Raw genomic sequence first — 72,089 nt, 5'->3', positions numbered from 1 at the left:
ATCACTGTCAGAGTGAATTGCATAATAAAAAACAATAAAAAGTCTACATACCACTGAAGTTAAGAATCTTCAAATCAGAATAAATGCTTACATAAAATAACACATTTACTCATACTCTTATATCTGAGTGATGTGCATTCTAAAAAATAAAAGTGTTTATCAACAAATGTATGTACATATTAGGAATCTAAAATAATCATGCAAAAGAACATACTGAAGAGTGGTAATAGAATTCAGAGAGGCTGGAAGAATTGAGATGTAACATGCTGCATAACAAGCACAAGTTAAAACTCCATTCTGCTCACAGAGAAGTGAAACTACTTCTGACAAGCTCTCATCAATACCAGGGAAAGTAATTGCAAATAGACCAACAACAATATACAAAAAGAAGAGCTGAACTCACCCAGTTGATGAAGGGGATCACTTTCCATATAGCAACCCTCTCACAGAAAGCAGACTAGATCTAAGAGCTACTCACTCTTCCCAAGCTGGCCATTATATGAGCCCTAGGCCCACCCTTCACGGGGTACACAGGTGCAAACAACTTGCCTGTGCTCCCTGGGCCAGCCACACTTCTTCACCAGGTGCTCAATCACCAGTTCAATCTCTGACCTAACACTTCTCCAATACACTCATAAAAATTTCCACTAGAATGTACAGTTGCATCATTTGCAGTAAAAAAGATCACCAGGAATGTTGTTTCATATTACTGTATGTAAACCACAGGATTCCAAAGCTAAACAGCATTAAATATTGGGTAAGTTCAAGCTGAAACTGAACCTCACAGAAAAGACCATTGTTCACTTTTTCTCAACCAGAATTTGAGATGTAACAGCTCCAAGTGAAAAATCACAGTCATGGAATCACAGAATCTTTAGAGCTGGAAAGGATCTCTGAAGACTATCTAATCCAGATCCCCTGCAATGAACAGAGGCAAGTACAGCTAGATTAGTTTGCCCAGGCCCTGTTCTGCCTTACCTTAGAAGTCTCCATGGACAGGAAATCCACCACATTTCTGGGCAACCCGTTTCAGTACCTCAGCACCATCACTGTAAAAGACTGAAACCATCACTGAAACCATTTCCCCCTTATTCTATCACAACAGACTCTGATAGAGAGTCTGCCCCCCTCTCTCCTACAGCTCCCTTTTAGACATTGAAAGGCCAATAACAGGTCACCTTGGAGCCTTGTCTTCTCCAAAGCTAAACAGCCCCAGCCTCTCAGCCTGTCCTTGTAGAAGTGTTCCATCCCTTGGATCATTTTTGTTGCCCTCCTCTAGATGTGTTCTAACAGCTCTGTCTCTCCTGTACTGAGGACACCACATCTGGATTCAGTACTCCAGGTGAGGCCTTGCTTGTGCAGAGGGGCAGAATCACCTCCCTTGACCTTCATCTTTTGATGCAGCCAAGGATAGAGCTGGCTTTCTGCACTGCGAGAACACATCACTGGCCCACGTTCAGCTTGCCAGTGACCAGTACTCCTCAGATATTTTTCAGCAGGGTTGCGCTCAATCCTTTTGCCCCCAAGACTGTATTTGTAGTGGATGTTGCCTCAACTCAGGTGCAAGACTTTCAGGAACTTGTCATTACAGTGCAACAAATACTTCATTTCAACTGTGTGACTGTGTACATGCTTACACAGGAGACAAACAGCCACAGTTGTATCACTTGGAGGAAAAAGGATATTCATCCTGACCAGAATCTTTTGTGGGAAACTTCCATTAACTCCTGTGGAGCCATCTTTTCCTTGAAGGAAGGCAGGTTCTGACTGAAGTACCAAAGGTTCAACCAGTTCTCAGTTTATCTGAATTGCTCAATGAGTACATATATAGTCATTCTACACCTACAGTACAAGTAGACTACTTAAGAACACCTGGGTCCACTGCAATATCAGGCACAACACAAAATGGTGTGTAAGTCACTGTCCATTCTTGAGTTGTCCATTGGAAAGAAGCATGCCAAGTTAAAAAGTTTGTTACGAAAAAAAGTGTCCTATTCAGATTTACAAAATCATAGAATGACTTGGGTTGGAAGGGATCTCAAGGACCATTGAGTCATAAAGTTCTGACCCTCCATGCTGCATCATGCTAGATCAAGTATCATATAAGGCTGCCCAGGGTTCCAACCAACATGGTCTTTAACACCTCAAAGGACAGGGCATCCACAGCATCTTTGGACAACCCATTCCTTACCTCCCTCTTAGTGAAAAATTTCCACCAGACAACTAGTCCAAATATTTCCTCTTTTAGTATAAAACCGTTCACCATTGTCCTATCAGCAATTACTCCTGTGGAAAGTTGATTCCCCTCCTGTTCATAATCTCTTTAAATACTGGAAGGCTGTAACAAGGTTTCACTGCAAGTCTCACTGCAAGCCCAGCTCCTTCAGCCTGCCTTCATAGGAGAGGTGCTCCAAGCCTTGGAGAAATGACCACAAGGAATCATTCCTGAGAGTACTGGTCTTCAAGAGTATGCAAAAGTACTGCTCTTTGTATGATACGAGTGACACAATTTCACTATGGGAAAACTGAGAATGCATAAATGCAGATTCATTCTTCGCATTCTATATATGAAAATTGAAAGATTTGTTTTTGATACCCTACCAAGGTTTGAATAGGTGGATTTTAAAATGAATTTTCATTTTCAGTAAGCACAGGAGAACCGGCTAGTTTATCCTTGTAAAAGAGAAATTGTACTTGTTGAGAATACACTGTTCAGATTCATGGAGAGAGTATGCCCTCAATTTCACTGCACTATTGCAGTGTTCATTCAACTGATGAAGTTCTCAACTAAAGGGCAGCACACACTTTGTTCTAAGTTCCTGCTGCAATGAAAAAGCTGACAGGGGGAAACTTGCACAAAAGACATTGTGCTGTTAAAGTTTGCTCAAAGCGACAGTTGTCAGATCTCTTTGAAATGAAATTGAAAAAGAAAAACCAATTTTCTTTAATGACAAAGTACAGCCCATTTTGTGTGCTGTACCTGTCTAATTTACTTCTATGTAGAAGAAATTATAGATAGGTCTATTTGAAAATACATTTTATACAGACATAGATTATAATATTTCATTCCATTTTGCATCAAATTTATAGGCAGTAAATAAAAATGTTAAAATTCTGTGAAAAGGAATAAGTATTTTAATTTATTATTTTATCCTACCAAATGTAATTTGTACGGACTTGATTTGAAAAAAAAAAAAAAATGTTTTCTTTATTCATATTTTTTGCAATTAATAAATAAAAAGATTTGATATATTTCAGTGGTGAACTAATCTCCTAGAGAACTTAAGAAATTGTGTGAAGATGTAAATATTAAATTGAGATAAACTGTAAATACAAGTTTCTTATATGTTTTGAAATGTGATCACAAAATATGCATTGATTTGAGTTTGGAAAATAGTAAAATATAAATATATTCTGATAAAATATAAGCTACAACGTCTACAAGTTATATATTTTTATAATTTCTCTTATTAAAATTTTGAAAATATGTTAAAAACCTGTTATGTGCCAGACAGTGTCTGGATACAAAAGACATGGGTATATTGAAAAACAATTTGAAATGTGTCATCTTTATGTTTCAGAGTTTGTCAGAATAGTTGGTTAACTGTAACAGTCTACAGGATATTTTTATTTCTCTGTTTTTCATGGAAAGGTACTCATCCTGCTGTGGGACAAGTGAATCTTTTGGAGATAAAATCAAAGGTTTGAGACAAGGATTAAATTTTTGAAATGAATCTATTATCTACAGCAAGAGTCATATGCCTTTGTCACTATATTTTTAAGTAGAAAAGTACCTCTTTTCAAATTCACATAATATGCTCAAGAGAGACCACTTAAATCCATGTATTTTTCAAAAACAGTTTTAAAGGAGTAATAATTAAATTATTCTGGAAAATTTTCTTTTCAGATGATCTTTATGCAAAGAAATATTCCTTTGCCAGTAAGAACAACTTAGCTGCCACATTTAACATAGCTGTATATTGATCTACAGTCACATTCCTAGTTTTAGCACTTTCTTCTAGCAGTATGTTAAGTGTGCAGAGCTGTCTCAGTCAAAACTTGTTCAGAATGCTCAGCTACTGGATCTAGAGAGCTGCATAGATTTTAAATTTAATTGATAATTCTGAAACAAATGAAATCTCATTTTCTCATGGAAGTTGTTTTACAGGACCGGCTGAGAAATTTAGAATGGACTGAGCTGTGGAAGGATGGTCTTCAAAAAGAGTGATGGTCTGCTGGTCAATGAGTAGAGAAACGTGTTTTTTTTGTTTATCTTAAAGTAACCACTTGCTTTGGATTTTATATATTATGCTTGTAAACTGTTTTGGGTGTGGGGGTGTGTGTGGGTGTGTATGTGTGTTTTTCTATAGTTACAAATCTCAATCTTTTGTAATGCAAATCAGCTTACACAGCTGAAATGTAATTTAATATAATTGCCTATTCAAAGAACCTGACAGAAGTAACCATTGCTTTGCTTCACAGGGGAAACCAGCAACAGAAAAAGAATTTGTATTTAGTGTAATGCTTGCAAGCACCACCAAAATTGGACTACAATTCTCTTCCTTCTTTTTATTATTACTATATATATTATTTTGTATGTAAGTCATAGTGAGAGCTAAAAATCTTTAAAATATTCATTACATTTTAAAGGATAAACGGGTTGAGTGTGTGTAAATCACAGCAACCACGTTTTCCTATACAACACTGAAAAAAATATCTCCAGAACTGTTGCCCAAGGAATTCTATTGTTTTGTTGGCATCATTAGGAGTGAGAACTGTTCCCTTTAAGGGAAAATAATGCATCCTGGAAAGATAACAGAACACATATTTGTGTCCAGAAATTTCAGGGTTTTGCATGTGGGAGTAGAGTATGAATATAATTAATATATTATATATGTTAAACATAAGCTCTATTTTGTGTTGCTAGGAGCTGGGAATTTTCATCACTAACATCACACATGCACACTTTTTTTCCCCATGCCTATCCCTAAGCTTAGTATATTAAAACCCTCCTTTGCTGCCAGAAGCAGAAAAGAACATTAAGCTCAACCTCCAGTGAGTGAATCCTGTGCAACTGACATTGTTGCAAAGAAAAATAAATAAATAAATGAATAAAATCAACAGACTGGCATAATAGCAAAGAGGTTAAACTGAGCAGATGAGGATCACTGGTATTTCAATTCTTGATGAATCAAAGGGCTTCTAAGCACGAAAGAAACTGAAATGTGTTCAGTCTTGGAAAACTCAATGGTACTGTAACATGTTCTGAACATGTTTAACAGTGTTGATGGAAAAAAGTTTTAGAAGTATCAACATGCGATTATGTCACCGTAATCTTTCAGATATTCACATGGCTTGAAAAAATTATGCCATTTCAACAAAAGCATTTTTTCTGCTTGTTAGAAACAAAGTATGTGTTTAGAAAGGAATGATTTATAACATCATACTGACGTTCATACTGCACCACTTGGAAGAGAGTTATTTTTGTGACATGCTTTGAGCAGTTAAACTTGAGATAAAGGATGAGGACTAAACCTGTGTTTGTCTGAATCTCTTTGATACCAAGGAAGTAGAGCAAAACAAAAGCATTTCTTTCAAAAATTTTATAGAATATATTATGTGATTTTAGTGATCTTACACTTTAACAGTTTAAGAGCCAATTTGTTGTGGTTTAAATCAGTGGACAGATCAGAACCACACAGCTACTCACTCATTCCCCCACAGTAAGATAGTAAGATAGGGAAGAGAACTGGAAGAAGAAAAAAAAAGAAAAAAAAAAGAAAAAAAAGGTGAAATTAGTCAGCTATGATACAGACAATTAATTAGGGCAGGGAAATTAATAATGAAAGAATATATAAGCCAAGAGATGCACAGCGCATAACTGGAGCCAGCCAGTCCCCAAGTAGTAGATGCAACCCTTGACAACTCCCCTAGTTTTATTGTTCATCTTGATGTTTTATGGTGTGCAATATTTCTTTGGCCAGTTTTGGTCAGCTGTTCTGGTTCTGTCTCCTCCCTGCTCCTTGTGCGTCTCCAATCTCCTTTCTAGCAGGGCAGTATAAGTAGAAAAGCCTTTGACTTACTGTACGCTCTGCAGTGCAGCATCTAAAATATTGGTTTTTTATCAACATTACTCTCATCCTAAATTCAAAGCAAAGCACCACACAAGGAAGAAAATTAACTCTACCCCTGCCAAAACCAGGTCATTTACCATGTTAATGCACTAGAGAAAGACATGCATCTCATTGTCTGAGTCTCTAAGACTAGATCATTAAGGGACCCTTCTTAAAACAGGGCTATTGATAAACAGGGCTATTGCCAGACTTCTTTTTATAGGCAGAGAAAGTATTTTTAATTTTCTGTAGGGGATCAAAATCATTGGCAACATTCATACCCACACACTTTTTGCTGTTCTGGAAAGTAAGGTTGTGATGCAAGAAACCAGTAATACCACAAGTTTTTCACAAATAAATGAAGAAAAAGCAGAAGCTACGTATCATTAGCATCTAAATTCTAACATTTACCAAACTTACCTAGTGCCTTGTAATTGGTACATTTCTATACTTAATCTGCATAGGTTGTTTAAGGTTCATGCTTGAAAAACAAAAGTTGCTGTTGGTTAACCTCATATGCATTTAACTGATACATGTAGTCACGGCACTGTTCTTTCAAGCTAGATATTTTAAACAAATCTGTTGATCAGCAGGTCTGCTACAAGCTTTCTTGTTAGAGAATGGATGACTGAAGTTATGAAATGAATGAGCTGAAGTTGTTATTCCATAGAGGAAAGGAATGGACTAGGGAGACACAGACTGGAGTCTGAACACTCCTTGTGGCACTTAGGATGTCACACAAACTGCTGATTCGGCAATTGCTTGGAAAACATCAGCTATTTGTAGGTGAGAAAGAAATGAAACAGTTTTATTGATTCACATACACTCAAATACTGAAAATATCTTGTTTTTCTAAAAACTTGAACTTCATCCAGTGGCTTAATTCAGTTTCTTTTTGGGGGAGGGATCATGTTTTTCAGTGTTCTTGAAATAGTTATTAACAAATAAGATCTTAATTATCCTTAACAATGGCTGATGTTACCTAAGGGCATAAGTTAATTTTTCTGTTTGCTCAGCCCCTTAATATTTTACAGTCTAGTGGTAACACACTTTGTTTTGTTTTTTGTTTTTCACACATTATTATCAACCTGCTTGAATTTGTTCTACTGCATACTACTTCAGTATTTTTTTTCTTAGTTGCTCTCCTAAGTTTAAAATTCTTTTCTGCAATGTTTTCTTTACTAGCTATGTTTAATTGTCCATCTGAAAATTTGTTTAATCATGAGAATGATGTTTCATATAATTGAAACATTAGTTAATAAATAGGCAAAATCTATAGACCTGATGTTTATTCTTGAAGAATACTGAAAGACTATTGAGAAGCTATTAAAGGAGTGAGGAGAAAAAAAGCAAAAACTCCATGAATTTTAAAAAGAATGAGTATGAGATGGTCTTTCTAGTATACCCTCCTTACACTACTCATGTGACAGAATAAATAAATAAATAATAAGCTGAAACTCAAATAACAATAAAAACTACAGAACTAAAACAATAACAGTGGAATTTTCCTCCTGGATATTTGTTTGGTTTATATATCAACAAACCAAGTACATATACCAGACTGAAGAAGCAGAAAAAAACCATAACAAAACAACAACAACAAAAACAGAAGTAAAATGGCCTCATGGAAAGATTTTTGTAAAAAAAAAAGAAAGAAAAAGAAAAAAAAAAAAAAAAAAGAAAAAGGCCTAGTATATGAAAGAATGCAGTTCAAGACTATTAAGTGATACTCATTTGGTTCCAGATAACTAATTTCTGATTTTTTCTTTAATTTGAAATATCAAAGAGAGCATTAAATGGTAGAAAAGGAAGAAAAAATAAATTGCTAGGAGTTATTTACTGATACTCAGTAGGCAGATACATCAGGCAATTCTTTAATGGATTCATGATACGGAAGAAGAGGTGATACACAAAATAATCACATCATGACTTGAGGATAAATTGAGTGTAAAGACTGAACTGCAAAATGAAACTCAGACTATTTTAGAAAGATCCTACTGGTTAGTAAAGAATAAATATTCATTCTCACTATGAGCGACTGTGAAAAGAATGATGGAAATTTAGAAGAGGAGGAAAAAATGCAGCAAAACAGAATTTATATTACAACTTCTGAAAGAAGCAGGTTTATTCATATGTGTATATGGGACAGGAGACTATTCTAATTAGATCTTTACAGCTGATTCTTTCCCTCAAAAATCAGTGACACTGTGCTCTTGGCTCCAATGCTGGAAGACAGACCACATAAAGCAACATGAGCTAGAAACTTGCATTTGCTCCTTGTACCATAGGAGGTACAATGATATGAAAACAACAGTATAAAATTGGTTTTCTTTACACTTTAATTAGCATTTGTTATATACATTTAGATTTTTTTTTTTTTTACTTAAAAAAACAAAGTGTAAATGAATGACTCTTAGCTGTCTTCCACAGTAATCTGATGTGATTTTGCATCATAGATTTCAAGAGCTATTTCTAGTAGTCAGGTGATTGTGCCTTAACAATATATTGATCTGCCATTGGCACCAGAATTACTGATATATTTTAACTCATTTCTTTAAGTTTTATTCCTCTCTATTCCTTTTTTTTTTTTTTTTTTTTGTTAAGTAAAATGTTTAAGGAATTATGCCTGACTCTTCTAACATTTTCTTAAATTAAGAATCATTTAGATGTGACAATACACAGAAAATTAAAAATTGTTTTGTTTAGATTGTATTAGCATTTACATGAAGAGTGTTTTTCTCATCACTGTCAGCGTCTGTTACTGTGATCTTTTTCAAGATTCATTCTTCATTTAAGTGGGCTGAGACAGATCCTATCTGTTATTCCAAATAACTTATTTGTAAAAATAAAAAAGTCAACACTAAGCTCAAACTGCTGACAGAGGACTTCAGTGTTTCCTTCAGATTTTAGTATATTCCAATGCTGACTTTAGTCAAAGCAAATAATTTTTAGTTGTGTAATAATAAAAATATTTTTATTCTTTGAAAACTATATAGAAGTGAACAGTAGAAGGGATGGGGAATTGGAAAGATTTTATGGAACAAAAAAAAAAAAATCATACCACTGTTTTGAACACAGAAAATAAAATTCCTGAAGGCTTTATTTTTGAAAAAGGGTTGTAATTGTTGTTGATGGTTTATGTTGTTCAACTAAGAGGCTTCTGCTGACAAATTCTGTGCCAAAACAGCATTAAATTGTTTATTTGAAAAATCAGGTATGGGCCAAAATACTATGATATCTGTTATTATGAAAATTGAGAAGGACATTTTGGAATACATAAATCTTGGCAGAAGTAAGGTTTAATTAGAAAGCACCTGAAGTACTTCACTCCACTCCCTTTTTAAGTATTTCAACATACATCAGAAATCTAAATGCTTTTTTAAAATTTGCTTTGAATCCAGAAACATATTTTCTCTCTCTGTTGGATGTGTTTATTCAGGGTTAATATACAAGCACTTAAAATAAACTGAAGACTGCTAGCAGCTCTGAATAATCTTAATCCCCATCAGTAAGTGGGCCTTCCCCATAAAAACAAAAATGCAAACAAAATAAAACCCATTTGTGTTTTCAAAGTCATCTTTTAAAAATATATCTGTTTATGCAACAATATCAGTTCAGGATCTCTTAACTATTTAATAAATTCTCTGTGTACAGGCATTTAATTTACAATATGCAACACTAATTTTGTTTGTGCCATGATGGATTTACATCCATCATGAATTTACAGCAATATAAGCTTCCTGTTAGGTGTTCTCCCCATAGTGCAGGTCAGACTCAGATCCCCTTTAAATTCAATAAACTTTTTCAACTATTCTTCATCTATTGTATTCATCTAGTTCAAATTTCCTGAAACGTATTCAGACTGAGCTTAATCCTGAACTAACACTCATAGACAGTGGAGAGCTAATATAGGATAGGCATGTCCCACTAATGTCACTTCATTCTGTCTTTGCTCTTCACAACAGCAATTGTGACAGCAGCTCATGTGTACATGTGCTGATTCCTAAAGTGTTACAAAGCATGTTCAGAGTAGAGTTTACATGAATGTAGACCCCCCTTTCCACAAGTAGGTAAAGGTTGTCATCCACTAGCTTATGAAAAAACTGATAACCAGATCAAGCTCTGAAAGAGGTGATATCTTGAAAACATTTTAGCTAGCTCTGAAGAAATAGAAAGTGCAGTCATTAACCAGAATCCAACCACTGGATGCTAACGAATATATAACATCCACTCTAAGGACTTGGATTAATACCTTGTTTAATCAGTTATATTAACTACTGTTTTTTTCAGACAGGGTTTTATGTACTTTCATTTCAATGAACATTTGAAGTTCACTAAACTTTTGTTTGTGCAATGATTAGCAAGTATTTAAGGAATTCCCTTTACAATTAGAAAAGTTGGAGCTAAAATTTTACACTTGTACATCTATCACGAATGCCTAAGCTAACACTGAGAAATATTTTTAAGATTAAAAAAAGAAAAACAATAGCATTTACTATTTCTACTAATAAAAAACTCAAGTGATCATTTTCCACAAGGTTTGTTTTTGAATTGTTTTAAACACCTCAGGAAATACTTCAGTCCTCCTGATATAATAACTAAAGCTGGAGTGAGAAAAAGCAAGTGAAACTGATAATAGTTGAGGACTACTAAAAAACATCAAAACTCAGAGTTGCTTATACAATAAATTATCATGATGTCAAAGTAGGAAATTAATTACTGCAAAACAGAGGAAATCCCTATGAAGAAAGAAAAGTCAAAATGTTTTGTTTCTCATATATTTATGACAATAATTTTGTCATATAATTAGGTGTTAAGTCTGGAAAAATGCTGGCATGGTAAAGCAGACTAATTATATCCTCTCTTAAAGACTGATAAAGGAATGAATGTTAACATTCCTTATCCCTCTATCAAGTCTATGCTTGGAAAATATCCCTTTTATTATTACTGTTAATAATTTTCTTTGAGAAAGTTGGCAAGAACTATCAAAAACCAAGCAGTGTAACATGAATACCCAGCTTCACAACATAATCAGGGTCTGGTTGAATTTATAATAAAATATGCCAGACAGTCATTATTGTGTACTTTTGAGAGAATTATACATACTCATTCCCCTCACTTAGCACCTGAATAACAACAAGCAGGTGAGAACATCAGTACAATACATCATGTGAGACAGTTGGCATTATGAACATAACATTCAAAGTGTGACAGAGTTGAAAAATAGTAGGAATGTTCTGTTCATACCTTGCACGTATTGTTATTCTTTGATAGTGAAATGAAACTTGCTGGGGAATAGGATATGTCTTCTTGTCATCACAGGTAGTACTTCTGTGACAAATTGCAAGAAGTCTGCATTTTTTTAATAAAAACCACAAGCTTTTAAATTTATTGTCAGTGTAATTAAAGTGCCAATCTATTCTTAGCTCTTCTGTTACACACTCTTTCTTTCTTTATTTTTTTTTTTCCTCTCTCTCCATAAAATGAAGGGCTAGATTAATTGTTAATGAATTCCAAAACCATGGCTTTCTTTGCAGTAATGAAAGGCAGAATTATACCATAACATTACTCAGTGTCTGAAGAATCAACTCCCTTACCTATGTAATTATGTAAAAAACAAAGAAACAAACAAATAACAGAAAAGTACTTTCTCAACTTGAGTTTCCTTCACCTCCACTGCAGTGTTTCAAAAATGCAGTTTTGACAAGATTCTAGCCATGGTCATCCTGATGCTGGGATTAGGGGTGAAGCAAGGGGCTCAGCTGAAGTGCATCTATGGCAATGCACGCAGCATAGGCAACAAATACAGCCACAATTTGAGAATTAAGACTTGCTACTTTGTACTTAAAAAGCCACAGTTTTGCATGTATGTGTGTAAAATATTCTATGAAAAAAAAAAAAAAAAAAAAAAAAAGAGACTTTTGTATATGGGCCAAGTTTAAATCAACAGGCATTCTGGGACAAATGTAAATTTACAAGGTCGTACAGACAGAAACAATATTCAGACTACTGATTTTACAGTAAGACTCCATGTTTTATGTAAAACCTTCATTGGGATTATTCATGTTTCTTCAGGAGAAAACTCAACTGTAGATGTTAACACATTCATGACTCTTGAATCACTATAAAATACATTCTTCTGTAGTGAAAAGATTAAGTCTAGCATGTGATGGATTTGGGATATTGTGGATAAACCTTTCACTACACAATCACATTAAACAGGGAAATGTTTCACAATCCAATTTGACTATGATGTCAAAAATACATTAAAATGTTAAAACTTCAAACTTCTAGCAGGAAAGGAAAGCAATTACAAAATGCTGCATTTTTATTGCAGAATACATTTAGAATTTGAGTTAAACAAAATACTTCACTAGTAATGTTATAAATCTACATTTTTACAGGCAAGGAAAAACATGTTTTTTATACAAAATCACCTTCTTGCATGTATTAAGTGGACTTTAGAGTCCGTAGAGGGAAGATGTGAAGAATCCTGCAGGTGACTGGAATTTCACAATCAAGATTAAATATACATCTGAAAATGCTTACAGACTTACTGTTCTAGACATCACCTAATATGTCTCCTGTAGCTATATTTCATGTATTTCTGTACTTCAGTGTACAATTTGTCCTTTGAGTGCAAAAATTCATGCTTACCTACTTTTCTTATCTTTCTTAATCATGTGTAGCTAAGAACAACTTTCTCATTGTTTTTGCCATGTTTGCAATTTTGCATTCTTTATACTACTTATTGATACTCATAAGCATCATAAAATAGTTAGTGACTAACAATTAATATGATTTATAAAAGTACTTCTACTTTCCTGTGCAGAGTTCTGTACTTATTTCCTGCTGCAGTGTACTGCAATGTAGAGGTGTTTGTTTTGTTTTGTTTTTGGTTGTTTTTTTTCTCCTTGATAAGTGCATTCAAATCTGGTTGCAAATTGATCTTATTTTGTCTTTAGGTTTAAGTGCCAATTCTAATGTATGCAAACAGCAGATGGGTAGAAGAACTTGAATTGTTTTAACCATACCAGCGATGCACTGAGAATTTTGGCAAGCATATGAAATTTTTGAATGAGCAATGAAAATGAAAACACCAGTTATGGGAGAAATGAAACTAGTTGCAGTGAGATAAAACAGTGTCACCAGCTGTATGTGTTTCTAGAGTGTAAGGGCAGTTAAATAAATTAAAAAAAATAAAAAAAATAAAAAAAAAAAATTATCCATTTACTGCATTTAAAAGACCCAGAAGGTCATATTGTAGAATATTTAATTCATTTTTCCTGACAATGTTTTTTTCATTGTGCTGTCAGTTGATAATAACACATAAAAAATATTTTGTCTTTATATAGCAAATACTTAGTTTTTCATGTTGTCATTAGTTTGTCCCATTACTTTCCCTTCCTTCAACATAAAATTTTCCTCATTTCTTCACATTTCAGCAAAAAAATACATGTGGTTACTGAAAAGAACAATTCCTAATACATAGCACTGTAACTTAAGGATAAACAAAAGTTAATTAGGATACCATCATTCAGATGATCCTAAAATGAAATGACAGCTGATATGTTAATGGACTTAATTCACTGTTTCACATGCATGAATTGTACACTGTTTCTACTGTTTGTGCTTTTTATGACTTCTATTTCATAGGTTAATCTAGTTTGCAAATTAAACCTGTTATTGGAAATATTTTGGAATTGTGACAGTTCTATATAATAGACACTTCAGCATACTCAGAATATGGATCTGTGGAATACATTCCAGTCTTTTCTCCCTCTGAGATTCTTTATGCATGAATATAAGGTATATACATCCATGAAAATACTATGATGCGTTACTCTTAACTCATTTATCACATACATAGTACCGATTCAGATTAATGGCAGATAATATATTTTTGTATCCCTTGTAAATTGTTGGAATATGGTCTAAACTTGTTACTAGTAGCACCATAAACATGCTAATTAAGTGCTACAATCCCTAATTCAGCCTCGGTATCTCAGATGGAGATTATATGACTTCACAGTTAAAATTTAGTAATTATGCATTATAAAATTGTTCACTGCAACATATCATTCATTAGTTAATATTTGATTTATAGTTTCAAAAGGAAAAAATGTAGATATATTTGTTAACATTTGGAACTATAATGTATTATTTTTTAATGCAGTGCCAATTTATGGATGAATATAAAGAATCCTGGAGAAGAGGGGGCTCAAGAGACATTTTTTACACTCTACAGCTATCTGAAAAGAGGTTGTAGGAAGCTGAGGGCCAGCCTCTTCTCTCAGGTAACTAGTGTTCCTTTGAGAGGTAATGTCCTTAAGTTCCACCAGGGATGTTTCAAGTTAGATATTAGGAAAAAAATTATTCTTAGAAGTTGTAATGCATTGGAACAGGCTGTCCAGTGAAGGGGTGGAGTTAACATCCCTGTAGGTTTTCAAGACAGAAGTAGATATGGTACTCAGGGACATGGTTCAGTGAGCATGGTGGTGATGGATAGATGTCTGGACTAGGTGATCTATCTTTGTGATTTCTACAGAAAGAGCAAATTTTCTTAAGAAGGTATGAACAAAAGTATGACTTGGTTAATGTTCTGCATACCTGGAAAAATCAGGGATTTACAGAACTGTGCTTGATCAGAATTCTATTTAAAATAATGGAGCTTGTTTGTTTTTTCTGTATGGTTCTAGTCATAACCTCATCAGTGCAGAAAAGAGACATTTGTAGAGTTGAGCTGAGAACAAGAATTTGACACATGCCCATGAGTAGCTGTCAGAGAGATAAAGCAGCCGACATTATCAATAAAATTTATAATTTCCATGCAGTTGTTTATTTTTCATTTCTTTACTGAGAATAAGCTCATGTCTTTCTAGCCCATTGCTATATTCTATAATGTAAAACCTATGTTCATTATTTTTCAACTTTTCATGACTAAACATATTTTTAAAGACAATGCAGTATATTATACAAGTCCTGACTAAACAACAAGATATATGATTTTCTGAAATAGAAAATAAAATAACTCAGACATATGAATCACCTTGGAGATTAATCATATTGCTGTAAAACAAATAATTTACATTTAATTAACTTAGATGATTTTCACTAAAAAGTAATTTTTATTCTTTCTTAACTAATCCAAAAATTTATAAGGTAGCTTGATCATATTTATACAATAAACCTGAAAATTTTAGATATGGTATGTAATCAGTTTTACTCTCCTCATCTCGGTTTCCAATCTCATTACGAATTGCAATTTTCAGCACAGATTACATGATGACCCATCAGTGGCTTTGTTGTTTCTGAATTACTGATTCCTTGCCTACTGCTAGATAAGAACAAAGCCTATGCATCAGTCTGACAGCTTGCAAACAGAAAATGGGCTTGTAGGATTGGATTTAAATCCCAGGTGTAGAGGATAATTACCACATCAGTCATGCAGTAACTGAAAAATGGTATTTCAACAAGAAAAATTACATTCCTTTTATACTGCCAACAGAAATCATTATTTGAGGCTTCATACCAATTCAGTATATCATTACATGTGCACTGTACTCATTAAATGTAATGTTTGTTACAGCCTAAAATAACTTATTTTTTCAGATACTTTCATGGCTGAGGTAACTAAAATCAAGATTTGTGAGATCCTGACAACACTGAGGTCATTCAAAGGTATGATGTACATTATAAAAGTGAAACAACAGCAGAGCCCAGAGCATTCAAAAGCTCTTCAGCAGTGCTTCAGGGAAGAAGGAAAAAAAAAAAAAAAAAAAAAAAAAAAAGAGGACGCTAAAGTAGGAAGGCATAAATTTTACTTTGAAAAATCCTCTGGGGTTAGACCCTTTGATGTAGGCCTTTTCCATTAAGATAAATAGAACGATAAGACACAATCATCACTTTACTGGGATTGTCTATTCTATATATTTCAGTAAAAAAAGTTATTGCTTTCAATTAATTATAGGCTAAAAAGAAAATAAATCAAAAACAGGTTCAAAACAAACAAAAAAAAAAATGAATTCATCACAGTATCCAAGCTCAAGTTTATTGTACCTTTGAGTTTACAGCTTGGATATCATCAACTCTATTTGTAATTAAGCACATAGGAGAGAAAGTAGATTTAACAGACTACTCTGTGGATCTGAATAATTAGAAACTGGTATTTTGGAGTGGGGAGGAAGAAGATACGTGCTAGATAGTGATCTCAAATGTGAACATCACTTCTGTTCCACATCATTATGCATGTCTGAGGTCCGGATAGTAATCTGGACCACTAGTGTCCTGGATTTCCCCATGGAGAGCTTTGGTACTATACAGCTGAAGTTTATATGGACAATTATCTTCTGTGTAGTTTTCTATTTTTACAAGAATGAATTTTTAAGTGGTCTTAAAACAAATAATCCAGTTTAGTATATCCTGACTTCAGGAAACAAGGAAGACTACTTATTTTTTCAGAAAACACATGTGGATGGCTCAAGTAATGCCAGGTCTTCTCAGTGAGAGGAATCTTAACAAACATGATTTTCATAGAGCTTTTCATGTAGCTCTATGGAAACCAGGGTTCAGTTTGTCTTTAGCAGTCTCAGAATTACATTTAAATATACACTCAGCTGCTGGAAAAGCTACAAACAAAGATAACATTTTGCAATCTACAACTAGAATTTTAGACACAGATGTCAGATTTGTAGGCAGTTACCCTAGCTTCATTTTCTCTCTGTCAGCATATTCTACTTTCTCCTAACAGTATGTCTAGTAAAAACAAACAAACAACACTATCCTCCAGAGAGAATGACTTCCGCCACAAATTCCACCTGCCCCCTTTTTGTCCTCCTCTTCCTCACTGACTCAGACTTGTCCAGCACATGTCTGCATGGAATCATACAGCCTTTGGCCTAGAAAGTATTTGAATGCTGCATGCTTTCTTGTTGAGTTGTATGCAGAAGGGTTAAGTTATCCTCAAAATGTTGATTGACTACATATAGCACTGATATTCACTAAAGGGTCTCAAACAGCCTTCAAAATTAGCTCCTACACAGGTTCAGGAAATATCCAAAAGTGCTAGAAATAAGTTGTGCAGAGATGAGGGGCACTGACAAATCTGTTATAGACAGGGGGAAAAAAACAGGGGTGGGATGGGGTTCCCAGTAAATATCTTCATTATGAGATGTTTCCATAATAATTTAATCTCATCAGTTCCTTACATGTCATAGATAACACTGTGGGGTCAATAGAAAACAGACTTCTGGGTCAAAAAATATTGCAATTGCACAACATTTTGAAGAAAAATGTGATCTATATTTTACTTTCTCTTTCAGGTTTTTTTTCTCTGTAAAAAATATAACTTTAAAAATAACTGTACAATTCTTGTTTTTATTCCTTATTTAGTTGATCTGTTCAGCTAACTGTGTGTCCATCTGTATGCATATATTCTATAACACTGACAGATATGAAGGACAGCACTACCAAAATACAATTGGAATATATCTTCTAAACGTTTAATAGCAATCTCTCTTGCAAATAAATATGAAAGTTTTTTGTTTGTTTTTTAAATGCAGCATTAGAACATTTTTACTTTTTTTTCTTTTGTTTGTATTGTAAGAGCTCGTTACAAAAAACTGTCAGCTAACTTGAACACACAAGATATGAGGACAGCAAACAGGTAATCAGGTGCAAAAAAACACTAATTTACTCTTGCAAAACACGTAATATTATGCACTGGCAGTAGTCTAAACATACAGTTATTCATCTTGTCATGCATATACATGGTATAAATACTTTCTTTTTCCCCCCAGATATGTACATATATTTCATAGGCACTACTTAGCAATTGATGTTTAGTCATTTTGATTTATGTGCATGTTGATTACAGCAGGGTTTAATTCAAGATAAAATAGAGAGTTGCGTTCCTTTTGCAAAAGGTAGCTACATAGTATCAATGATTGGACTGCTAAGAAAGACAGCTAAACAAACTCCAAGATCTGGAGTACTCCATGTTGAACAGTCTCCTCTTTCAATATAACCTCTTGCTTTCCCAGAATGTGCACTTACTACTTTTTCATATATTTGACTTTCAGTGTTTTCAGGTACAATATATGGAAAAGGGTTATATAAAGTTTTAGGGTAAAAAAGTAAAAGATGCCAGATTGTCATTTTCACTCTATGATATGCTAATCAGAAGAGTCTATACACAAGTACTGCAGATACTTAAAACTTCAAAAGTTACCTTTTCTTTGCTACAAAATGTAGAATGCTGAAGAGTTATACAGCTTATCAAATCCACTGCAAGAAATGCATCTTCCCTTACCTAGTCTGTCTGTTCTAATGTGGTTAACAAAATAGGTGAGGACTAGCCAAAAGATGGTCACTGCACATAGTGCTTTGAGTAAAGGGCTGCTTAGTGTTCCTGCTATAGAAACACTGAGGATGGGAGCTTTACATCTTCTACATCTCTACATTTCCCATAATTAGTACTGATAATGACACATGCATATTTGAATGTATGTACAGTTTTCCTGACAGGAAACTAAGACGATTAAGACTAGTGACAGCAACTTCATATCAGCTTTATCTATATTTGTTAGCTAGTGCAAGATGAAGCCTAAATACAAATTTTTGTAGTTGCTATGCCTATTTTAAATCTGTGTCATGATAATGAAGAATAATCAGAAATGAAAACATGATATTTAACAACATATACTGTTTCTATGCTTTGAACAGGGCCATAGAATTTATTACCTACTATCACAAAGTCATTCTTCAAAACTCCTACATTAAAAATAACTTACAAAAATCTCAAAGAACACGTTAAATGTTTAACTTGATTCATGCATAAATTCTTCTAATTCTCCTTATTTTACAGTTGCTTGATTGTCCAGTTTTTGTGTTTTAGAAGACTTATATTTATATTTTTCCTAACTTGAACCCAGAAGACCAGCTCATACAAGAAGAAAAAAAGCCTTTGACTTTAAAACATACTTATGCTCTTCTTGTCTCCCTGTCCTTTTCTTAACTTTAACTATAAAATATATAGCACCATTAAAAGGAGTAACAGAAGTACTTGGTGTCAATCAATACCTGATGTCTTCTTATATCAGTTGCTGTATGGTATCAATCAGTAGGCTAAGCAGAAAGGTATAAGTTCTAAACACTGACCTCTAACCCTTACCTCATTTTATGGTTAGAAGCCTCATCAGTAGAAAACAAAACAAAACAACAACAACAAAAAAAAAAAACCCACAAAAAACAGAGAACATAAATCTGTGGCTTCAGCTAACAACAGTATTCATCTTGACATTTGTACAAATAACAAATGCACTGACAGAAGAGTGGTGTGGTTAAGACAGCATTTTATAGGTAGAAAGATCATTGTGGTGGAAAGAGACAATTTAAAAACCAAACCAACCCAACCCCAAAAGGAATGAAACACTCACCTATGTCCTAGGCTTGCAGTAGAAAACTCCAAAATGAGAGATCTCCAGAAAGAGCTTCTTCCCCAGTGGCAGATAGCCCTTAAATTTTGTCTAGGAGAGGTGGAGCCATGCTCCACCCTTTCCAGTCACAGAGGTAAATTGCCTTCACCTGTGCTCCCATGGCTGACTTAATGCTTCTCTCAGGTGATCAATCAGTGGTTCATGCCATAACTCAAAAATTTTTATACTGTCTTTCTTTCTTTTAGCTGAGGCTTTTAGTTTTATTATATCCTGTTGTTGCTGTGTTGTATTTTGGCTGTGATGATTAAGGAACTGCTTCATTTTCATGCTTATGAGATCTATCTGATATTTCCTAAGCAGTCTCGCTTCATTTAAATAGATCTCTTTCACATTTTAGGACTGAGGTTGTAATAATTTATCACCACCATTGGAATCCTGTGTTTACATTTATTCTTCAATAGTAAACTAACATTTTCCCTACAAATTAGTTTCTCTGAGAAATCTTATCAAAATTTTTTTAGATTATTTTCTTCTTGGTGCCATTGCAGCCATTCTTTCTTAGAAAACAACAACAGCAAGAACAACAAAACAATTCATTCAACTGCATCAAACTCCACAATTTTTCTTATGTCTAAAGTGAATTTGTTAAAAAGTAGAAATGGTTTTCTAGCTAATAATAATCCTTCTTTTCAATGAATGAGGCCTGTGTTATGTGGGAGATAAAATCAAATGATCATACTTATCTTTTATGAGCTTAAAAACTAAAATGACTGCAAATGCTCTACAAAATGCAATGCTGTCAGCAGAACAGAATGCAACTATATGCCAAGATCATTGTAGGTGGCCTTGTAAAATCACATTTTCTGTTTTTATAAAACAAACTGAAAATCCACTTGAGGATAGACATCTTAATTGTTGCATCCAAACACATTGTGTCCTCCTTCAGATTAAATGACAGGCATAAGATGCAAAGTTATGGAGGAGTGACATCTGGCTCCTTGGCAGATACCTCAGGCAACTGTGTTAATGACTTTGGAGATATCTGTGTATTTTTAATAGAGTTAAGATTTTTCCCTGGATTGCATTGCCATCTTGTTCTTTAGCTCACACTGGAATCACTCAACCACTCACAGCCCTGACTTAGAAGCCTTTTCTTTTATTTCCATCTGCTACAGTATGTTTTCAGTTCATTGATTAGTTGTTTGTTTGCTTGCTTGCTTTTTTTCCCCCAGAAATATATGTGTGGACTTTGCTATTTATTATCATGGAGCTTCAAAAATGTTTGGGAAGTTGAGTGTTTATCGTCGATGTCTAACAAAACTGCTTTATAAAACATAATGAAAGAAATGCACACTTAAGGAGTAATGACACTTAGAATTGACAGCTACACCTAAAATTATTGTCAAAAGCAACAATTATAAAAGTTGAAAAGTTTTTTTGTTTGTTTTTTGGTTTTTTGTTGGTTTTTTTTTTTAGGCATGGTATTATAAAACTTGTGCTGTCTTTTAAAATCTTAATCCTGCAGGATATCTGAAATCCTGTACTCAGGAACAAGAATTTCACTTCTTAACCGATCTATCATTGTACATAGAATCATAGAATCACGGAATCATCAAAGTGGGAAAAGATCCACAGAAATCACCCAGTCCAACCACCCACCAATCACTAATAGTTCTCACTAAGCCATGACCCTCAACACAGCAACCAAATGTGACTATAGAAAACCCCAAAGTAATGATTGGATCCATTGTTTTATTGGAAAAAAATACGAAGCCCCTTTTTGATATCTCTTCAATTATCAGTTTTATCAGAATTAAAATTATCAATTTGATAATTCCTGTTCTGATATTTCCAGCCATTAGGTTTAAAGCATTTTAACTTTCCCTGTTTCTATAAAGCACTTCTCAAATGCAGTCAGGGCAAATTTTTTTAACCTTAAGGTTTCAGTAGCACCTTCTGTGCTTGTTGTGAGGTAACTGACATTCAGAAGCAAGTGCTTCTGTAGAAGTAGAAACTAGTAGAAATAGTTTGCAGTCTAGGGCTTCCTACAGAACCCTAGGATGTGAGAACATGAGATATCTTTGATCTAGAAGTGCTATGGAATTAGAAACCTAGACACTTCCTGGTTCTGTTTTCCAGAAACATGTGACTGAATTCATTTCAGGCATGTTCCTTTCTGAACATGAACTAGTGAATTCTGTCCTCTGATGGCAGAAAGGATGCAGCACCTTCATGTCAGCTAGGATTTACGCCATCTAGGATTTCACCTACACCAAGAAAATAGATAGCGATGCAAGTCAAGCCAGTAACTTCAGTGTATGAAGAAAACAGTTACATCTGATCCTTAGACAGAAACCCAGTAATGTTCTATGATTCTTGTATATGATTCTATGATTACAGGGCTTTTCTTAGATATACTAAGGTACACAGATACAGTTCACAGGTTGTGTTTGGGTTATGCTACATTATACATCCCATTTCCTCCACAGGAATTATTATTGCTTTCATTTACTTCATAAAATGCCACATTCCCCTAATACAGTTATGTTTAACCAAAAATGACTGAAAAATATATAATTTGTGTATATTTTCTTTCATTCAGATATGAATTTTAATGTCCCTGTAGTCAAAATATTGATGCAAAATATAGATAGAACTGTAACAAAAGTAAATGTCTAAGTTAGGAGAAACTCAGTACAGAATTTGAAATCCTCAATGATGAATATATGTTTGCCTTCCAAGCCATCTCAACAACTGGTCATGTTAAAAAATGTGCCATCCTAGAAATAAATCTATTGGCCAAAGTTTTAAGAATATTTTCCTCTTTTCAAGTCAAAATAAGAATAGTATAAATATTACCATAAACGTGGTCAGCTATGGATTACACTCAGAAACAGTGGAAACTGTGCTTTAAATGTTGTCAGTCTCTTGTTTCTTGCTCAACACAAACCTTCAACTCTATTAAAAAATCGGTGCTGCTAATAAAGGTGTGAACAGATGTTTTATCTCCACATTTTGTGTATAAATGCAAGCACTCTGATGTAAATTGATCAAACTGTAGAAACAAATCATTTAAAATTTGTGCAGTGATTAATAATAGACGCCAGTAATCAAATCTCCCTGCCACCAGCACATCTGTTACAGAGAGTTTCTAGTTTGCCCTATTATGCAAATGTGCAATAAAACAAATACATTACCTGATTTAACAGCTGGTTGAAAAACATTATTTTTAGGGGATTCTTCTTAATGTATTGTTTTTACCATTGATAACGGCTTTATGTAGACTGATCAAATTATGTTTATGTAGAAGGTCACAGAACTTAGGAGGAAAAAAAAGAACTGCTGTAGAATTTAGAAGATATTTACAACTTCACAGACACGCTTGTTTCTGGATGAACAAAATACCCAGAAAAGTTGGCCTTGAGTCCAGCTCTTATAAATTTTCTTATATAACTTCTCTCTTCAACGCTAACACTGTCATTTACTAGTGACACTAGGATCACGAAAGGACTTTGTTTCACCACTGTTCATCAAAATGAATTAGATTTCAATAAAATCTCTTTGAAATGTTCATGAACTAAAGAGAAGAAAGCATCAGTACAGAACTGCCTAGCATTTAAGGTATATCCAGATTATAATGCGCAGTTAGGCATATGTGAGTTGAGTCCTAGAATGTCAGAACTTCAGGGATTTTAAAGTGAACAATAATTGATTTCTCCTTTTTTTCCCATGTAAGGAGAATCTGATAGGTTGAATTATAGTTTTGGTTCTTTATTGTTCTTCTCCAGTCCCCTACTTTTACTTTTGCAGAAAAGAAAAGAAAATAAAGATAACAGATGTAAAATGTGTCCCTAAGACAAAACTCAGTTCTGAAAATTTTCATTTTTTCCCTACAACTATGTGTTTTTCTCCTAAAATTCTGTATATAGAATTGTATATTTTAAAAATTAGTGCTAAAAAAATGAGACAAATATTAATTTCAAAGAAACAATCTTTCAGCTCCCCAGGTTATCAAATCCAGTTGTGTCAGAGAAGTATATTGCTCTGAAGGGACTGCATTTTAATACAGTCCTCACAGAGCTGAATGGGATGGTTTATAAATTGCATTCAAAAATTACAAAAAAAATACCCCAACACTATTTTAACCAAAACTTGAATGGCCTATTGAGAAACCATAATAATATGCAAGACATATATTTTAGTAATCCTACAGCCGAAGAGTTATAACATCTACCCTTTCAGGATGTGAAATGTAAATTAGTATATCAGCCAAAATCAGAGACTATTAAGTGGTGAAAAGAGTTTTTCTTCTCTGTGAAAAAAAGAAAGTCAGTATTAGAGAAGTATATGGTACACAGTTCTTATTCCTTTTCTTTTTGCCTTGTTGTATGCATAGCAGAACAGTTAACTTATTTGAAAGAGATGGGTAAAAGAAGGCATCATAGTTACTGTAAAAATGTCTAGAAACTTACCAAAAATTCATTAACAGAATTACAGAGAAGTCCGTGCTTGTTAAAAATACAATAGATCTCCTCAACTGCAAAGGCAGATTTGAAAAATAACAGGAACAGAATTCCCTTGATTCCTTGTCTGCCTTGATTTTGGTCAAGTTAAAAATAAAAAAATCAAGTTTTTCTAACAATGTCTTTGTAAAGTTCCAAATCAACTAAAAGTAAAGAATATAAGAAACAATTTTTTGACATTTTTGAAATTATACCTATATCTACCTATATATGAAAAGTAATACAAAATAAATGGAGCAGAAAATCTTCTTGAACAGGGCAGAAATTATATGACCCCTACAAAGCTATTTATGATATGAAAACAGTCATCTAGTGCCATTTTGGAAGCCCCAGTACATTCAGTCACACTGAATGGGACAGATAAGGCACAAGACACAAACCAGCCAGTCACCCTCTGGAAAACAAAGGTCAACTGTAAAGAAAAGTCAAATGAATAGAAGACATTAGGTAATCTAAAATGATATTAGTTTGTAATGTTATCTGCATTGTTCTCTAGCAATCTTATACTTGATAAACCATGGAAAATTTTATATGACTCCTAAATTCCCTTTCTACATTCTCGATCCTCATTTTCCAGATTACCAAACCATTAAAAGGGTGTTCACAGTGAAAATAAAGCTGTGAAAATATCAAACAAACACACACTGCTTTGCATATTTTAATGTACAGCTTAATGGAATATGCTGGGGAAAATGTACCTTACCCAGTTTTTCCTGATCATTTCTGTTAACTCCCTAAACAACTCTGGCTAGGCCCTGCATTCTTATTTGTATTTTGGAGAAGATAAGTATCTAAGAGTTGTGAAAGTAGCCAATTAAATTATTTTATGTCATTTAGTTTATTCTATAATTATTTAATGTGACTTGTAGGCAACATTTTTCGCTGTTCAGAATTTTTAGCTCTTTGAACAGAAAGTGACACAAATCTTTTGTGTATAAGCAGTTAATAGGAAATTTCTCAGCATCAGATTTAAGGAATTCATCTGTATTTGTGTCTTTTTAAAAAAGAGAATAGTTATGGCCATAGTGTAGGAAAAGAACTTCAGAAAGAAGATAAGTTACCTGAGTGCTCTTACATCTTAATGGTTTGTCATCTCTAAAGTGGTGAGAAAAGGTCATTTATAATGATCTAGGGGGACGCCTGGACAGTCTTCAGGGAAATGTTTATGTATGAAATAGGAAATGATCCAATCCAATAGAAAAATTACAAGTGCAGTTCCCACAGTACTGTATGTATATGATGTTTTCATAGCACAACTTTCATCAGTAATTTATAAATATTTAGTAAGCTACATAAGCAATCAACAAACTAATGATAATCTTTCATGCAAAGTCACACACAACACCTGCTAAAAACATATCTTCTGTTTGTAATTCAGTAAACAGGCCGGAACTGTGTAACAGGGAAGAGAGAATAAAGTCAACATGTTTGTGCTTTGGTAAAAAAGAAAAATGAAGAAAACCCATAAATTTGCAGTGATCAAGTACAGAAGAAAAATATCCCTAAATAAAAATATTAATACAGAATTAAGGGGAAGAAAAATAAATGAATTGATCAGTGCACAGAATTATCCTACAGAATCAGCAAAATTACAGATAACAAATGAATGATCTGAAGTTACAGATGCAGCAAAAAATTATGCATTTAGAGCACACACGGTATGTAACGAAAAGGGCACTGAGATGATAAAAATGGCTACAGAAGCCCATGGTAATAGAAATTCTACAGCAACGCAGTAAAGATGATATATGGTGCTATGAAATCAGTAGCTTAGTGAGAGAGTTGAATACTGTTCAACTTCCCTCTTACATACCATCCCCTTCCTCCCTAGCCTCAGCTGTTCACAGATGTCAGTAAGCTACTGTATATGCTCTCCATATAATTCATAAAAGAAACAAAACTGATGTAATTTTTTCTGGTAATAGAGCAGAAATATGGATGTGTTGCCCAGCTAAAAGTCACAGAACTAACTGCCCACTGTCTTGTATCTGTTTTTTATCAAATTATTTGATTGAAATGCTATACCTTGTCTTGCTTCTTATTCTTTAGACTTTAAATCTGTAAGATTAGCATTAACCTGTACCTGTGTCACTCACTAATGTCTGAAAATTTGCAAAGAAGAAATGAGTTATCTTCATCCCCACAGGATGCACACCAAAAACTTCAAGCTCATTTATTTATTTATTTTACATAAATCTTACTGACAACTTCAAACACCTATAAACATTTGTTATAATATGGTATAATCCTGTAGAGAAGTTGGTCTGGTGCTAAACATCACATTTTTTCTTGATGGTAGGAAGGATACCAGGTCTATAGAACACAACCACAGCAGTATTTAACATTACACACCATTACTAGTGGCTAGCCATAACATACAGCAAGATGAAAGACATAGTTCTCTCCAAAAATAATGCCTCCTTTTTATTTCCATGAAAACTAAAACAAATAGAAAGAACACAATAACCTTATTCTACAAAGCAAATTATCAGGCAAGAAAAAAACCTACTATTTTAAAATATAGTCACCACCATTGGTATGTGCTTTTGCCAGTGATGAACTAGTGTCTGCATGACGCACTTGCAAAAATGTGCATGGTGTCTGTAATGTGGCTTGTCTTTTTTATCTCTGTCACTGCTGCTGAAACATACAAATGCCTCACTGGGCTCACATCCACCGTTTGGTCTCCAGAAACATTCAGTAAGCATTGATGAGTGTCAATATGTGCAATATTTTCTGCACTGAGGCATTCAGCTACATACCTTTGCTTCATATGCACTTCAATGTCAGACACCATTTTGTCAGACTTCTCTCTTCTGCTATCTGTTGCATAGCAACAAAATATAATGAAATATTTGTGGGAAGGCATAACCCCTGCTGTCATAGCAGCAACATCTGTCTCTAACAATGTGGGCCAGTACAATAAAATAGGAGGTACACAGGCTTTTGCACATGGCTAGTGATAATGTATAACTAATAGTGGTGACTATGTTGTAAAATAACCTTTTTGCCATTGAGAATATACTCTACTAAAATGGGTCATTTTTTTCCCTTTATATCTGTTGTAGGTTCCACAGAAATAAATAGGAGGCATTACATTCAGACCAACCTATGTAGTTACCTGCTTGGATCCTAAGTCTAATGAACATCAATATAAATCCTGAGAATGGCTTAGTTTTATTACTCTACCACCACTGGAAGATGTATAAACCACTTTCCCACTGTATTTAGAACACATACACAGAGCAGATACTTGAAATTGTGAGAAGTCTCAATGCATCTCTGCATTGCTTTATGTAATTGTACTTTTATTTTCTCTAACAATAGCTTGTGTTTCATATGCATCATGTAGCATTTCTTTCAACTAAATCACTTAATGTTTATACCTATTCATTTTCAATCACATATTTTTTGAAAGAACATCTCACCATTCTCTAGGCTCATTAATCTGAAAAAACACCACCACAAAACAACAACAATAACAACCAATTTCATGTTTCATTTATTGTCAAAATAGTTTATAACCCTTGACAATAACCTAATAGACAAATCAAAGATTACAGTCAGGGCACTATATAGTTCTATGTATGTCTGACTTTCTTATAATAAGCAGTGAAAACAATGCGGAAGTTAATCTCTGTCTTCCTCATTTCCATTATTGTGAAGTCAAGAGAGGAAGATTATTTAGATTTGTGCTATATGTACTTTTACATGCACTATGTGTATAAGAGGAAGTATATAGTTGGCTTGGAAGATCTGATATTATACTAAAATCAGACACTTTTGTACTTCTGTTTAAATAAATTCACAACATTTATATATCTTATTCAAAACAAAGTATTATTAGTCCATGAGACTAATGTTTGTATGGTTCCACACAACTGACCAGTTCTTGGCATCAGAGAAAAATATTTTCTATCAACACAAAAACTTCTTCCCTTTAAACTGAAGAATTACATTAAGTATGCATTTTTTCCCTGATAAAAAAGAGACCTAATTAGCTGATTACTAATATCATAGATAATTGTATTGTCCAATGACATCATAGTTAATCTAAATTTAAAATGAAAGTAAACATAAAATCACAACAGAAAGTGTCATCTTCTGTACTTTAACATATGAACTAAATATAAAAAATTAGAACAGAGGGAATTGAAAACATTATTTCAATTAGAAAATCAGATAAATTATGCTCCTTTTAAAACTTTTATTGAAAGACAAAACTCACTGAATTATTGCTACTATTCATTGTCCTCCTATTAATGAAGATTTATGAAAGAAAAATGTAATCTACTAGAAGCATTACAGGCTGGAATGCATCCTAACTTCTCAGTGCCTTCAGCTTGTTACTCATACTTTTGTAATCCTTCATCAGATATATGCAAAGCCTTTGTGTTCAGTTATGTCTGTATTTCACTCTCAAAAAAAGTTTGAACTTTAACCATTTTATCCCAATATTAACTTAAGGCAAACAGTAAGGTAAAATAGTAAGAAGTGAGCCATCAAAATCAGAATAAATTACAAAAATAATTACCCTGTTCTGTCCTTTCTGAATTGCCTTCTCATCCCTGTGCAAATTGAGTCGAATTCAACTGTAAATTCAGGTTCAGCATATCTAGTAGGTTACCTCAGGTGAACTTTAAATTACTGGGTACTGCTTCTCAGATACACTTACATCTTTCTAAAGAAATTTGAAGTCATCTAAAAAAAAATTTTGGGTTACTTTTTGATTATTGAATATTTGACTTCATAGTGTTCCCATTTCATATGCTTGGCATCTAAAGAATTTGGAATGCATTTTGCCTGAAAAAGGTCCGTGTGACTCATTCTGTTTTAGAGTTGAAAGAATATTGATCATTCATTAAGCAGATTTAGTGTGCACGATACCATCCTTAAGGTGGAGATAAGTAAATGTGCAGTGCAGGAACAATCAAACTATGTAATATTCTAATCTTAATCACATATCTACTGTCCACATTTATAACATTGCTCTCAATGGGTGTTGGTTTTCTTTGTCCTGAATTATCACTCAGGGTATTGTTCGTAATTCACTGGAGAGTATTTGGTTGCTTCAGACTTCTTTTTCAGTTTGGTACTGATTAATAACAAATGAAGTCTTACAATTGAGATTACAAAAAGCATTGTAACTGTTTTCATACAGCACTGAAACTGAAGCTAAACTGACAAAAGGACCTTACTCCAATACAGGATACTTTTTTGGAGGATAAATGCAATAACATTTAATTTCATCAACAAAGCTCTTGAAATGTTGTCTTATTCTGTTGATACATCCATGTTTTAGGCTTTATCTATTCATTCTGAATAAGATACTTTAAATGCAATTAAGGGTCACACATTTAGTACAAAGAGTCGGGAATTAATTGCAGTTTTCTCTCCCTCGGGCTGGTAAATTGGCTTGCAGGATATTATTTATTGGAACACCCCAGAGTGCATGCAACAAACAAAGTAGCTATAGACGTACTCTACTAGAAAGCAGAAAATCAGATTCACAGAAAAAACATCCACCTATACCAAGTACAAGACGTTTATGATCAGAACAAGGATTTACAGAACTCTTCGGTGTTTGAACACTGACTAACATTAAAATTCAATTGAACTCATCTCTCCAACTGATATTCTGCTTACTGGTATCTTATTTCTACTACTCCTATACCAGTTACATGCAATGTACTTATATGTTGAATATTTTATAGGATTTTTGAGGTTATTTCCTACTTGTCCTTCAGACCATTAAGATATTGCTACGTGCTAAAAAATATTTAAAAAAAAAAATCAGATCTGATCCACCACCAGTTAACATTAAATTAAAAAAATATATATGAATAAAACATGGTTTACAGTCATTATGGTGTTCACTAAGTACAAAGAGCATGTGGCACTAATTTCAAAAAAAAACAAACAAACATTTGGAATGAGATTATGGTAGACCATATAGACATCACTAGAGGGAGTCATGACCACACAAACCAGATTGGAACATTGCATAAACATTCTACTAAGCTGAAATCTGGCTCCAAACTTTGAAAATTCTGCTCTATTATACAATAGTCACCTGTGTGGATTTCTCTTCTTTTTTTCTGAAGAACAGGAGAGGGAAATGAGGAAATGCACCTGCCATAAGGTTCATTCTTTAAAAAGCATATAAAAAGGTGTTACATTGATAGAACACACTAATTTCATCAGAAGCTCAAAGAACTTGTAGGGAAAGCTTAAAGAACTAGAGTAGGGGATTTTCAAGGATGCAGATTCCACAACATTTCTGAGCAACCTGTTCCGCCAAAATCCCAGTGAAGAAAATGTTTCTGCTTATGTTCAGACAGAATCTCCTTTATATCAAAGTTTGTCTTCATTGCCTCTTATTCTATTACAGGACACCAATGAAAAGATCTTGGTTCTATCTTCCTTACACTCTCTCTTCAGGTATTGTCCATGGACAGTGTCTCTCTTGTACTGGGTAGTCCAGAACTGGACACTTAAGATACAACTTTGTATCTTAAGTGATCCCTTGCCATTGATCTTAAATAGCTAATGTCTTTACTACTTTTGTGCTCACCTAGTTCTAGTTTTCTGTACAGTGCAGGTGTCTAGGGCGATGCTTAGCAAAGTTGATTCACAGAGTAATAGAATACCCCAAGTTGGAAGTGACCTGTAAGGATCCTGGCTCCATGCAGGACAACCAAAAAAATAGGTAACGTGAGTGAGAATGTTTGAGGCAATGGCCCACATCTGAAATGCTACAAGAGGTAAACTACAACACAAAGACTTCAGTAGAAACCGAATGTTATATATTCAGTTAATAAATATGATCTGTAGATTGATAATTGCTGTTCAAAGTGAATATTGTGTTTCTCTGAAGCCTATTTTAATAGCATCAATTTTCTAGTAGTTACAGTCTAACCAAGTTGTTTAAAAGGAAAGAAAAAAAGACAAGTTCAGAAAGAATTTATAATGCCCTTTTAATTCGTTAGTACACATCCATATGTCACTGTTCCTAAATTAATGACATTATCCCACTCACCCTCTTTTTGCCAGCTGCCAACAATCAATCAAAAATCAGCAAAGAAGATCATCTGAATGATTAGACCAGTTTTTCAGTTACTCAGATGATGAAAATTAAAGGCAAATAGAACTATGAAACAAAACCCTAAAAGATGACTCTGTCTCTTCATAAATCTTTTCTCTAAGGGCTTTGAGAATTTTCATGTTTTACTTTTCCTCTCCCTTATATATTCTCTTTTCCCCCACTAAATGTTCTTCACATGGCAGTAAAATGTCTCTCTTCTTTCAACTATGTTACTCCCCTACTTATTACTTCAAAGTTAAACAGGAGAGTTTTAAAGTGCCCTCACAGAGAGCCCTCAACCAGCAGCTTGCAGAACTCCTTTGAATAATTCATCAGACTCAATCTTACATAGTGACTAATGTACTAATTATGCAGAAGAGTCATTTATAAGGTTGGCTCGGGTGCTCTGTGCTAAACATCATTATAAAATATTCACATGGTATTTGGGAATTTTCTGAAAACTGCAGATATAATAGTCAACCACAAAGATGTATAGTTTCCTGAGTACTACAGTCCTGTTTCAGTGAAAAAATTAATCAGAAAGTCTACATCAAGACTCTCTTCTTGGAGAGGCAAAATCTACAGTGCTTATGTGCAAGAAATAACCTCCTTTTTTGCACGAAGCAAAGCTAATTAAAAATAGCTCATCAAATTGAATGCCTCCCATAGTTACAACACATTACTTCATTTATTCTCGAAGCTGAACCCAATGATACATGATGAATTGTCTTCTAGGATTCTTTGTTAATTCTCTTCTTGAAAGTTCTGGATGAAACATAAAATTTCACTATATATGTTTGGCCATAATATTTCACCTTCGACTATACATTTCTCTGTCTTACCCTGTATATTTATTTATTTAGTTAGTTATTTACATGAAGAAATGAGAAGCATTTGATTCTTACCAGAAAGTGGAGCCCAGTGGGGGGGAAGGAAGAATACTGTATTTGTTACTGGGGTATTCTGTCATCAAACATATTACTACAGAATAAAAAAAAAAAAAAAAAAAGAAAAATTAGCCCAGTATTACAATTAGAAAGGTGCAGTTACAGAGATGAGATCTAAAAACAGTTTTGAAGCCAAACAAGATATGGGGGCATCTATAAACACATGTGCCATCATGCTAGGAATACTGTTATTGTTATTGTTGTTTTATTAATATTCAAGCTTCATTTCACAAGCACTGGAGATAAATAATTGTTTTGTTTTACTTTAAATACCATATCAAGGTAAACTTGGTAGCTATAATCTTCCAGACTAAGCTATGCTTACACCAGTTATTATTATACATTGTTTCTTTCACACACTTCTTAAAAGTAAGTATCTCGCTGAATAGTGTTTTGCTCTGATTCAATAGTGCATTGTTTCATCACTGTTTCCTCCTTGTCTTCTCCCTCCTGAAAACAGTAGTATCTCAGAGGTACCTCTGGGTACTGTGCCAGTCATGACCAGTCCCAGACACCCAAGAAATGTCCATTGCGTTCATGATGTCAGAGACCACTGAACTAAGAATAATATTCTTTTTTTTCCTGTTTCCTTAGAGGTCTCCTTATCCCAGTAACTAAATGTGCATTTTGTCTTTTCCTTGCAAAAACTGCTATACTTTATTCACTTCACATTCCATTCCACTTAGGACAAATATTTTTGCATGTGTATCTTTTCCTTTTACTTTTTCCACAGCCTTCTTACAGAGGTCAATGCTTGTTCAAGTTTATGAACATACCTCTGATTAGCTTGCTGTCTGAACAATGACCCTGACTTCTGATGCCTTCAGGCTGCTCCTCCACTCCCAGCAGGAGATCTGTCATACTTGATGCCCCAAAAGCCTCATGAGCTTCTTCATATCCTGCTGCTGATATTATTTTGAATTCTTCTGTCATCATAACATCTTTCTTTCTTATGGTTTTGAACCTGAAATAACTATTCTAGAGTGTGGCTATTTTTCAATGTACTTCTTTGTCATATGTCTCATTTTTCTTACTCTCAACTGGTTTAGATATGAACGGTTATGTGAATAGCAAATGGGCTTAAGTAGAAAATAGATGACAGCAGGAGAAACAGCATAAGTTACTCCTGGGTCTACATAGACAAAAGGGGGGAAAGAAAAAAAAAAAAAAATGAAGAAAGAATAATAAAAAAAAATCATGTTTACAAGAAACAGTTTTAGGAGGCTAGAGAATAGGCTGGTTATTTACAGTGAATTGTGCAGTTATTTATAAAAAGATAAATTTATTTTTACTGATAAAACTAAATTCAGTGAATAGAGTCCTAAACCTATGAAAATTAACCTCAATTAAAAAAAATGTTAAAAATCATAAGTGAGACTTTGGACAAGAATGATTTTTCAGTTATGTTTTTTACCTATTATTTCTGAGTGATTCTCTTCTATGGATTCAAGAGTAAGCTAGCTTTTTCAAATAAATAAGCTAGTTTTTAAAAATAAATGTTCATTAACATTCACAATCTGTTTCCAGTGACTCAGAGAATGGAAAAAGGTATCAGACAGTAAACAATAAATCAAAGAAAATCTGTCAGGACTGAGTAAAAGTGGTTTCACTTGAAACATCTTCCTAATAAAGGATGATGAGAAAAACCACTCAGGTTTCAGTATGTATATGTGGAAGAAATAGTAACATGCAATTGAGCTATTCTGATTGTTCAAAACCTAGATTATTTTAGGATTAGTTTTGATGGTAAAGAACAAGCAATTTAAATATTCATGCAGTTATCAAAATGTAATAATTTACAATTTTATCTTGCCCGCATGATCTGAAGTATGTAAAATAAGTGCATACAAACAACAGAAAGTAACTTAGAATGACAAATTAATACCTGTGTAAATGAGTGGTTGGCAAACTAAAATCTTATAGCTATTTGATTAGCAGTTTCAAATCTGCAGTTTGTCTGACCTAAGGTGTTCTACTGCCTGAGTCTGAGGCTTTCCCAGCACATGACATGTTTATATAAATACAGTAAATTGGCAATCACACGAAAACACAGCAATATAATCTGGTTGTTTTCACACTTCTAGGTACAGTTGTTTAAAATAATTTAGAATGGACTAAACAGTATCAGTTGGAAGGTTTTTTAAGTTAAACTTTACCATTCCAGTGACAGAAAGTTTATTCCCAAATATTCTACTCCTAAAAGTGTGAGGTAATTGATAACCAATAATTTTTCACCCTGGAAGATCAGTATCTCAAAAGCAGAGAATTTCAATGGATTTCTACTTTATCCAGGGGTATACAGTTGCAAAAGCTATAGTGTCACACTTTCAGTGTTTTTTGAAAAGTATTTTTATCTGCTTTCTGGCTGCAGGTGAAACTCCTTACCTAGAAAACTTTTAGGCCTTTCCATATGTTTAAAACAGTGATACACAGGAAAAAGTAACAGTACTATTATATCTGTTAGTTTTCCAGTGTTGTTTATTGGCTACAACAAATTATTTTGGAAAGCCATGGTACAGGTTTCATCAGTTCAGTGCACCTACAAAATATTCCCAGTTAATAAGCTGCCACAGAATCTTTTTTCCTCCACTAAAGATTTAGCCCCACTTCAGTACTGATCTTTCACTAGGGAGAATTCCCAGAAGAATGTAAAACTTACATAAATATGTTACATTCTCCTCAGAATTAATAAGGATTTTCAAAGGGAGGGAAATTTTTCAAAGGAGAATTTTCCTGTATTTCACTAATCTCTTGTGAAAATTTTTATGCAAAATTTTTACCTTACTTTTCCCTTTGTGAAATTTTGACGCAGTGAGAGGATATGGTACAATCAAATTAGAAAATATTCTTTCCATATTACAGGTTTGTACAGTTGACACGTAAAAAGAGATTAAAACAGATTCTTCATATGAAAGATTATTCTGATAGAAAGATAATCTATGATAAACGGGAAATGCTCACCAACGTCAAAAACTCACCATAAACTCCAAACAGAAGTAGAGTCCTATCTTTCCAGAGAAAGAGATCCTGTCTTAGTGGAAGTCAGCCCTTAAAAGAGATCTGGGAGAGATGGAGTCAAGCGTCACCCCTTCTGGTCGCACAGCTGAATTACCTTCACCTGTGCTCCTGCAGCTGACTCATCACTTGACTCAGGCAGTTAATCAGAGGTTCAGACTGTGATCAACAGTTTCCCATACACAGTTCAAACACAAAATGAGAAACACACAGCACCTCAGAAAATAATGCATTCCTCTATTCCTGCTCTGACAATGAATGGTAAGAAAGTTCAGTGCAAGTGAAGAGTATAAAGTGATAAAATCTGAGAAAAATATTTTGAATGAAAGGATATTACATGCTTAACAAATACCTTCTGTATTTCAATATCTATATTTAAAAATACTGCTCACTTTCTTCCTAAAAAATGAATGTGTGACGTTTTGGTTTTGTTTTATCTCCCTTGGGATCCTTCATGAAGTTTCACGAACTTCAGACTGGGGAGATTCTGCAATTCTGTGAACTGGAATGACTTATATCTGTGGTGCAAAGTCAGTGCAGTTCTCAGAAGATTTTTTCTTTTAACAATATATCTAAATATAGAAATCAATAGTTTACAGCCTAATATGGAATTTTTTCACCCAGAGGGTGGTGACGTACTGGAACAGGTTGCCTAAGGAGGTTATGGATTCTTCATCCCTGGAGGTATTCAAGGCCAGGCTGGATGTGACTCTGGGCAGCCTGGTTGAGTAGTTGGTGACCCTGAAAATAGCAGGGGGGGCTGAAATTAGGTGATCATTTTAGTCTTTTTCAACTCAGGCAATTCTGCATTTCTATGATTCTATGATTCTATGATTGGGATGTGAAAATTACTTGTGTTGAAGTAAGTTGGCCCTGATTTTAATCTCCACTGTGCAAGAGTCTAGCATGAATATCTAAATCAAGAGTAGCACACTTGCTCAATGATCTGCTCTTTCTTTGGAGCAAATGAGATAAAACATTCTAACTCAGAAAAGGGGACTACCTAAATTAAAAGAAATGATCACAGTTCCGGGTGAAGTGTACTCAACTTTTTCTCCCATCATTTCTTTTTTCTGCATGCCTTTTTTCTGATTGCTAATTATGTAAATGGGTATTACTTTAATCCCAGGATTTACCACACATTCTGGAAAAATTAAGTATGTAACTGAAATCTATTCACTCTTATGAAAAGGAATCATGAATGTAAGGTTATAGAGAAAAATGGAATTATATAATGGCTTGGGTTGGAATGGACCTCAAGGATCAAGGTGCTTACACTAAAAGAAAGGTTTTTTTCAACATTTTCTATTTTCCCAGAGGAATATTTTAATTTTTGTCTATCTACCTGTCTACCTATCTATTTATTTCAAACATGAGTATATTTTAGGAATTGCTGGTGGTAACTAACTAACAATTTGTGTGCAGCAAGAGATGGAAATTTCAGATTTTCTACCCAAAAAAAAACTGTTGGCTTTTTCCCTCTAATTCATTTTATGACTCATTCCTCCCTGTATATAATGTATTTTTTCTATGATCTACATTATTCTGAAGAAATCTAATGCAAAGCAAAATCAAGAACAAATATAAAAAAATCCCACTTCATTATTGGCCTCCCTCTCTATTTTTCCATTTGTAAAAAATTTGTATCACTAGTGAAAAAAAAAAAAAATAAAATTACATTACATTCTATTTTTACTTAAGACTCTTCTGAGGTATGATCAGTGCCCAGCAAGCACTGTCAGCAAAAAAATGCCAGTTATCCACTGCTTGCCAATTCATGTTTTATGTTCAATACATTGCCATATTTCTGTGATGGCAAATAAATAGACACTCTTCCTGCTGTGAACTCATACTAAATACTAATCTTATTGTATTTGTTTTTAACAGTTAAGTAGTGTACAAAGCTGGCATATGTCTCACTAGATTATAAATTCTACAAAGCTATTAACATTTTGTGAAGTATCATAATGTACTCTTGACTGATCTTTTATTACCAAAGGCCTCAGTCAGCCATTGAAGATTGAGAGTGGCAGACTATTTAGCGTGCCCTAAGCATAACTCTGAGACAGCAGGAGCTAGAGATTTCTGTAATTATACTCCCTGATTGTGGAATCTGCTCCCTATTGAGACTGGAAGAGCAGCATCTGTTGTGACATTTAGGTTAAAATTAAGGAGGCACACAAAGTTTGTTGATGCATTTAACTGTGGGGAATAATTTTAATTATTATTTGTAAGTTGTTTTCCTAATTAAAAAAACCAACAACAACAACAAAAAAAAACCAAACACATACAAATGAAGATGTGGAAAGTGCTTTGTTCAGAGATTGTTTTTGTTATGATTAGTCCACAAATGAAAGAAAAAAGAAAAAAAGAAAAAAGTAATCAACACAACTGAAACAGTATAGAAAACTATCTTTTGGGCTCTAGTGTCAGGTAATTTGTGTATTTTTTTTCCTCATTAAAGCTGTATTTCTAATTAGGTCTTCCTTTAAAAATAGTTAGAAGACAGAAATAATCTCACTTGGTATAGATGTCACTTAAGAGTTGACAGTTTCTTGTATGCATGTACACAAACAGTGCTATTGAGAAAACTTAGTTTAAGCATTAAATACATTCAAATTTAAAACTTGATATGGATGATTTTCAGATACATCTGGCAACATTTGCCATTCAACTTCATTTAGTTTATTTTTCAAGGAAATAATTTACAGAATTCAACAGGTATGTATTCCAGACTACTGTGAAAATTTTCTAGGAAGCCAAAAGTAATAAAAAAATCTTTCATTTCAAAGAAACAATCCATATTGAAAGCATCCATTCTTACTGCCAGTAAAATCAATCAGTCATCATCACTCTTGGAGATGTCAGTCTGAAATTCCCTCTAGGCAAATAGTTAAAAATCAGCAGAGTATCTTGTTCCTCAACACTATTCACAGAGCCCTAGTTCCTTTAACATAAATAGGCGTCAAAATACAGAAATTTAAACATTTCAAGTGAACAAATACTTCCCAATCTGCTTGCATTACATAGAATAGACTTTGTTTTCTTTCTATCTCTATACATCCTAACATTTCCATATGTTTGAGTCAGGTTTTTGTCCACAACTGTGTACAAAGATTATATTTTCATCAAAATGCACATCATAATCCCAAGGTCTTGTGTATATGGTGAAGCAATGAACTCACATCACACTGTTTTGTGGACAAATTGGTTCTCTTGTGTACTTCACATTCCTCTACAAGGAACCTCATTTGCTCTCTTTTTTTCTTGAATACTTAGACATGTATGCATCTTCTTCATGTGACTCTCCTCTTTATCACTCTGAACAACTTAGATAATTCCACAGAGCTTTCTTTTAAGTTAACATTCATAGAGTTTTTGTATCTCAGTTGTCCCGCCTGGGTACCTGCCTGTGCCACCTGCTGTAGAGAACCTGCTTTGGCACGGAGGTTGGACTCGGTGATCTCTAGAGGTCCCTTCCAACCCCTATGATTCTGTGATTTCTTTCCAGTAAGGTTATGCAAACATGTAGCTTTATACTGACTGCACTAAACTGTCATTCTTTTCTATTAGCAGCTATGGAACGTAGTTATGCCTTTATGGAGAAGTAAAATTAGCATTTAGACTTGGGAATCTTGATAGGCTTTTGTTGCCTTTCCTTTCACCACCATTTGAGAAATCCTGGCTGTTTTCTTAAGTGGACAGAGAGTTGCCTGTTTCCTGATGAAGTTTCAGTTATAAGTGAGTTTGTAAAAAAAAGGGGACTAAGAACCTCCTCAATATATTTGCAAGAGAGTTCTGACAGATATAGTGAAAGAGTGGATGGGGAATATATGGATAAAGGAAAAAGAGACTTGCCAACCTGAACCAGTTTTGAAAAAACCTTTGATGTGGAAATGAATAATTGTTCACCCAGACTTGTGAGAATTTACTTGAATAATTTCAAATAAGGTATAGACATTTGAATGATCTACAATTGTGTAAAATGTGAGTTAGGCAATGACACCTAGGATGACAACTGAATTGAGATTAAATACAATTGAAATTAAACACAATTTTTTATGCTAAGTGCTTACCCAAACTTCAGATGTCTGTTTCTAATCAAATGACTGGCAGATGATCTTAGTTCAAATGTAAAACTAGTATCTATAAAATGAAATATCCAAATCCCTTGAAGTACCTTGCAATAGTATCTGCAATCAACTTTGTTGCATCATAATTTAGAGTCCGTCTCTGAGAACATTTTTTACTGTAATGTCTAATTAAAACAATATTAATCAATCCTACTAGGTATTGTCTGTCAGATGGTCTGTAAAACTAAGACATGTCAAAAGAGTCATAACACTGTTTATTACTGCAGTGTTTAAAGTGCTGCAGGAGAAAATTCTATTGTGACCAAATTGCTAAGTAGTCTTCCATCTTTTCTTATGATCTTTAGATCTGCTGTCTATCATTCCAGTGATGATTTCATAGTCTTAGAATGTCAAAAAAAACCAAGGCTGAAAAAGTATGTCCAGTAAAAGGAAAACTGGAATGAATCATTGTGGAACTTTACTTGGCTAGCCTGAAACGAGGCATGGCATTTTGAAACTTGAAGGCTGCCTTTGGTTCATGACCAAACTTCTTTATTTTTCATGTATTGACAATATAAATAAGTAGTTCTAATATATACAAAACAGCAGTCCCAAAAACTCACACTGAAATGCTCAGCTCTTAAGATAGGCTTTCTTTCATCTAGTACCTTGAAACTAGGTAATGTAATCTATACAAACAGTAACTGTAAAGATAAACATTCAAAAATACTCCCTTGTAAAATCTCTCACAAGTTTCTTTAAAATCAGAATTTTCCCCCTCATATTCCTTTCTTATAAAGTAAAGTTGAGCAGTTATGTATTATAATGTTATTTCATTGAATCATTTAACGGCTTAGGTTGGATGGGACCTTAAAGATCATCTAGTTCTAACCCATTGCTCTGGACAGGGTTGCCACCCGCTAAATCAGACTGCCCAGGGCACCATCCAGCCTGGCGTTGAAGGTCTCCAGGATGAGGCATTCACAACTTCTTTGGGCAAATATTCCAGTGCCTCACCATCCTCTTGAGTAAAAAATTTCTTCCTAACGTCTACCCTAACATCTAGCCACCTATCTTTTAATGCAGCCCAGAATAAGGCTGGCCTTCAGTGCTACACGTACACGCTACTGGTAGCAAAACAAATGGAGAAACTGATGTGAACACATTCTAGATGTTGTAGATATCACAGTGAGTATCAGTTGGCTGTATTCTTAAACATATGTTCCCAACAGTTGAAATAACATATGTGTTTCTTGTTGGAAATTCCCCACCTTGTTGTGATTTTTGCTTTTAAAGAAACACATATTTTAATCAAAACCAAAATTATGCATGAGACGACAAACTCATATGGCTGAATCGCCCTGAATTGAAACATCACTTTATCCTAAACTGAAATACTTCCTTCCAAGATAGGTTGATATTAGATCTAAACTGCTGACTTTTTTCTGGCAATTACTTACAAGTTCTGTGACATCTAGCTGGAAATAAATATATAATACTATGTATTTTGCCTTCCTCTTCTTCATCTTACTTAGCTATGTAACATAGGAGACATAATCCAAAAGCTCATGATGGAAAATATTGAATAAGGTACCATATTTAAATTCCCATAAACACTGGCAGTCCAGCCTATACAGGCTTCTACTAATGTAATCTCAAAAAGAAGTTGTACTTTGTTTATTGACATCTCAGAGTCTATTACATTCCACAAACATGAGGTAATTTATCATATTTTTTACCTTATATATAAAAATAAGTAACAAAAATACATCATGCCCTTACAATCCTATTTGACAAATCAGTGTAGTACATATTTCCAGTCATCTATTTTCATCTGTTTTAACATAACGAAAAGTGTAGAGGACCATTTTGTCTGTTTCTGGCATATTTTACAAAACAGTATCTGTTACGCTTCATGGCTAATTATATCAAAGGCAGCTGCAAGACCTAAACAAATTAGTTTCAGGACTTACCTCTCTGCTGTTGCCAAAAGGAGATAAGCAGGCAATAAACCATTGCAGTCCTTCTGTCATATGTGCTGATTAAGGTTAAGGATTCTAGGTGTCAGCAGAGACTGGAATAATTATATCAATGCCCAAAAATTATTTCTTTCTATACTGGCTCCCTAGAGAGGGCCTGGCATCTTAATTTACTGGGTTCAAAAAAGTTGCCTTTCTCTCTAGAAACACAAGAAAAACTTGAGGCATGTTTCCATGTTGTGAGTCACAAGCTAAGCAAAGAAAAACTGTCCAAAACATCAGCAGAGCACATTTTGTAGTTGTCTTCTCCAGACTGAGCATTGTTCAAATAATGAGGAAAATGCATGCCGATAATTTGTTTTAAGATCTGTGAAAATTCATTATTGTAACCTCATATGACAAATGCAAGAATTCATAGCTCTAGATATAGTTGATTGAAATTTTCTGTATAATTTTTGAATCTGGTTTCATTACTAAAGAAAATTATAGCATTTAAAATTTAAAATCTTCTCATATAGCACGACTATCAGTGGAGAGCACTGGTATATATTCTTCCATACAATTACAACCTGCTAAGTCTGTCTTCTTTTGTAGAACAACATGAAGACATGCTTCACCACTAAAATGAATATAGATGAACATCACAGTTTTTCATGACAAATGAATATTGTCTACCCTTAAATATTTACTATTGCTCAACATAAAAATTCAGTTTTATCACATACAGTCATTAATCCACAGAATATTACCAATATTCTAATTCTTATCATAAAATCCTGCAGTGTGTCTTCAAACATGCCACTAGAGGAATACCATAAATGCTCTGACTAAATAACTTCATGCCCACTTACATAAAATATTCTCAAGATAATAATACTTTCCTTTTTCCAAGTCCATTTTGGGGTTTAATTTTTTTAAGGACATTTGCTAGATACATTTTTAGCCTTAGTTGTCAACAGAGTCACATTCAGCTCTTAATTTTTGGCTAGTATAGTACTTGTCCATGTTAATTACCATACCAAACATTGCGAAGTGAATTATTCTAAAGACTTGAAATTCCTGATTCTCTTTGTTTCCTAGGGAACAAGCTAGACAAGTTTAATTACAGTGCTTGGAATGGAGAAGCAAACATTGAAACTCTTTAATGTGTCTTCAAAATACTTCAACTTAAGACAGTTCTCAAAATGATCCCTTTTACATTTTAGGTCAGATATTTCTATCATTTCACCTTGCTTCAAAATGATTAAAGATGTTACTAAAACAGGATGTTCATCATGTGTACCATGACAAATAATCACTAGCCTTAAGTTGATCTTCTTGTCTGTGACTTGACTGTGAGTAATGTAGGAGGACCCTGTCCTACATTTCACTTACTATTTCCTTCCTAAGAAAACAAAGTTTTAACTGTATTCTTATCCAGTGCCTATGGTATTTCTGAAAAGTTCATACAATAAAGGAAAGTAAGAAATTTTCTCCATGTGCATGTTATTTACATTGCATTTTAGGAAATAAAGGAAACAGGAGAAATGAAGTATTGGACTAGAGATGTTTGTCCAAAGAATCTACATATAATTCAGTGGCTTGAATTTTTTTTTTTTTTTTTTTTTTTTTTTTTTTTTTTTTTTTTTTTTTTTTTTTTTGTGCTGCCACTATAGACAAACTGGAAGTAGGCTAGCTCTCATAGATCTCTGATCATAGCTATTCCTGGAATACACACTGTACTAGGATAATTGGGCAAGAGTTGAAGGAGTGAAGGAGACAAAGCATTATGGGACTGCAGTGCCCATTATTCTCCTGTGCCTGACAGGGAAGAGGTAGAAGAGAGTAGATGGGGGGAACATTGTCAGAATGAATAGTTATACCAGGATTCTCTGGGTTAAATATGTTTGAATAAGTAGAAATACCACTGGACTACTGGAAAGTGTAAAACTCACAGTAAAAGGAAATCAGGAGTTTAAATGATCTCTCCTTGGATGGTAACATGGTAGGACTCAAATATTGAAGATGCACTTATGAGGATGCCTCTGAATTTAGAAAAGATTGTGAATATTTTTATCAAATGGAACATATTTCTAATAGTAGTTCTCTACCTGAGGGGGAAACAATTAAAGAAATACTTTCAAAAAGGAAGTCAGATTTCATTTATTGGTGTCCTGTTGTTCTTGTATATTCTAGAGATCTTAAAAAACTGCCATGAAATTATCTAGGGTGAATGTACATATACATGGAATAATAAGATGAAATAAATAATCTTTTTAAAATCATTCCAGCAGTGTTTTCTTAAAGTCTGCCTAGATACCACCTTCTGAGTCTTCTGAAGCTACCAGAGACCTTTATCTCTTACACTCTTCATGCTGCCTTGTGCCATGATGTACTTTGTTCTCATCTGCCTCATTCATGCACTGACATTGTTAGTTTCAGGTAAAATAGCACTGTTTGACTGGCAACTATTTCTGGAAAATAACTGCGATCAAACATATTTATGTGAATGGTCAGTAGAAAAAGATTTGTGTGACAGTTTGTTAAGATGGAAAATTTAAATGAATGCTCATATACACTAATGTGTAGCTTTTATCTAAGCTTTTGTTTTAAAATGACATTGTCTGCCTGCTCGTGAATTGTAGTATTCACACATCTTCTTAAGCTGTCATAACATTTATCTTCTTAACAAATCAGAAGTACTAACAAAAAAGGAAGGGTATCACATATTCTAGCCTTTGATCTTAGCACCTGAAATATAATTTGAATCTTAGGATAATCTGTATCTATATTTCATGAAAATATTCACCATGCAACCATAACCTTAGTCAAAAATAAAGAGGCTTTGAACCATTCTTAAATTAATATATATCATGGCACTAGGTTATTTTCTCTGAGAAAAAAAATTTCTTTTAGTTGAAAGCAAAGGGGATTTCAGTTAACTAGCAAGTCCCATTTCCAGAATTCCATTTGTATCTTTGCTGGATAATCTTTTACAAAGTAGATAAGTAAACATTCAGTTGCCAGTGTATTCCATGCTCCATGACAGACATAGGAGGGGGTGGGAAAATCAGTTTTTGAGAAATGGAGAAGGACAAAACTACTGAGGTATAAAATGCTACATTCCTGTTTGACTGAGAGATTATAAAAGAGAGGATGAAAAGCAGAAATGAGTGAAAGGTTTCCATATTTTTCAATGTGGTTTGGCTATCAAAAATAGTTCTATAGTAAATACAGCATTTGTTGCAGCATCTCAGTCTTGCAGCACTTAAAGTTACATAATCATCTTAACATTCTTGGGCAGACAATGATAAAGCCATTGAACTGCACCCTCCCACATTGCTTTGGTAAGAATTGTATGGAGGTAAGACTATATAAATGCATACTAGACCCCAAATTTTGTACATCTGCCTAAGAATTAATTTAGATAGAGCATATACAATATGGAATGTTTCCTGATACTACATAGGGAACATGTCTAAAAATAAAAGGCAGATTCTAGATTATCTGGTAATAAGAGTTCTGTCCTTATTTTCTCCTCATTTTCTTCTTGTGGGCATTCCTGTGTCCACAGAAAACCCCAAGAAACAAAGAAAGTAGTAAATTTCTGTCTCATGCAAGCCAAAGTTTTCTGGGTTTTTTTTGGTTGCTTGTTTTGTTTTTTTCCCTAAATTAAATTTCTTTCCTCACACATTTAAGACATATTCAATTAATTGCAATGGATAATAATAAGAAAAAACAAACTCTCCTTAAACATTTGGGAATATAGCACAGAAATTATGTCTCTGAATTTTCCATACTGTAAAAATCACACATCTCCTCTGACCTTGTTTTCTGTATAACTTGAATTTTTCAGTTTTGATGTGTCCTATATGTCAACAAATGAAAAACCATTCCAGAGACTTTTTAACGACAAGGTCATTTACTTTTCTTCTTTTTCTTTCCTGGTATCTGTTCTAATACAGGTTATTGCAGAAGTTCAAAATACAGCAGTTGATTAAATACACAGTTCCCATATGAAGTCTGCACTTCGAAATGAATTAAGTTTGTGCTAGAGCTAGAATACTCCAGGGTTTTACACTCAAAGAAGGCAAACTAGCCTGAAAAGAATAATTCCTGTTTGGATGTGGAAAAATAATTAGAATTATCATTAGGAAATCAGCTCAAAGGAGAGTTAAGATAGATAATCCTCTATGATTTCTCATGTGCATATGCCTATCAAAAGATATCTGTGTTATTGTTTATCAAAAGCAATGTAGCTCACTCAATATGCAATATTTTTCAGTTTACCTTCTTTAAAAGAAGCAGAATGGAAAACAGCTTCTTCTTAACCAAACAAGAATATTTCATTCTAGTGACTTTGTAGGTATCTTGTTTAGCCATCTTTGTTCTATGTATCTTCATTTAGCTGGTGTTCAGGAAAAAGGAAAACATCAAATCAGTAAGACAAAAAAAAGTCACTTTTTCTTTTCACACTATTCACCCATTAATTTCTAAGATACATTAAATGCACTGGGAGTTTGAAAATAAACACTTGAATCCTCATAGTATTTCTGCTTGATACAGTGCAGTCACTGCAAATTTCCAGATCATAATTAGCTGTCCTATCTCTTTTTATCTCTGATTTATCATTTGGCACTTCTCACTTATCCAAAATTATTTTTTTTTCTTTTTTATTTTTTTTTTTCCTTTTCTTTTTCCACCCTCCCTTTACAGTTCATTTCAACCTCCTACTTATTCTTTTAGTGAAATCATGATCTAGAATGTAAGGCAGCCTAACAACAGACAAATGTAAGCAATGACATTTTTTTATATAAGAAGCACAGTCAAGGAGAAGAAACTGAAAAGAAGAAAAAACAGGATATTAATTACCTCAAAAAAAAAAAAATAAGTTGAAGACCAAAGGAACTAGAGCAATTTAACAAATAGAGAAAGGCCCATGTTCAAAAAAGATATTTACAAACATCATCTTATAAATCCAAAACAAAATTCTTCAATGCTTTTAATCAACTGCTCCTTCACCTTCATGGCATCTGGATGACTCCTGTTCTAAAGAATAGCAATTTCTTGTAAAGATAAGGTACAAGGTCTAGAGATAAGTTTTCTTCTTCGGATTTGATTCCTTCTTAAAATGTGTACACTAAGTGGTACTCTAAAATGACTTTGATCTGCTTTATTAATTTCATTAATTTTTATAATATTTGAAAGACCTGAGAACAAAAGCAAAATGAACAATTATCAGGTCATAATTCACTGTCCCTTGATAAAAAATAATAAAAATACTGAACTAAAAAAGTATTCAAGCTAGTTTGAAAATATCTTTAAGTAAAAGAACATTGTGATGAGGACACATTCCCTTCCTCTTCTTTGCAGGTTAGGATCATCTCATGATTACTTGGTTTGTTTGATTACTGCTTCTCTAGGAAAGGTAGGGTTTAGGAGATAGGGTAATGAAAAAAATAAAATTCAAGCTGAATTTTTGATTTATTTTTAATGAAAAATTATTCTTCCCACTGAGACAAAGAAGATTTATTGAAATTTTTAAAATTACCTCATTGCTGGATTGCATCACTGCTGTTAGATAAGTCTGATTTCATTACCTTTTTCCTAACAGGTGTGAAAGAAAACCAAGAGTTCAAGGTTTATTGAAATAGAAGGAATGATAAAAAGTAGGGGGAAGAAAAAAAAAAAAAAGAAAGAAAGAAAGAAAAGAATGCTGTGTATCTGACTAATGAAAGAAAAATATTTTTTTTTTCCTGTTAATCCTACTTTGTCAAAAGTAGTTTATACTTGCTTTTATTTTTTTAACTCATAAACTTCAACATTACTAGACTCATTAAACAGCCTCAATCTTCTAGTGTGCAGGATATGTGAATACGAAAATCAACTTTATGACAACATATCAGATTGAATACAAAAAGGTACTTTACCAGAAAAAATAAGCTGTTGTTGATTATCTTGGTTAAATTTCAGTAGGTGAGGCTATTAGATTCTGAGTCCCAGTTCAAATAGATGAGTCAAGTCCTGGCACAGGAGATGCATGGACCTTCATCTTCAACAGTGTTTCCTTCTGGCCAAAATAAATCTGTTCAGAGGAGCACTCAGATTCTAAATTATTTAAAATTTTATATTTTTTTAAGTGAGATTGCCTTTGATTTATTTTGTTTAACTCTCAAGAAAATACAGAGAAGGCTAGCTATCTGCTTGCTAGAGCCAGCACCTTGCACGGTAGTCTGGAAGACTGGAAGACAGGTCATGATGAAGGCACTGGATATTTCATCCTCCAATCATTTAGGGCTTTCAACTTGCTGCCTAATGAAATCTGACATCTATTGAAATGATGAAAATGTGAATTTTTAAACAGCTGTGAATTTTGAATGAATTTTGATGAAACTTACCTTCTCACTGCATATTTGTAAAAATCATGCTTTTTATTAGCTGTTCTTTCTGCTCTTCTATATATCAATCAATTTTCACAGACATTACAATTGTGTAAGAACTCCTCAGGCAGAACACCTAAACATTTTAGACTCCAGCAGATCTGTGTTCTTCTAATGAGAAAAACAGCATGCAAAACATTTTAATAAAAGGCAAGCTCTTCATTTTCTACCTCATTGAAGTTTACTGCTTATTTTAATCTTAATCATTGCTACATGGTCAAAACTAATATGAACAAAACAACATCACTCATTATTTCATTTTTTCTTCCAAATTCTTGAGTATATTGCATAACCCAATTATGAGCCATAGAGTACAGAATACCATCCTTACCTTTTGCATACATGGCAGCAGGTCAATATATGCCAAGTAGAAAGGTCTAACAGAAATGTCTGCTTTCAGAAATCAAGCAAACTGTAAGTTGTTCAAAGTATTATTATTATTATTTTTCTCAATACTGAGAGCTGCCCTGGTAAATGTTGTATTTCTATAGTTCTCTAATCTGATGATGCAATGGTATTTCATGGATCCACTGAAACAGGATGTGCAGAGCCACTAACATCCCAATCTAAAAACTTACTGGTCCAAAAAAGCAAAGAAATGCATCCAAAGTTTACTGGAATTACTGAAACACTCCTTTTCAACCAAATCTTAAATCTCACCCATGGTTCTATGAAAAGTTTGTGTTTTTTAAACAAAATGGAAAAGAATCTTTACAGGTACTTCTGAATAAATGCTTATCCTCACTCCATCTCTCATAGAGATACTGATTTTAAAACCTGAGGAAATAAAACTTGTTGAAAATTACCTGGGGAGCATTCCTTTCAATAAATCAGTAACCTACACTAGACTTTATCATAGGATCTCTGGGCCTCCTGATACACTGTATATTTCAGACTCATTCTGAAATACATTAGACTTGCAACAAAGTTTCACAGCAGCCTTTTGTGCTCTCAGCTTATCCATGTTCTCATCAAGATAAAGTTTTAGCAGTAAACTAACCACAGAGAAGTCATAACCAGGGAAGCAAAAAATATTTTTTTTTTTCATTGTATATTAATATTTTAATTCTCAGTAATCAGGGGGAAAAATGCAGTTTTAGTTAAAGAAAATCATACGTGCATGTGTTTGTATAATGTAATGATGAAATATTAACATCTGTCAGAATGATAGCTTGACTGAGCACTAAAAATATTAAACAAATGACACACCTAGGAACATGACTTTATTCTAATAGTCTGAAGTACTAATAGTAAGGAACTCCTGGTGAAATGTTCTCTGTCTTCACAGAGAAGTGAGTTGTATGCACATTATGGTTGTCCAGCCTCTGAAGTTGTCTGTGGAGTAGCCACAACACTTCAATGGAAGTTACTGTACTGGTTTATTACAGATGATCTATTGGATAGTGGCAGAGATTGACACAGTTTGAATGGTGGCCAAGGGAGTGCTGCAGGGTAGATAAAATCTTAAATATATTCTAATATCATGAAGTCACATCCTCAGTGTGTTAAAGATACTGTTAATTTCAATGCCTTTATAGTATGCTCTTTCAGAGATGAATAATGGCATTCCTTGGTGAATTTAGACCATTCTAAATCCCCAGATCTGAAAGAAAGTAGTTTAAAATGAATAATGCTTTCAAGGAAATGTGAGGTTACTACCTGCTGTTACTCCTGGTAAAAGTGAAAATCAATTAATTTAACCCATTATTTTTCTCACATATTTTGTTAATTACACGACTGACCCAATAATTATGACAAAAACACGTACTCTCTAAAAGGAAAATTTTGATATTCATAGTTCAGTTAGCACTTCAATTAAGAAATCATTTTGTTACAATTCTTGGATAATTCCATTTCTTTTGAAAGCATTTGTTTCCTTCAGCTTCAGACAGAGGAATAAGGCTGGATTCTTTGGAAGCAAAAAAGGACTATTTCCTATTCATAATAAAAAGTACAGAAGAGATTCTCACAGAAACTGGAATATCTTTTATGATACTTTACTAATTCTCTGCTTGGCCCAAACATAACATTTTTGCTGGTGAAACAACAAAGCAGTAAGAAGGTTGTGAAAACTCTATCCAACAGATATCTCCATGTGTATTTCTTTATCTCCAGTGACAGTGAAATCAGTTACAATGTAAAATTCATGCTGAAGAACTGGAGTAGCTGCATCTTGCTCACGGCCTATTTGTGCATTACAATTTCCTTGTTTTGCCAAAAAGATTCCATTTTCCCATTCATTGTCATGCCTGATATTCAGACATCAGGGAAACACCAAGACAGTAAGAGCTCATCTTTCTTAGTCAACATCCAGGAAACAAAGATGTGGAAGCTCACATTAATCAATTGGAAAGACTGTTGCTGTGCATTATTTTCAAAACTAGAATCTAATCTTTTTGTAAAAATGGCAATTTAATTATAATAAAATTTACTACACATTCAAGAGTACATAGAAAGAAATATATTGAGAAAACACCATTACGTTATAAAAATAAGAATAGTTTAACCTCAATATCTATTAACAGGTATCTGTTTATTGCCTGGTTTCCTTCTACTCTGCTACTTCTAATTTGCAAAGATTTACAAACGTAAGTTTTAAAAGTATTTTTCTGCACTCCGCAGTAATAACTGTATTCACCAGTACAGACAATATCCCTGCATCAGTACAGAATATAAAAGAGTTCTAGTTCTTTTTATCCCTCTTCCTTTGATCAGAAATCCTCTAAATAGCTTAGGAGATTGCCAAGGTTTTGCTTCAGTGTCAACTTATCACAAATAAAGCACCATTTCGTCTGGAAGGTTTGAACTGGTACATTCCTGTTGAACCCCATATTTATACCAAAACTACTGCTAAAACACAGCATTACCAGACAGGAATTCAAAACTGGATTTCACATACATTGAAAACCTTTACAAAAATATTCTCACTGATCTGAGGATATTTAAAAATTCCTTGAAATGAAATGAATACCTTCATATTTGCATGGTACTTCTGAATTTTAATATCTGTTAGTAACATCTCAGTTCTGTGTTTTTTGTTTTTTATTTAAATATCTAGTCCTGCTGCCTCTCTTCCACCCACTCCCAGTTTTAGGTTTTTTTAGTTTTTGCTGTTTTCCTTTTTTAATGACAGTTCTCTCACTGTGAAGGTTTCAGAGAGAGATACATAGTTTCCATGTTATGGCTGAGTATGTGACATGGGAACCAACCCCCATACATTATAAAAGAAAGCCTTTGCTGTTTGGGTATATTGTTTAGCTCTAACAAATTTACGAATGAAGTTAACGAGTAACTGCCTGTAATTCTATAAGCAAAGCAATTAACATGAAATCAGAGAAGAATCTTCAGGAGGGTTCAAACCAGATGATTGTCACTACCAAACCATTCTATTAAACAAATATCTGAAAAGCAAAAAGCCAAATAAATGGATAAACAAGCTTATACAAATGCAGTATGTTTGTGCTGGTTGTTTTTGTTTGTTTTTTGTTTGTTTTTGATTTTTTGTTGTTTTCTTAGCTTCTCTTTCTGGTTACCAAACAAGCATTAAGAAATCTCCTGGAAACTTTTAATTTCATTTATAAGTGTATTACCTTATTAAATCCAAAGGGTTACTGTAATATATGTCATTGTGATAGGTATATAAAAGTAATCTAACTTTAAACATATTTAAAAATTTAACAGACTCCATTGATACAGAAGATTAAGAAAACTTGAAACTTCCACCAAAACAGATACGTTTTTCATACTGATGTTAAAATGATATTTTGCCATGCACTCAAAACTACTAAATACAAATACAGGTGCATTTTCCTTCTCTCTCAATAAAAAACAATTTCAGTAGTGTATGAACTAGTAGAAATTGTAAATATATGCACATTAGGTTAATTTTTTTGCCTTTTTTCCTCTCTGTCATAAAATGTTAGAATAAAATGATTAGAGATTTGCCACCTAATTGTCATTAAGTCCAAAGCTTACTTATATTAAATTGCTTATAGTCAGCAACATTGTCACGTAAACATTTTATACATATGCTCTCATAAATCTTCATTGGAATAAAGGTTTATCAGTGCAGTTCTCCTGATACTTACACTCCATTGGGACTGCCTCAAAACCTAAGAAACTGAATAAGTATCTTGCTCTACTCCACTAAATGTAATTATTTATACAGAATCATACATTCTGTTGAGAGAATTGCATGGTACCCCTGACGCTTTCTGTGGAACAATGTCAAAGTCTAGAGAAGATAACAAAAGGTCCTGGAAGAATATGAAGGAGTTCACGTTCTAGTCTTGTGACCATACCAAGGGATGTATCTCTTCTCTGAACACAAAGTCCTCTGGGGTATATAGTTCTTTTTCTCTTCTGGAACAGGTACCCAGAACTGGAGCATTAACTCTTTAACTCCCAGTGCACTACATGATGTTGTGATGTGCAAAACATAAAACCGTGACAATATAAATCATCATATTGAGCTAAAACAGCTCCAAAATACAATTTTAGGTCAGTCTTCAGTAAGTATGAAGTGGTTTCTAAGTAATCAAAAATGCAGAACAGCTTTTACAGGAGCTAACAAACTTGAAGCTTATAAAGATGAGGTAGAGTGAACGTTGCTTTTTAGCTGCTCTGAGCACTTTTTTTTTTTTTTTTTCCCTCTTTGACTCCCATGAATCACTGAATCTTTGTGCTTAAATTTCTTACAAACAGCAGTAAACAACGGAAAGCACAGCAGTCTTCACTGACACTTCAGAACTAACCTCTCTGCTCTCTGCGAACAGGAAGATACACTGTTACTGATAACATGATAACATTTTGGACTTGCACTTAATTACGCTATTTTAAAACTCCACACCAAACTTCAATGGAGTAATTTGACTGCTATTCTGAGGAGTCAAAAAACCTCTACATGATTACTGCTTTGTTTTTCACAGCTCTCCTCCACACAAATAACAAAACTAAGATATCTGAAGTATGATAATATAATGGGAATTCTATTGGGGCAGAACACATTCATGTATTTGGGTTGGAACTAGATGATCTTTAAATCCCTTTCCATCCTAAGCCATTCTATGATCATATTCAATGCATACACTGTCACATAGTTAACAGTGTAAGTATAAGGACAATAGACCTGTTTGATTCCATTCATCTAGCATAACCTGGATTATATGCTACTTTGCTGTTTCATTTGAATTATAACAAGGTACACATAGGTCTCCAAGAATTGACAATGAGTTGCAACTATTAAGTTGGACCTACCTATATTTCATTACACATATTTATTTTTCTCTTCTGAACTGCAATACATAGTTGTCACCTTCAGCTCAGAACTCTACGAACTTCTTAAGGAACTTGAGCACATTACCAAAGTCACACTACAATAACTCTAATAAATTGCACATGTGGACTCCTCTGTTTTATTTATACACTGTATCACAGATTACTAACAGGAAATAACCCACTGAGATACAACACTCTTGTTTACAGTAAGATTCTCGTAGTGACAGCAGGAATGCAAAACATAAAAACAACAGGGAACACAGAACTAATAAGAAGACAAGAGTCTATAAAGTGGAAAACAAAACAACAACAAAAAACATAAAGCCAACTGTGAAAGCAAAAATAATACAAAATAGTCTTCCATCATAATAAAAATCTACAGTATACTTACAGATACCAGGAAGATCAAAAGCCCACTGAGTTTGAATATTTGTGGGTGTCAGAACAGAAGTCAGGAAATCTGTGAGTTAGAATTAAAACTTTATCAGCAAGACATATCTTCCTGAAAAGATTATTATTTCTGCTTCCATCTAGCAAAGAAGGAAAATAAAATAATCAAATGAGAAAACTTTGGCATTAAATATTTAAAAATATATATATAAAAGATTAGATTTAAAAAATAAAAAATCATCTGAGAAGCTTTTGAAACTGAAAACATTTTGGAGTTGTTTGTTATTCTCTTAAAAATTGTTTTCAAATGAACTCCTGGTATTTTTATAGATATTTTGATGCATACATTGGATAGATGCCATAAAAATATTAACCATTCAGTTGCTCACCATCAGAAGTTCTTTGTTATACAAGAGAAAAATCACCTGAGAAAATAACTAGAATCTGAATATAGTAATTATTTTATACATCTGTGAGGTTGAATAACATGAAGATGGTAGCAAAGATAATTCAAAAGGTTATTTGTAAAGGAAAACTCACTGGTATGAATACTTTTGCTGGGAAAAGCTGGAGCAATCTCCACCAGAGAGTGATCTCCAAAAGATGCTGTCTCAGTGGGGGTCAGACCTTAAATGAGGTCTAGAGGAGGTGGAGTTGAGCTCCACCCCTTCTGGGAGCACAGCTAAATTACTCTCACCTGTGCTCCCACAGCTGACCCAACACTTGCCTCAGCTGATTAATCAAAGGTTCAGGCTGTGATTACCAATTTCCCATACAACATCATATTATATTATGTACAGTTTATTCAGCATATCTTCTTGTTCTGTCATTCTTCCCATCACACTTTACCTTATGTTTCTCTATACTTGTATTTAGTATCATCTTATGTTCTCTTGGGCAGAAAGATTTGTCAAGTTGAAGACAAAGTTTTTTAAAAAAAATGGGACGTGAGGAATGTCTCTAACTGTTCTTCAATTTTTGCAGAAAATACAACATGCTAAAATTTTAGACATTCATTAGTTAACAAATTTTAAAGTTCTGTCTATCAAAATTAAACACAGAAATATTTATATGAAGTAATCACTGTTTATCAAGACTGGAACTATAGCCAAAAATGACTTACAGTGTTGGAAAAGACTGATTTTGGTATAAGGTACATAGTTACAACATCATCTCACACTGAAGTGCATCTTCACCTTTACCTTACAATGAAATAATATATTCTTATGATTCAGACAAGCTTACATATTACTCACTTTCAGAGAATATTGCAATGCAAGAGGGCTAAAGTCCCAAGATAAAGAAATGAGATAGAGTTCACATCTATGTCACAAGGGCAAAACAGCAAGAGAGAGAGGTAAGGGGAAAATATTGCAGGTAGCTATTGAAAATCCTGTCCTTCTTCTTCCTGGAATAAGGATTCTATGGTTTGTACAATGAACTCTTTGATATGATTTCCTCATTTCTTAGTTATTCCAGTATTCATGCAGTGAATAGCTACACAATTACTCTGCAAATATCATCTGCTCAATGTGGTTTTGTTCAGACAAGGTATCAGTTGGTGTCTTTGAGTACAATCCTCAGGAGTGGTAAGGTTTTATAATGTAAGTACTGTTCTCATTATTCCTCACACTTTGACTATCTGTACAGAAATAAACTAATTTCAGTCAGTACAGGTACTGCTTTCTGGTCTGGTCACTGCCCTGTTGCATTAATTCTCTATATTACAACACCTGATCACCAGCTCCTCTGGAGCTAACACCTTGTTGCATAACTTCATTGAATGTCTGCTTTGCATAGATGACTAGTTAGTAGTATGATTGTAGCATTTCTCTTTTCAATTCTGTTTTTTTTTTTTTTTGGTTTTTTGTTTTTTGTTTTTTTTCCTTAATTATAATTTTTTATCTTACTCATTCTGAAAAACAAACCACTTGGCAATATTGTCAAGGCTGAAGTTGAGAAACAACTGCATTATTTTCTTCAGCTGAAAAAGGAATCATCATTGTTAAAAATAGCTTCAGGCTTACGTATCACCTTCACCCTCATACCTCCTAATGAGAATAAATATTTGATTTGTTCACTTTTTTTCTGTACTTAAAGTCACTGTCTATAGCAGTGGCAGTGGAAGTGATACACAGTGTAAGTCATGCTGAATCTGAGTAAGTTTGATTCCAACTGACATTTTCCCAGGAGAAAACCAGCCTTCATGTATGTTTCTAAAGAATTATTTCCCTAAGTTTTACTTTAAAATAGTGGACAAGATTCTCTGTAGTATTTCTTGTGCCCTCGTATGTAACTAACAAGTTAAAAAATGATTAATATTTGCATTCTAAATATTATGTATACAGATCATTAGTTTTATTTGATTCCTTGACGCTCTATCAAACACTGTACTGTCTCCAACAGATCAAAGAAATTAACTGCTCTCATTCACATGAGTTATCAGTTGTGTTTACCTCAGGATAGTGCTTGTATATTGTGTAACCTGCACATTATGCACTTTGTTTCTCTTCATCCAATATATATTAGTCTGAATGTAAAATTAAGTAATTATCAGTCATAATTTTAACTGCAGGGAAAAGTTACAAATGTACTTCCTTTATTTTTTTCTTAAGAAGTAATGTTCAAATTAAAATTTAATTGCCAAATCACAACTGTCCACTTACTCTACAGTATAATTTTATTTTAATGTATAATGGAGAATTTTGCTTAGCTCATATGTATCTGGTTCATTTAAAAGAAGGACAAATTAAAAATATATATTTACAAACAAGTACAGTAGTCCCTGGAGACAAAACATCTCATTTTCAATGCAGTTGGCAAGAACACTAATTACATTATCACATATTCAGCAGTATTCAGAAAATTTATTCATTTATCCTGTAAGACCCAGGATGTGTGGCAGGTCACTGCCAATAAGAACTATATGGAGAATCTCAGATGATGGTATACAAAGAAAATTAAATTTGCATTTGTTTGCAAAACAATCTCTCATAAAGAAACTAAATCTCTGAGATTGACCTCTTTGCTTGCTTACTGACTGATTGAAAAAAAAAAAAAAATCACATTCTATGAACAAAACAAAACAAGGTATCTATAGCATTTGTGAAAATAATTGAAGAAAAACAAAAGCAAAAACAAACAAACAAAACAAAAAACACCGAACAAAAGAAAGAATATACAGGTTGATGTGCAAATCATAAAATGTAAGATTATAAAGATGTCCATCATGTCAGAAGTCAACATGCTCTGGATGGAGTTCACCCTTCTCAATAGAGGAGAAGGGTCCCTGGGGAAAAGCTAGCTGGGCTCATCAGAAGGGCTTCAAACTAGGTCTGAAGAGGGGATGAGGAGGACAGTGAGACTTCTGTCTCGCTCCAATTAAGGAGAGAAGCAAGGTTCTTTTGATAAATTATGCTCGGCGTGAGATTAAGAAGAGAAACATTCAAATGTTGATCCGACCAGTTTATTAGGAATAATAGACGGCTGAGGGGATGGGGAAGGGAGAGCGGCAGATATCAAAATTAGGGTGATGGGGAAGGGAAAGTGGGCGATAGGAAAGGTGGAAAAGGCAAGAATTACGGAAAGCGGGGAAAGTCACCTCCTGAACGCAGCAGCGTCCCGTTGCACGTTGTTTCATTGGTCCAGGGAGAACAAGCGTAGGGGAGAGCCGCAGCAGAGTGTCAGGCCGCAAGCAGCAGATCGGTGCAGCGCAGAGCAGGAGGTAGAAAGGGCAGCAGGGTCTCGGGGGTAGCAAGGTCTCACGGAGCAGAGTCTCGAGCAGCAAGCTCAGGTGAATCCGTTGTCCGCCGTAGGACGACGTTGGAGGAATCTGAGGCCAGATACCTCAAAGTTCTTCATGCATGCATCTTCTTCAGCATGCAGGCGTTCACGTAGTAAGGCATCTGATACCAGACAACCTCCTTGTTCATGAAGAGAGGCATCTGATGTCAGAAAACCTCTAATCCATGGTTTGTCCATGCTCTTTTTATCCTACTTCTTCCCAGCCTTCGGGACATTTCTGGAAGGCTTGGGTCAGAGTCCTGTGAATACCTCGGAGATGGCCCTCTTCCTTGAGATAGGCCCACACAAAAGACCACTTAAGGGCCATTCATCTGTATCTTATCTCCCTTTCGTAGCTCCCGGACTTGTCCATCTGTCATCTGTCTGTCATCTGTCACGTCACCCTTAAACAAAGGGGGTCTGGAACCGTGGTTCAGACTTGCCTGGACTTGTCCTTCTGTGCGTCTCTGGAACCTTGGCCGGGCTTCCCTGAACTTGTCCATTTCAGCAGACTTTGAGACAGTAATGTAAAAAGCACGGCCTCTTACAACTTCACATGATAAGCTGTAGGATGGCATAGAGGGACGGGATGTTAGTAGGGGCTCTCAACCTCCCGATCTGAGAGGTGCTGGCAACACTGCAGCACATATGAAGTCCTATGACAATGAGGCAGTAACTGCTGGGGTAACAGGAGAAAACAATGGGGAAACTCAATGAAAATACTTGAGAAGAATGAAGGAGTTATCCTCTAAGAAAGCAACAAGACTACATGCCCAGCTGAAGTGCTCCTACACAAATGCACACTGCTTAGGAAAAGAACAGGAGGAGCTGGCATCCTCCTTGTTAATCAATGGTTATATGTTGACACAATTAACAGTTAACATGAAAAGAAAACTGAGCTGACTTGAAATTGTTGTATAAAGACTTCAGTCAACTAACATAATGTTTTCTGTGCAAGCAGTTTTGACAAATCTTTTGCTTTCTGTTTTTATCTAGTCTTTCATTAGGTTTCAGGAAGTAAATCTTCATCTGATTTTAGCACTAGAAGTTCTTCTGTTTTAACAGTTATTCATGAATCATTGCCTGAAGCTGAAGCATAAGGTATTTCAACAGACATGATTCTTGTTTCTTTTCCAACTTCTTCTGCACCTTTGACAGAGCCTATTGCTCTATTATAACCATGTTATGTTCTTCTGCTGGTACAACCATTCAAAGCAGAGGAGTAAGTATCAAAAGAGATAATTTTTGACAAGCAATTTTTCTGTCAGGCTCAGTGGGAGTATTTCCAACCAGAGTTTAAAACCACACTTATTTTGTGAAACTCAAGATAAGCTTTCCCAATAACATATAAGAATGTACAGTTTTGGACCACTGTATTCATATCTTTCCATGGTGCAAAGAACCACAATGTAAGGCAGGAATATAAGGCAGATCACAGTATTTACTGAGGGATTTCTTAATTTTACACAAAACTATTTTCTGAGCTACAAAATATTTTTAGAAAATTATAAATTCCTGAGACTGACTTAGAAAGACTGAGAAAAACATCTTAGCTTCAAAAGGAAAACTACTGAAATGACTAAGTTATAAATACTCATCTTGTTACTACAATGATGTCATCTTTAGCTTCTCTTGTGCCCATTTTCCTATTAGATTATAAGATTGTTTACTGCCAGATAAACTCTTTTCAGGACAGGTATTTTGAAAATCTCATTAAAATATCTTGTTACCTTCTCCCTCAAGAGGAAAAATAAAAGAGACACACAAAGTGGAGAAATAAATAAACAAACAAAAAAACAGCACCATAACATAACAAACAAGCCATATTTTTCATTCCTTGATTTGTATTTGGCTATTGTTTCAAATTTTTTTATTTTTTTTTTTTTCTCCAAAATGTTTATACTAAAACAGAATTCTGTAATGACCTCATAAAAAATTCCTGAGAAAAAACATCTCTACTGAATTGGCACATTATATGTAGTCAAATAATATCTCTTTAAAACACAGTGCTATTTTAAAGGCTTGTTTTCAACTGGCTGTCTCAACAATATGTTCTTTCTCATTGTCACTGATGGAAGTACACTGTATACCACCTAATGAAAGGTAACCTCTTCTTCCCTCTTCTTTCCACTTGAGTTTGGCTTTAGAAAGTTACACGATAGAAGATTTTCATCTGAATTTTATTTAATTCAACAACACCATCTCCCACTGTTATTAGACAACACTATCAATTTTTGCAGTGTTACAAGCTATTTTTGACTTTTTAAACTTATATTCCTTGTAATCCTATTATTATTTTTATTTTAGCATTGGAGACATTTCTGAGACTCAGAAACTGACAAGACAAGGGATCTGAACTGATACTGATTCAAATCACCTGTACAGTACCTCTGCAGCAGTCTGAACAACTGCACAGAATACAAATATATTTTCCAGTGTTTGAGCAGTGAGATTTTTCAATCCACTACTCCTCAGCATACTCAGTGTGAATATAACTTACCGTTGTCCTTCTTTTCCTATTATCTTAACAACTTTGTCTCTCAGTGATATTTCTAACTTAAGTAATGACAATCATTGGATCTTCAAGTAGTCTCTTTAGCATCCATTGGATCTTATCATTAATGGTCTTATCAGCGAAGACGTATAAAAATAAATTTTCTAAGTAAAAGGGTTCATTATTCAAACAGATCCCCGTGAATATATTTTGTCCTCATAAATGATAATGGAAAATTCAAAGAACAGAGCTGAAAACAAGCTCTGTCTGTATTTTGCCTTTGTTGTATGTTACTAATAGTATTTTCAGCAAAGCTGCGAAAATACTTCCTTGTACTTTAGTGTGTCTATCCACAGAGTAAGCTGTGTAATTTTATCAGAGTCAAACTCATGGGTTACTTCTACAAGATGCTAAAGTGTTACATTAAGTGTGATAAAGTGCTGATGAGGCTGCTTTCACAGAAGCCAGCAGAATAAGGTGTTCTGCAAAGTCGAAGTAAGGCAGCATGCCAGATAGTTTGCCTTCAAGTTTGGAACCTATCTCACTTGCCTTGTTGCAGAGCATACAATGTCTTCTGACCTCCATGCTGTGCTTCAGTGCACACCACACTACCACCTCTGTCCTTTGGTGTTTACATTAGTCTCCTTTTTCTCCAGCTGTGCAAATGAGGAATGATGAGAGATGGAGCAACAACCCTGACTGTGCCAAGATATTCACACTGACTCTTAGACAGTATACTAACCACAGTGTTCTGTTCGTCTTGTTAATTATAATCTCCTGAATTGTGTAAGACATACCTAGCTGAAACCATAGAGTATGGGCTAAGCAAGAGCATGACAGTTACATTAATCATAAATGACTGAGACTCTCCTGCCTACAGTGAGGGTTTGACACATGCTGCAGATAAGCTGAATTTATACCTGTTATCTCACTATGGTTCTGAAATTGCATCTCAGACATCTATGTGTTTGTGTCTACTGTAGTGCCATGACTTTTGAAGTTGAAATTCACCTCCGTGATCTCTTATCATAACTCAGCACAGGATGTGAAACAAGGAATCTCATTTCCAGGCTATCATTTCAGTCTATGCTGGGCATCTCTTTGCCAGAGTCACACTGGTTGGAATGCTGCAATTTGGAATTATTAAGACAACATTGTCAAGGAAGTAAAATGGGTTATCCATGTAGCTCAAGGTCTCCTGGCATTATTTTTAAAGTGGATCAATGCGAGTATAAACAACATTGTAAAAATCAGGATGGCCTTCTGTGCACTACCCAGTTTGAACACTGACAGCTGGCTGACTCACCCAAGAAAAGCAGCCACTGAATTACCAGTGAGGATTGTAGTGTTCTCTGATTACTATCTCTAGAGTAGAATGCAGAATGTGATTTCCTCATCTCTAACTTTATACACTTCATCCAGACTATACAGATGTGGAGATTTCTGTTACTGTTTGAGAGTAGGTCCTGAACTCTTATTCCATTCCTTGTTTATCTTCCATCTTCTCTGCCTTCCCGAAACAGTCTAAAGCCTGTTCCCAAATCATTGCCACAGCATCCTCATTACTTCATTCAGCCCAAATATGAGTTTTCTATTTCCACTGTGTAATATCTACCCACTAGGTTTTTCTTCACCTAGGGAAATCAGGGATAAAGTTTCTTCACAATCAAGGTTATTTTTACTGTTTTCCCACATATATAGATGGCATAATCAAATATATCTGTGAAATGAGAGCTTACACCATTTCAGCATCTGTGTATATGTACAACAGAAAGGAAGTTATTAAAGAAAATATCATAATTCAGCTTCAGATCATATACAAACCTCTCATCTATTCCTATAAATGAGAGCCGTGGTGTTTTGAGCTCTTAAAGAACAAAAATGAGCTATAAGGTTTTCATTTTAATGTTTTTTTTGTTTGTTTGTTTGTTTTTCCTATGGTATCCTGTAATTTCTTTTTTTTCCTAGGGTGTTATCGTTTAACGTGGCAGGTGGTTGAGCACCAGACATTAATTTGCTCACTCCTCCATTTTCCCAGTGGAATAGAGAAAAAACAAATAAATTAATTAAAAAACAAACAAACCAAAAACCCAACAAAGTAGAACATGTGGGCTGAGATAAAACTTTTCATTAACACAGAGAAAAGGATAATAATTATGACATATATAATTGTGTTTAACAAGTGATGCACTAGCACTAGCACTTGGTCACTACTCACCAACTAATGCGCAGATACACCCTCAAGCAGCCAGATGAACTCCCACTCCTTTCAAAACTCTTTTCACATGATGTCATTATGGTATGGAATATCCCTTTGACAAATTTAAATCAGCTGTCCTAATTCTGTTCCCTCCCAGCTACTTGGGCCTTTCACTGAAACTGGCCTTGACTCTGTATAACACTGCTTAGCAGCAGCTATAAACAGCATTGTGTTATCCACACTGCTTTTCTCCTAGAACCAAAATATATCATCATACTAAACTCTCTGAAGAAAAGTTCCACCTCAGCTGAAACTAAGACAGAGAAGTTGAATAAATCAGAGGCAAACTGAACAAAATTCTCTCTCTTTAACTAACACTTATGTCACCATTGTACAATGGGAGAGCTTCAAAGTCAAGGATCTTCCCAGAGGTTGTTAAATGAGGATATCGTTTTAAAAGCCCCAAACAATAAATCTTCCATTTTCAAGACTTAGCAACTTTATAGTACCTACATACATGAATTAGTATTACAGAGTACCCCTTAAGAATGAGCCCCAAGCACGTACACTTCAAATACTGTCTGCTTCACAAACAAACAAAAACCAGAGAGTACATTTACATATACAAAGCTTGTCCATTCTATCTCTCGCCTTTTGAAATTACTCACTTTACACCTTGGGAATATTTCCATACAGTTCATATTTGATTAATGGGGCCAGATCACATTAGCCACAGTTCTTTCTAGAAAAAAATTGATACAGGCCATCTGTCAGAGTCTAGTCATAATACATATGCATGTATGATGGAGCATTAAGGAAAAGTATCCAAAGAGAGATAAAGAACATAAAAGCAGGCCATATTCTGACGTAGTTCCTCTAAGCAGCTGAAAAGAGATTTGGCATCAATATAAGCAAAACTTATATATAAAACTTAACAGGCTGACTCATCCTCCACCGTTTTTCAGAGAAAACTTAAATCCAGATCCTGGACTTATAATCCATATATTCAATAAAGTACTGTTTTCAAAGTATGAAAAGTATACTGTCCTGTTAAAAAGTGACTGGAAATCTGTTCAGATCTTCTATTTTCTTATGAACCAATAAAAGTGAAGAAGTCTGTGAACTGCTACATGCTGCATAGTAACAATGTCCCTGCTTTCCTAATGTATATCTCCTACAGCCTGGAAGACAGCTCTCTTTTCAACCCTCCTCCTTATTAGACTACTGTAGAACTTGCTTCCCTTAGTTGAGGTTCTTTTGGTTTCTTTTTGCAGTGTTGTTAAAGTCATTATGAACTTTGAATCAGTTATCTGTTACTAATTACAAGCTGTTTATAGCTCACCTTGGAGTAATTGTGGTGAAACATCTCTTTTTCTCTCTCTCTGTCCTTTACAGACAAAAAGAAAGGCATTCTTCCTGAAGGTCCTGGTCTAGATGGTAGTACCCAGGTTGATATAGACCTTATGCCAACTTGTGTGTTATGACAAAAAGCATTCTTATTTCTTTGGGCTTTTAAAAAAGGCATGCCAAGCATGGCAACTGTATCCAGTTCTGGGCTCCCTAGAACAAAAAAGACAGGGATCTCCTGGAAATATTAGATCATAGTAAAAACCCACTTTCTGTTAACATTTCTCAGTCAGTGAAAATCCTGATGATACAATATTTAAGGAAAAAAAATGTAAATAATGAGTGCACTTTCCAGATTTTTCATGTTAGTATTCATGATTACTCTCATGTGTAACTGTTTCTACATTAAATGCTTATGGTTTATGATTTGCTATGAAAATGCTTCTTTCCTCTCTTCCCTTACCTTTCAACTGTTACTGCTTGCAATGAAATGAACTTGCTGCTTGGTTGTCATTCTTGTATTTTTTTTTATTTTATTTTATTTTATTTGTTTTTCCCCCTACTTTTTATAATTCCTTCTATTTCAATAAACCTTGAACTCTTGGTTTTCTTTCACACCTGTTAGGAAAAAGGTAATGAAATCAGACTTATCTAACAGCAGTGATGCTGCATCCAGCAATGAGGTAATTTTAAAAATTTCAGTAATAAATCTTCTTTGTCTCAGTGGGCAGAATAATTTTTCATTAAAAATAAATCAAAAATTCAGCTTGAATTTTATTTTTTTCATTACCCTATCTCTTAAACCCTACCTCTTTCCTAGAGAAGCAGTAATCAAACAAACCAAGCTGTTGTTTTTGTTTTTGTTGTTTTTTTGTTTGTTTGTTTGTTTTTAATAAAAGCTTTAAAATGCATTTAAAATTTTAAAATGCATTTGTTATTTTGGACAGCCGGTGAAAGAAAAAGATTACTTATAGCTCATTGTAGTTCATTAAACTTAAAACTACCTTCAGTTTCTAAATCCTTCATTACGTTTTATTTTACTGCTAAGATTGACAGGTCAAGGTCAACACACCACAATTACACATTTAAAAGCACATAGATTTTAACCAAATAACCAAACTTCATTTTCCTTCTCAGAAAGATCCTCAATAAATCAGATGAGAACCTATTTGAATATCTGTCCCAGTTCTGGTTTATATATAGTTAATGTTCTTCATTGTATGTGGCATACTTCCAAGTTTTAAAAATGAAAACAGAATTTTAGCTACTGCAGAAATGAGTCTGAACAGAGCCAAGGACTTCTCTGCCTCTCATGCTGGGTCTGTCAGTGAGGAGGCTAGGTGCACAGGAGGCTGGGAAAGGAGACAGTTGGGATAACTGACATAGTGGTGCTATGTTCAGCATAAAACCCAGTGGAGAAACACTGAAGGAATGTTTGTCTACTCAAGTAACCCTTGTGCATCACAGAGCTCCGCTTTCCTGGAAATGGCTAAATGTTTGCCTGCTGATGGGAAGCAGTGAATTAATTCTCATGCAGCTTGACATGCACATGCAGCTATTAAAGCATCTTCATCTCAACCCACAAGTTTTCCAACTAATATATTTACACTTCTCTTCCCCATCCTGCTAAGCAGGCAGCTATGTGGGACTAAGTTGCCTACTGTGATAAAACAGCAATATTAAAGTCTAATATTACATAAAAATAGGACTGAAGATAAAACTGGTATCTGTTTAAATATCGTTTCCACTCTTGTATGATTAGTTATACTGAAGTCACTAAAGAAAAGATATCATAGCCAATCTGAAACAAAAGTAACAGAAAAACTCAACTCATATAAGAAAATTTGACTAAACAAAAATTTCCAGGATATTTCCTAACCTATGTTATATCTGAATATCTGAATATCTTTGTAACTATCAGGAGAACACTGAGGATAAGTTTCAGTTTATCTCCATTTTTACTTACTTTTTTGAAGACAAACATTTTAAGGAAACTTCTTAACAGGATATCCTCTTTTTGGTTTCCAAATACACGGCTTTATGTTTGATAGACAGTATCTTACACAGTTAAATGGAAGCCAGAAGTCAAACTGAGCAATGAAATTACAGACATTGTAGGCATTAGATTTTATGAACAAGCAGAAATGTTCTCAAGAAAATAGATCTTGAAAATGTTCCATTTAAACATAGCACCAACCACTGCAACATGAACTCATCATCTATATGCCAAGAAGAAAAATCTTCCCACTAACGAGAATGACTTCTGTCACTTAATTAAGTACATGAATCTAAATAATTAAAACCTTTGAGCATTTACAGTATTCTGTCATGTACATTGTATCCCAGATGGCTGTTTGTTCACAATAATTGAAACACATAATTCTGATCCCTTTTTCTTAACCTAACAGGGTACCATAGTCAAAAGACCAACCAGATGATAATTCTATCAACACAGTGGTGGAAGCAACCAGTAAAAGAATTTGATGAGATGTTCTCATTCATCAGTGGTCCCCACTTATGACCTTTACATAGGAGAAATTCATCATAGATTGTATAAATCAGACTATCTTCAAAAACAGGGGAATACAGAAGCAAACTAAATCTTCCTTCAGTAGTCCTTCATAACTGTAGGAAAACCTAAGGTCATGATACATAAAGATAACCATTTTCCTTTCTTATTTCTATTGAGAAGGATCAGCATAACACAATGGTTCACTCCTAGGGAGTGCTTGTAGGTTGTAAATGTTGTAAATGTTATACAGATTCAGGACAGTTCAAGATAAAAGTTCTGTGTAGAATTCCTTTATGAAGCATTCAACTTACATATATTCTCCAGACATTCTTCTGTAACAGTCATTTCAGAATGCTAAGAAATTATACAATCATATATAGGTGTCAGATATACTTTGACAAAAAAGCGTAATGCTCATATGTAAACTGAAGTGTTTTGTAACAAGGATCTAAAAATAACAAGAAACTAACAGTCTAAATGAAGAGTCCAAGAATTAATAAGAAGCAGACCACATCATCTGCTCTCAGTCATCTAAATAAGACAGAACTGGCAGAAGTGACAGAAGGTGATGTCATTGTAAAATGTCAACAAGAATTTATGTACTCTGTTACTCTTGGGTTGTAGTCTGTTGTTTCTGTCCTTTTCCTCTCCTGAAGAGGAAAAAGTACTTTTGATGAAAGATGTGAGAAATTTCTGTTTCATCTCACTAACTCAGTTTTAGTAATGTGCTGTGAAAAACAAACCGAGCTCTTACTAAAAGCGTTATGTTGGCCTTTCACCGTAATTCAGGTAGATATAATGATACTTAGTTGAAATTATATAACTAATGATATGTAGAAACCACAAGAAAAAAAACATTCTCTCAAAAGCTACAGAAAAAACACATGGAGGGAGGTCTAAAAATCATAATAATTCTTTCCCCTTACAGTTTTTTTCCCCCATGGGTTCCTGAAAAGAAATGGTTTGCACTAAACAAGCACAGTGAAAACATCCTTGAAAGCCACTGAAAACTACACTGTCCATACAATCAATGCTATTATAATCTAAATTATGGAGTATGAATAATAGTTTCTGCATATCTCTGAAGTGCATGCTCAGCTGGCTTCTTGGCAGTGAAAAAAATATGTTACAAAGGAAATACTATAAAGTAATTGGACAGATTTAAGCTATAGTTTAGTCTTTAAAAAAATCTAATGACCTTTGGGAAATGTTGCAAGACTGATCTCTTACTGCAGGCATTTCCTTATTCATTAATCTATTTTAATTATGGTCCATGAGCAAAAGTGCAAAACTGGCCTCGATCCACAGCAGTACTCATTGCTGTCACTTTGGGAGGTACACAGAAAGATCAAGGATAGTAACTGTGGCAACTAAATATTTAGTCATTATTATTTCTTCAGGACCTATGGTTACACAGAGCGTTGTTAAATGAATATGCTTATTGTTATCTTAAGAATTTTTTCTCTTCATTCTCTCAGTCTCTCTTTTTCTCTCTCTTTTATGAAATCTAACTCTTCTCAGGAAACTGTCCCTTTTCTCCCTATGTTAAGCATTATAACACCACTAGTGAAAACTTTAATATTGAAGTGATGTGCACTGCTAAATCACGTCCCCGAGCACCACATCCAAACAGTTTTTAAACACATCCAGTGATGGTGACTCTATCACTTCCCTGGGAGCCCATCCCAGTGCTTAACAACCCTTTCTGTAAAGAAGTGTTTCCTGTTATCCAACCTAAATTTACCCTGGTGCAACTTGAGATCATTTCCCCTCTTTTCACTGGTGACAGGACAACTCTAGCCCCACTCTCACTGTAATCACCTTTCAGGTATTTGAGGAGAGCAATAAGCTCTCCCCTCAGCCTCCTCTTCCCCAGACTACACTGCCCCAGTTCTTTCAGTCACTCCTGGTAGCATATGGTCTCCAAGCCCTTCACAAGTCTTGTTGCACTTCTTTGGATTTGCTCCAGTACCTTCAATGCCCCTTCTGAATGGAAGTGCCCAAAACTGAACACAGTACTCAAGCTGAGGCCTCACCAGTGCTGAGTACAGGGACGGGATTACTTCCCTAGTCCTGCTCACCACATCATTCCAGATACAAGCCAGGATGCTGCCAATGGTCTTCTTGGCCACCTGAGCACACTGTTGGCTCATATTCAGCCAACTGTCCATCAGTACAGCAAGGTTCCGTTCTGTCAGGTAACTTTCCAGCCACTCCTCTCCAAGCCAGTAGGGTTGCCTGAGGTTGTTGTAACCAAAATGCAGGGCCTGACACTTGGTCCTATTGAAACTCATACAGTTTACCTTGGCTCACTGATCCAGTCTTGTGTTAATCTTTCTGACTTTGTTACGCTGATAGTAAAATATCAGTTTAACATCAATAAGGATGAAAATACTTAAATTTTTGTGTTTATTCTTGTAAACATATCAAAATATTGTTTTTTAATTTCTCAATTGCTTTGAGGTTGCCTGAAAACAGTGATACTGATATGGCTCTACTGGTCCCATGAATATGCACAAGAACTTCTTTACGGTGAAGGTGACAGAGCACTGAACAAGCTGCCCAGAGGAGCTGTGGAGTCTCCTTCTCTGGAGATATTCAAGACCTGCCTGGATGCTTACCTGTGTGACCTGGTGTAGGGAACCTGCTTTGGCAGGGGAGGTTGGACTCAATGATCTCTGGATGTCCCTTCCAACCCCTACAATTCTGTGAATAATGTAGATGTCAGCATCAACATTATTTCCTGCAGGATATATCTATTTAAATCCATTAACCTACATTACAGCTCTAAGGCCACATGAGTTTCCCCACTTCTTTTTTTTTCCACCTTCCAATTTTTGGGTTACAGCAAAATATGCCAAAATTGCATAGCAGTTCAATAAAATGCTTTTCTACTTTATCAGGAACAGAGAAACAACCAAACATGCTTCAATTTCTATCCACTAAGAGGAATCATTTAACATTACATTTACGAATTTTCTGAAATTTCTTAGCAATATTTCAAATTATGAAACACAAGCAATTTTTGCTGTACTCACATTGTGTTTTTCCAGCCAGATCTTGCTAATGCTCTCATTTTAATAACATGATTTTGATGCTTGATCAGTGAATTCATTCTTCCTTCACTTAATGTGCACGGCAGATGAAAGGGATTTCTTTGAAATGACAATATAATATTCTATACATAAGGATTAAAGAAACATGATATTTACATTTGAGGAAGAATAGTAATTTTGTTGCTCCAGTATGTACACACCTCTGCATAATTATTTAAAAGTCAGTGACATAATGTACTATCTGTATTTAGATAAATCATTTTTCTTATCAGGAAACTGATTTGCAATTAAGAAAAGATGTTAGAGGTTGTGACAAACACCACTGCTTTAAAACATATGAAAAACAACATAACTGGACTAAAGATAACTCTGAAAACTCACACATGGTCATGTCTTTGGAAGATTCAGCCCTTTCTGGATGCAGAATCCATCAACTCTCTTAGCATCACGTAATAGTGACAGTAACTGTACAGAGTAAGGAAGATTAAGTACCAAGGCTAGTCAAACAAAGAAGAAAGAGGGAACCTACTGTACAGCATACACAACAGGCAAAATCATAACTATGTTCTTGGTCCTCATAGACAGTTAGTCTGACTTACTGAGACTATCAGATGTCTTCTGACAGCTTCTTGTTGTATTGAAATATTATTATCCATGACAGAAAATTAGACGCTACATCTTATTTAAAATTCCAACGGAGTCAACAAAATAACTCATAACTGTTGTTCTTGGCCCATGTTCTAAGACCACCTGTACAAGGAAGTTGTAGTGTAAATAAATTCTGGACTATTTGGCATTGTGGACATTATAGCCTTTGTATCTCTACTAAAATTAATGCCATTGCATAATTTCTTTGAGAACAAGACATAGTAGAATGGATAACTTGTCTAGTCCCAGAGGTTACTTTTAGAGCACTATTAAAATACCAGCAGTAGGGGTTAGGTTGCATAATGAGGTAGGGAAGTCAAATGAATCTCAGCCAGTATACTATAGCATCTTTGATTTACAATGTGAAAGTTCACCTTTCCTCTCAAAAATACTTCTCATGTAAAAGCAGCATGTTGAATTTCTGAATCTTTTCTTTCTCACACCTGAATGCAAAAGTATTAACTTCTCATGATAAAACAATTTCCTGTGGGAAAGATGAAATGTATCTACCATTGATACTGTAGTGACACTAATGACTGATCTGGACTAAAATCCAGTTGTTAGCTCATTGAGTGTACAAAAAGCAAGAGATGGCATTTTCTATCTATTTCATACTATTTTTGAAGTAAAAATAAATTTTTGGGTTATTTGAGGCTATGTAGGATGGCTAAACAGGGAACTGTGACTGCTTAAAGTTGAGGAAATCCCAGTAGAATCTTCTCATGATCCCTTTTTTGTATAGTTTGTTTATTCAAGACCTCAGATCATGTTAGGCTAGGGAAGAAGACTGTCCTTTGATGTATGAGATATAGGTACAAAGTGGAGCATCTGAGATACCTTTATAATGGCTTTAACTAGCAATTGTTGTTTACGCAGCATACTTCCTGAAATATTGCTGACTTGCAGGAAATCAGAGAAATGATAATCACTTTATGGAAGGTGATGAATCTCACCAAAAAAGTCCACAGAAACTAAAAAAAAAGTACCTCACAGAATCAATGTCTCCCACGAGTTATCATTGCACATGACATATCCTATGTACTGACAATCAGACAAGTTTTTACTATTGCTAGCAGTGATCTCAGACAAATGTAAAGCAAAATATACTTTATAAAATAAACATATAGAGTCCCCAAGTAAATATATGCAAAATCTCATCATTTACCTTTCAGACCATGTTGCACTTGCTAATGAAGTTTCAGTTGCCATAAAGCTTAAGAAAACATAACTGATGAATATGCCAAGACAGCTGAAATGTATGTACCACCACAATCACAATTAAGAAAAAGAATAAACATCTGTATAGACAGAGAAACTTTCACGCAAAATAGCAAATGAAAAAAAAAATCTCATCACACACAATAGCAAAGGAAAAAAAGTCTCATCTAGGCTTTCATTTTAATTTCATGATTGGTAATGTATTTTATTCTTACTCCATCTTTTCTTATGTATTTTTGCCTACATGAGCTGAAAGATAGCCATTGCAAAATTACTTATTTTCTTCCTCTGAAAATAAGAACAACCATTATGGAAATCTACTCTTCTAGTTGTCAAAGCATGGAGGTCTCCATCTGCTGAGATGACTCAGCGGAACAATATTCATTCAGTTTGTCCTTCCAAAGTCAAGAGTGTTATTATTCCATAATCCTCTCACCTGATTAATTCTTAACTATGAACATAATTACACTCTCCAGAAGGTAAATCACTCTTATAAATCAGTTGCTGCTGACAGTTCAGTCTTCTGGCACACTGAAGCAAAGTCAGAGTGAGACTGTAGAAACAGGAGATGATTGTTAAAACAGATTCTGCAGAAATTCTATTCATTAATGATATACAAGTAGCATGATGGTACACTAAAAATCAAAAGAAAAGAGATTTTAAATAAAAGTAAAAACAAAACACAAGAGAGCAATTAAGGGACTTAGGAATCCTTATGATAGTGCAGGAACCAGAATGAGCAAGGATGGTAGTTGTTGTGTTTGCATTTGTCCTTCTGCTAGATAAAGTAAATAGACTACTTGACAATATATGAACTCTAGTCTACATTTACTTTGCCAAAGAGGGTTTGAACTAGGATTGGCTTCAAATAACAAATCCCATGAAAATACTGTGCAGTCTTTACTTCTTATGTTTCATCCCCACACATATACATTCAGCAGGCTAATTTTTCCTGTTCCTGGCCAATTTATATTATTATTAATTATATTTTATTGTGGTCAATTTATACTTTAACATATAAATTTTAATACCATTTATTGACTTCAGCTCTCTCTCGCTCCAATTTCTAGGAGGGAGGCAAGGTTCTTTAATATATGTATATCCGGCATGAGATTAAGAAATAGTGGTTCAAACGTTAGCCCAACCAGTTTATTAAAGTCCTAGCCATTTAGGGAGATGGGGAAATGAGGTAGGCAATAGGAAAGGTAGGAAATATAAGCAAGGAGTCTCTATAGAGAGCAAAAGAGTCACCACCGCGGGTCCAGTGAGGTACACAGCAGGTCTGTTGATCTCAGGAACTCGTCTGATCACCACGGGGGGGATGGGAGAAAGCCAGGAAGCTCTGCAGTAAGCTGGCCTCGGGGGTTCTTCTGAAGAGGTTTTACCCTCAGGGAACTCTCCGTCAAAGGTGTCTTTGGGAGTTTGTCTCCAAAGTCCCCAGTTTAGTGAGGGCCTTTTATCCTCATTTCTGTGGGATTTTTTTCTTCTTCTTCTTTTCTCTCAGTTTAGTGCGACATACCTGGTCCAACAGATAAGCCAGGGTGTGGTGCCTTTGCTGCCATGCACAAGCATTAT

The sequence above is a fragment of the Excalfactoria chinensis genome, chromosome 5, assembly GCF_039878825.1.
Source record: "Excalfactoria chinensis isolate bCotChi1 chromosome 5, bCotChi1.hap2, whole genome shotgun sequence".
Taxonomy (NCBI): Eukaryota; Metazoa; Chordata; class Aves; order Galliformes; family Phasianidae; genus Excalfactoria; species Excalfactoria chinensis.
This window is presented reverse-complemented; position numbering follows the sequence as displayed.